This window comes from Notolepis coatsorum, assembly GCF_963971535.1.
Source record: "Notolepis coatsorum genome assembly, chromosome: 18".
Lineage (NCBI taxonomy): Eukaryota > Metazoa > Chordata > Actinopteri > Aulopiformes > Paralepididae > Notolepis > Notolepis coatsorum.
Window position 1 is genome coordinate 93303301 of NC_140182.1, and position 72089 is coordinate 93375389.

A 72089-nucleotide genomic window follows, 5' to 3' on the forward strand; every position below is an offset into this window, starting at 1 on the left:
ATGGCGGCACTGAAGTCTTCCCATCCAATGTAGCATTTACTCTTCCTGTGCTGATAGTACACGCTTATCCACGCTTGAGGATGAAACACACAGTCTTTGTTCTGGTCTGTTGTGTGACAGGAACGCCTCTCCACTCCAGGTCACTCCAGCTGAAGAGATATTCTTATCTGAAGGCCACAGAAGACGGCTGCTGCTGCTCCTCCCATCGCCATGCGTCCAACACAACCTATAGAACCGCCAGGGTCAATGTCAGTCTGCTTGCATTTCCAACTAAATCAAGGCTATAGGAGAAAGCCTCAGCGACCCGGGATGATATCCACACGAGAGAGCCATTTGATTTGCTCACTTGGCAGGGTGAGACAACACACATTGCACTACTGTAAATGAGATGCGAGGCATCTTTTAGCATTTGACAGCAGAATACGCGTTGGCAGCAGTCCTACGGCACAGAGGGGGGAAGGATTCAAAGGCACAACACAGGCACTTATTTATACTCATCATAATCATCGACTATTGATGTTTTACTATTTGTCTGTGATCTGTGATGAGTTCACTTTTGCACTGTATTCTATGTAAAGCTCAAGCGCAACTATTTGTGTAAATAAAGACAACAGCCCGGGAGGATGAGTGACTCTTTTCATTGTTTGTGTGATGCCCATACATTTGGTGTTAAACCACACTCATGTGTTCCGTCCTGTTAGGCTACTTCCTGTTAAGGTGACTGATTTGACGAGTGTGTGGCGACAGTTATAAAGTTACAGATGTCGTGGGTGGATCATTTACATGATGAGAAGACAGCTGACAAATACGTTTGTCTTTTACCTCCTCGACAGAATTATACAATTAGCGAGCTAAGCACAACAACATGATTAATTGTGTTCCATGAGGGTTGAATGAATGAATGAATGAATGAAAACTTTATTTAACAGATTGCAGAATGGGTACAATACACAGTACGACTCAATACACACAATTGTTAAGGGGATGCAGACCAGAGAAAGACATTTGTCTTGTTTACATCAGGCGGGTCCCCCAATTTCAATTCATAGTGAGGTTAGCAATTGAATCATGATTGATTACATTAGATTGACCCTATGGATAAGTTACAGACCATGGGTATTAGTTGAGTTATTAGTTAGTTGATTATTATATGCTTATTGTTATGTGTCTTGTAAGCCCATATGGGCTGGGCATACACCTGTATGTAAGACACGAAAATAAAAAACATCAAATCAAATCAAATCAAATCAGTTGAGTTTGATTGATTGATTGAAAACTTTATTAACAGATTGCAGAATGGGTATACAATACAGTACGACTCAATACACACAATTGTTAAGGGGATGCAGACCAGAGAAAGACTTTCATCTTGTTTACATCAGGGTCCCCCATTTTCAATTCATCATATGACATATATGACATACAGATAGACAGTACTGCTATCTATACATTTATGACATACCAGATTTGCAAATACAGTACTGTTTGTGATACGAAAAGAGTCCAGAAAAGAGAGTATATACATTTGACGTAGAAACTGTACATTGGAGGAGGTTGGGTAGGTGGGGTGGGGTTGGGTGGGGGGGGGGGACTGTACATTGGAGGTGGTTGGGTGGGTGGGGGGGGGGGCTGTAAATTGGAGGTGGTTGGGTAGGAGGGGTGGGTGGGGGACACTGTACAACTGTACAAGCAAAACTGTACATTGGAATATTGACAGAACCATACTTGGTCATTTACTGTAAATTGGAGGGGGTTGGGTTAGGACATTTACAGGGGCCAGTTTCGAAATGCAGTCTCCCGTAGGTGTTCTTTGAGAGTGGTTTTGAAAGTGGGTAGTGATTCACATTACTTTACAGCTTTGGGTAGGGCGTTCCACATTGATGTGAAAACGAGACAATTCAAGGACCAATATGCAAAACTCCATTGTGTGTTGATGTGCGGTTCCAGGGGACCTCTAGTGGGGTTTCGGTAGAAAAACAGCAGAAAAGCGTTCCTCGTCGAGTCGTCGGAGAACATAGTAGTGCGGTCGGTGCCGCGCTCACAGTGAAGACAGGCGCAGGACTACAAGCGCACAGCTCACAAACACGCGAAAAACTAGATTGTGTGAAGTGAGAACCCAGCTCGCTGCCACGGCTTACAGTGCGCCTGGAAAATTGTCGTTTTCTTGATTGAAAAAGATTTGAGAAAGAGAAGACATGTGGATCTGAAGTAATCATGAATTCAGGTACGTTTATTATTGACCGTCACATTGTTATTTGCGTTTTTAACATGACTGATAACTTTGGTTATTGCCAACAAAGTGTCACATTAAATAGTCAAATATTGATAAATAGGCCTGCTAAATGTGCAGACTTGAGTTGAGCGAGAATGCACCACAAATCAGCAATATGGGTCTCATAAACATGAATGCGTTTCTATTCTATCATTATTTTATGTTGTCCGACAATCATCTTTCTGTGGTTGTTGACATTCTAAACCACCAAACGGTTACACTGCACATTCTGACTTGTTCCGTGTCAAGATGAGGCCATAGAGTAGTCAAAACAACAATAATGGTTTAAATATATTGGATTTGCTCAGGGACAAACAAATGTTCATGTACGTCTCTGTCGGCATGTTACAGTTGATCTCTGCACAGAGGCTTCTGAGTCACTTAAGTCAGCCAACCGTATGGTTATTTTGACCCTTTAACTACAGTATTAACTCCCCCTCTGCCCTTCCCCTCCCAGTTCCCATCTGGTCCCCCCTGCTGCCTGGTGACTGGGCTTTTATCAGGATCACTGTGTTGTTAATGTTGAGTGTGACAAACAAAAGCATGTGATATGTCAACCCACACCATTTACAAGACAATCATGGGCAAGACCCCACCTTATCTTTCATCCCTGCTCCTCCTTTGAGATCAAGTGATCTCATCAAACTATATCCCAAGCTCCAAGACCATCTTTGGCCGAAACTCCTTTCGCTTTGCAGCAGCTTCTGACTGGAACGCTTTTCAAGACACCCTTAAACTTACAGCTCTTACTTCACTGACTGCCTTCAAGAATATACTCAACACGCTCTTAGTAGATCCCTCTTGCTCTTGCTGATACACCAGTTTCACACTTGCATACACCCTCTCAAACACACAACATACATACAAGCACTCATTCATAAACATACTCTTACCTAGACACCCATCTGTTTGCATACACATGCGCGCACACACATAATACTTTAACCCCCCCTTACTCCAATACATTTTTTTGTACATAGGCTGTGCATGTGTTTATTTGTTTATGTGTATGATTCCTAACTGTGTTTTACTTTATTATTAATATATGTATGTACATATATTTTTTGTATTCCTGTTGGGGCCTCTTGGACCAGATTGACATTGTAAATAAGAAGCCTGTTCTAATGTTTTATCTGGCTAAAAAAAAATAAAAAAATAACGGGAGACTTTCACTGTAGGGATGTAGGGAGGAATTAAAGATAGGGCTGCCTGCTTCATTCACAAGATGGGCGTATACAACACCTCTCTTTAACACGTTGCTTTGAGTTTTGCCCGTAGTTTCACTAGTTGGATGCTGATGCAGATAACCGCTCCTTACATCCTATTTCTAATGCATGGCTTTTGCACCCCTGTCTCTTTAGGCATGCAGAAGCCACCGTTGGCCCCTAAACCAAAGCTCGCCGTGCCCCAGAGACGGAATGCCCGACACCCCTCCCCTGGCACACCCAAGAGGGTCAAACCAGCTCTGGCACCCAAACCCTGCCTCTCCAAACTATCCACTGCTTCAGAGTCAAAACCACTCTTTACAACGACCCTGCAGCAGATATCCATGTCTGAGAAGTCAGAGATCCCAAGGACACTAGGTCTCCTGAACTCCAAAAACGGGATACAGCAAGATAACAAAAAGCCAGATTGGGATTACACCATTCCTATCTGTCTGTGCAGTGATGGAAAATGTCAGTGTCTGGGGAACACCACAGACAAGGTCATAGACAAAATAGAGAATGACTGTAAAACGTACGAGTCCAGGAAACCTGTCCGTAGATTTCGAGGTGCTCTGGATAACCGAGGGGAGAAGACGGACAGCACCAATTGCCAAGTGATGAACTCCAAACCTCTACCAGGTGTTTGCATACAGGTTGCATCCACCCATAACTTCCTCTCCAACCATAAACCCTTCCACCACACACCTGCTCAGAATAAACTGGCAGAAACATCCAACCTAAACCTCAACCCGGATGTAGATAAGACCAGCTCTGTTGTGACCTCTCTGCCTCATAGGACCTGGCGCGATGAGATGAATGGTAACTTTACCTGTCCTAGTGAACAAGGAGCAGAGGAAGATTCCATAGGCTCCAATCACGTGTTTGGTGAGTGCCATTCCGACCGCGCCTCGGTCCCAGCCGCTCCAAGGAAGCCCCTCCCTGTCCCTGTTCCATGGAAACCCAGAAAGATCGCCATGACCCGGCAGGAAAAGGTGGTGGAGGAGGAGAGGGAAATGAGTGTCAAAGAGGTGAAGGTGTCACCCGAGAGGATGAGCTGGCCATCCGCGTCCATCAACGTACCTGTTCCAGTGGAGAACGCCCCTGTCAGTAAGAGCAAGCAGCCCCCCTCGCTGCCGTCAAGGAAACCCTGCCCTCCGCCGGCCCCTCCACCCAGAAAGAAGCCCTTTCTGTCCACACCTGAGAGAACACCCAAACACCCCGCCGCCCATCATCTCCCCCCACAGAATGTGGTGGGAGAGGAGCTAAGGGGGGAGGATGGCTTCTACGAGATGGAGTTCTCGGTGGCCAAGGAGGCGAGGAAGGCAGAGGAAGGAAGGGACGAGCAGGATGCGTTTTACAGCGAACTCGAGCAGTCTCCTCCCTCCGCCAGTCTGCGCACTCAGCCGGAGCTCGGCTGTCGCTCAGCCCTCGCAGTGGCAACCGGTGGCAGATCAGAGGAAGATGGGGCTGTCAAGGTAGCTCCCAAGAAGCCCCAGAGACAGATTTCCTCCGTGGTGTGGAGGCTGAAGAAGGAAGCATCAGAGGAGATGGAGGAGGAGAGGTCCACAGAAAATGAGGAGAAGCCAGAGTTGCCTTCAACTCCGGGGAAGAAAACAGCAAAGAGCCCCTTTCCAATTCTGCAGAGAGCCAAGTCCTTATCCTCTGCTGACATCACACACTCACAGAAGAGGACCCCCTTCCAGAGGCTCCTGGACTTGAAGCTCTCTGTGAAGATGTTGCCCAAGTTGAAGGGCAAGGGAGGCCAGACTCCGAATTGCGCCACCACCGAAATAGAACAGTGTGTGGACGGGGACCACGACTTCCACGAGCACCTCAATGTTTTGACATGGCATGATCGGAAGTCCTCCTGCCCAGACATCGGACTGGAGCAGAACGTGGATGGAGATGAGTTCTATCCTGGTACGAAACAGGCTGTTGATTACAAGAAAGTCCCTATCTATGAGGAGATACCGGACTATATAAATCTACCGGCTGGGACTGCAGTGATGCCCCACCAAACGGCCTGGAAGAACTTCATGTATGCAGATGAAAACATCTACGAGGAGCAGGAGCCATACGCACCCACGGAGGAACTCTCTGGACATCGACAGAAGCATAGTAGCAGCGAGAGGTAGAGCGTCTCAAGTCTACACACACACACACACACACACACACACACACACACACACACACACACACACACACACACACACACACACACACACACACACACACACACACACACACACACACACACACACACACACACACACACACACACACACACACACACACACACACACACACACACACACACACACACACACACACACACACACACACACACACATACATACACGTCTCAAATCACGTCTCATGGGACTGTGACATCCCTAATTACAGTTTATTCTTGTCACAACCATGAAAGGTGGTTTCCCTCGTGTCTATAAAGGATGATGGGTAAAACAATCATCTCGTGTCTATAAAGGATGATTGGGAAAACAATCAAGCACACTGTCTAAAGGTGTTTTATTATCTACATTACATTGTTGATGAGAGTGAAGTATTAAAGAAAGCATGCCAGGTATGTTTGAGAAGCATGCTCCTGTCTGGGGAGTTGGACTGGAACAACAGCACATGCTTGAGTGGCACATCATTCAGATGGTGATGGAATAACAATTTTTTTTTTTTTAAAGTGAATGCACACACAAGAAGATTTTGCGGTCCCACAAAAATGTAGAAAATAATTTTAAATGTTTTATTTTATTTTATTATTATAATAATATATATATTTACAACACCTCATGAAGAAAATTTTACCGTGGTGGTCAACTTGTTACCGTGGGGGTTAACTTATTTTTTTTATCTACTTTTTCTCTCTATTTTTCTCCCTTCCCCAATTTCGTATTGTCCAATTCTACCCTCCCCTGTCTCGAGCGTTGTTAGGCCATGCCTCCCACTGGGAGAGTGATATGATATCGTTATCGATGTCGTTATCGTGATATCATTTTTTGCCATATCGCCCAGCCCTCCCACAAAAATAGCTTCTCTTTGATGCGTTGTCTGCACACCCTGGTTGAGATTATTTGTGCCTAATTAGTCCACAAAGACTTGTACTGTGTGCCTACTAGAACAATATAAAACCTTTGGCTCTGATACCGATTTCAATATTTGGTAGCTTACATCTTCTGATAACTGATATATCTTCTGATATAAAATTTTTCTTCCTAAGACTGTATGAAAATAGAGATGTTCTTGTTAATGTCCCAAGTTTTTGATCTAGGAGAGTTGGTAAAGATTGAATGTAAAGTATTTAATTTGAATTCATACTTTATAGTCTATTGCTTTAACTGTAAACAAATATGACATTTATATTTAAGAAATAGCTTAATGCTTAATATAGGAACAATGTCAGATATGGCATGTCAAATCATGTCCTATTAGAACAAAAACATAGAACGATGATATATTGGTGGCACAGCACTTCATTAATCGAAAATAATATGATTTGGTTCTTGAGTGACCACTGTACAGTCAGTGTAGTGTTTGGAAAAATGCAGATTTGGGGATTATGATTTGTGTAACTGTGAGCTACTCCATGCCTTGGGCAGCTTAGCGTGTCAGTCAACCCTGTTGGCCTGGGACTGTGCAACAATCACATATTTAAAACACGTTTAGCTACTCACAAATGCACAGCGGTCATAATTAGAAGCACTATGTCCAAATTCTCCCCTCTCACTGTAAAACCTACAGAGCCTTGAGCTTCTCAGGGTAGCCAGCCATGTAACCATGGCCTCATTCGTAACCATTTATTTTTCAAGATTCTTTCAGGGAGTTGCAGTGAATTCACATACAGCCATTTGCTGGGGTTTGGGATTTGTGGTGTTTCTGGTTATATAGCCTAGTTTATTCATATCTGGTCATTTTAGAGTTGCAAGGTTGAATCAACAAAGGCCCATGATGATTAGTGGTGGAGTGACTACCGTAGTTTGGAATCAGGCCATCTCACTGTTATGGTTGGAGGTGGCCGGCATTCAGCCAAACCACTTCACAGACCCAAGGCAAGTGTTTGGACGAGGGCTCATGTGTTGTGTGTGTCACATTGTTGATGATTATCGTTAAATGGATTTTCCTGCTCAGTCAAGCGCTCCCATTTCCTGTGTGTTATTTTTCATGGCTCCCACTTTCTCTGAGCAGGAAATGTTGAAATACAGCTGGACAGACATTTTTACCCTCCCTCGAAATGACTTGCTGACCAGGTGTTTCTATTCCAAACCACTTCTTCTCTTCCCTCTTTCCCACATACTATCTTTATTACCAAATAAAGAACTTATCTCCCAAAGGGTGCGTGGTGGGTAGGGTATGTGTATTTTACGACGTGTGCACATATATTATATGTACATGGCGTATGTGTATGTGTGTGTGTGTATTCGTGTGCTGCAAGTAGGCTGTACAATTTGTGGTATTATCTTGTGAATATTTTTCATATTGTAGTGTCATACACAATTTTGTTTTCGTAATTGGCAATAAAAAGCAAACGCTATTCCAAATTTCACAAAAGATGATCTTTGAAATATAATCCTCCATCTGCAACACTAATTTCTTACCATATTACCATGTTTTTTAAGGGGCACAATGCTGATTTTATTTTGCACATAATCTCGCACACATCCAAAAATAGTAGTTAAAAACAGTTTTGCACACATTCATTTAGTTTGACAGTTATTGAGAGTAAATGAGTTTGAATATGGTCACCAGTGATGTGATCGCAGACATTGAATCCGTGTGTTGTGTTAACAGCTCCATGAAATGATGTAGATGAAAAAATAGCAATACCTTGACTCTTATAGGAACTGCTACCTCTATCATTTAATTGAGCTGTAATTAACATAACACAAGGATTCAATGTCCCAGATGACATCACTGGTGGCCATAGTCAATCTCATTCTCTCTCAGTAACTAAATTAATGCTGCTCGATTATGGCAAAAACCATAATTACGATTATTCTGATTGATATTGAAATCAAAGACTGCCTTTGTGTCATCTTCTACAAAACATGCCGTGGATCCCTCCTGCATTTACAACACAAGACAAAATGAGAGCAACGTGGCATGTGGCACAATAATTTCATTTTCATGATCCGGGGCCCGGGGTAGGCCAAAAATCTAATTATAATTGAAATGTATACTCGATTTATCGCCCAGCCCTATGAAGTGCCCCTTTTAGATGCATGTGACTGCATCTGTCTGCTCATCACTTGTGTGTGTTTGGTCACCACCAGCCAGATGCTTCCTGCCCGTCTGACCACTCTGTCACTCTGATAGGGACTCTTTCGACGAGGAGGCGGCACGGCCCGATGATGGGCCCTCGGACGATGACAGCTGGGATGACGACAGCAGCTCCACCTCCAGTAAAGGAGACTATGGGCAGCAGGAGGTGAGGAGGAGGAGGCACTGGCACTGACAAATGTATGACCCTTCCCTGATGTGTTCTGAGGTGTCTGCACAATTACACTATTATTGTGCTATTCTAGCACAACTTACTCATCTGTTCACTGCCAGGTCTCTTATTTACATTTCAAAAGCATGTCACCGTGAGAAACCCAACAGTGTTGCTCTGTACTCCTACTGCACATATATGTACACTATTATGATGACAGTGTGTGTATACTGTATGTATGCACTATGTGATCTTTGTATGTGAATTAAAGGAACACGCCAACATCATGGGAAATGCGCTTACTGTCTCCAGAGTCAGACAAGAAGATGGATACCAATTTCCTCTCTGTGCGTTCAGTAAAAATCTGGCCGCAAGCTAGCCTAGCTTAGCACAAATGAACCGAAGTGGATATGGACCACTAGCCTAGCTTAGAACTCTGGGAGAGGTGTTTTTTGGCCAACAGCTAGGCTAGTGGTCCGTATCCACTTCCATCAATTTGTGTTAAGCTAGCTTGCAGGTGGATAGCTTTCTACTGAACGCACAGAGAGGAAATTGGTATCTGTCTTCTTGTCTGATTCTGGAGAAGACTGTAAGTGCATTTATGTTGGCCTCACATAAAAAATACAGTACAGCATAACATGAAAAAAGTCATGAATAAAAACGGTGAAACAGAGGAGAGACAATGTTACAATGAAATCAAACTGGTTAAAACATCAATGGTTTCCTCCTTCTCAAGTCTGAGTTGTTGCCTCAGTCCCAAGAGCTTACTTTTTTGGTCCTTGTCCATGCTATTCTGTGTCATGTACATTGTAGCAATTTGAAACCATATCTGATCTTCCAAGTATTCAGTAATGCACTGTAGCTATGTATCTAAAGTAAGTGACTTTTAATATTTTTTAAATGTTTGCTGCAGATAGATTTTAGTATGGTGAAATATTGGTCTCGTCATTGTAACGAAGTCCTGTCTTTACATCTGTGTTAGGTTGATAGTGGGCCTAAGAAGAGCAAGATACACCACATCACCGCAGAGATCATGAGCTCTGAGAAAGTGTAAGACCCCCATCATTTTACCAGGGTTCCCACAGGCTCTTAAAAAGTCCTACATTTAATTGTCTGAATTCTAGGCCTTAAAAAGTCTTAAAAAGGTCTTAAGTAAGATTTTGATGGGTCTTTAAAATGTATTTGATTAGGAGGTTACTTCTATGTTGCGATAACCTATCTGTACCGTGTTTAAATGTGTTTGGGGGAAATGTGAAGTTAGCAGTATGGTAATAATCAGTTCCCCTCAACAATTCGTATGAAATTACTTTTCATAGTAATTTTCCTTCATACCTTTTTGCCAGTATGGCCGTGAAATAGGTATTAAATCCTATTCAAAGTGGACTTAAAAAGGTCTTAAATGTAACTTAACCCTGTTTTATTGACTCTATACATTGACACACTTCTCCACGATGGCCTCCTCTTCACACCCAAACTCTCTTCTTTGTTTCTCCAGGTTTGTCGACGTCCTGAAGCTGCTCCACATTGTAAGTACACTGGCATGTTCCACTCTGTTAGATTTCACCCGGATAAGAAAAACAAGCTCTTACGTTTGTTGTGTAATGTGAGCGCAGAGCTGAGAGTTATGCTTTATATGTTTTATCTAGTGGCGGGCGAGAGACCTAGTGTGTGTGTGTGAGAGAGTGAGAGAGAGAGAGAGAGAGAGAGAGAGCCAAGATTCTCCATATGTGTTTGATTACGCTAGCCACTGCGGGGCACACCCCATGCAGGATAGTGGACCCTACTCCCCATCGGTCTCACCCACACGGCTCACATTCTTCATGGTTTCTCCCTCGGCTTTTCAGTGGTTGTGTGATCCGACAATAACATAATAACAGTGTGTTTGTCTGGACCTAAGCGGAGTCATGTTGTCTCTCCCTGCGGTGTTGTGCGAAACCCAAGCTCTGACATGACCCAAACAAACTGTATGAATTGCACATATTGGGTATTGCATCAAATAATGACCTGAATAATATTGTTTATTTGTTATTTTGCTAGGAGGTGGTTGTAAATAACGTTTAATAGCTTATATATTTGAAAACCTTCCCAATTTTGTGAACAGCATGAGATATTGGGAGGAGGAATGACAACATGGCGTGTAGGACTCGGTATAGGCTGACTTCTCACGTCTCGGACGAGAAGTAATGGAACTCAGTTGGTCACATCTAGTCCAGTAATGAGTTAGTCATAACAAGTTGAAAGGAATGCGTCATAAGTGTAAGTCCCCTCCCAATTCCCTGACCCTTATCACATTTATCACAGCTGCCAGTCATCACTAGTTATCACAGTGGGCAGTACCTGGTCTGCCCTCATCCCCGTCTGTCTAGCTTGACCCAGTGACTCGTCATGTTATCAACAAACATTGTGCCTGTGTTGATTCAGCCGCGCCTGTAGTATCACTTCAAACCGTCAGGTGAGGGAGGAGGTTCATCCTATCAGCTGTAGTGGTCGTATGAGGAGTTCACACATGTGAGCCCCAGGGGCTCTTTACTGGGCCCCCTCTCTGTAAGCAGTTTCTCTGCTGAATGTCTCATAAAAACCACAAAATACCTCTGCATCATCAGAAAGAGAAGCAGAAACAGCTTTTCCCAGCGAGGCACCTCAGGCTCTCCTTCTTCAAGACTAGAGGTTCATGAGACCCTCCAAATGTTACGGTTCTGTAATGTAACGGAAGACCTCTTTTGTGTAAAGGTCAAGGGTCAACAACAGCCTCTCTCTTATATTCAATACCTAGGGAAATAACCAGCTGTATGCTTTTAATTCCTCAGCCTTTTATGACTTCTCACAATTTCATGCCAACTCTCCATTAGTAGGTCTCGTCTGTCGGCTGGGCTTGATTCTAAACCGCCGATGCTCAGTTTTGTGATCTCATCATGCTCGTCTCTACTCTGTGACACTCAAACGACCACTCCCTGTAAAACGGAAATATCAGTTCACTGGATCTGCCCGGACGAGGCGGGGTTGTCTGTTCTTCTCTCCCGTCTGTCTTTCTACGTCTGACCCCTCCGGCTGTCTCTTGTCTTATTTGCAGGACTTCCGGGATGCGGTGTCCAAGGCGTCTCGTCAGAGTGGGAAGCCGGTGATTGAGGAGCGGCTGCTGAACCAGATCCTGTACTATCTTCCCCAGCTCTACGAGCTCAACCAGGACCTGCTGAGAGAGCTGGAGCAGAGGGTGGCCAAATGGTACATGCTTTTATTTCTCTCTTCTCTTCTCTCCTCTTCTCCAAATCCTTCCTTCCCCGCCCCCCCTCCCTTCCTGTAGGACAGGAACCAAGATTTTTTCATTAGCAAACTTCATAGCAAAAATGTGTGGCATGATGATGAACATGAATCACTGCCCTGAGTCATACAGAAACATGCCTGTCACTCCACATGGAAGTTCACGTGCCTGTTGAGAATGTTTGTAATTGTATTCATTGGCAATACTCTTAACCCTTTCGGTGGTACGTTTATTTAAAAAAATATATATAGAAAATGTAATTGAAATTCTAGAACTCCTCCATAGCTGTCCACTAACCATTTGTTACATTATCATTAGCATGTTCAAGTTCTCAGAGTCCTATCTCACACGTGAGATAATGCGACCCTGAAAGGGTTAACTAAAGGATAGAACAACATAGTAAAAAAAACAAGGCACAATTGAGCTTTTTGGTCTGCCTTGTGGTTTCTAGGGACGAGAACGCCAAGCTAGCAGATATCTTTGTGAAGAAAGGACCCTATTTGAAGATGTACTCCACATACATCCAAGAGTTTAGCAAGAATGTGGCTCTACTGGACGAGCAGAGTAAGAAGAACTCGGCATTCGCTGGAGTGGTGCGAGAGTTTGAGGTAAAGAGGCTGCACTAACCTGTTCTCTATTGTTGAAGGGGTGTGTCTTTGGTTCTTTCGGATTCTCTGTTTGCGTGTCTGTCTGTGTGTGTGTGTGTGTGAGTGTGTGTGTGTTTGGTTTTGTTAGTGATTGCTCTTGTAATTTGTTTCTGTTGTTAAGTGTGTATTGTTTTTTCCAGGCCAGTCCACGATGTGCCCACCTGGCTCTGAGGCATTACTTACTGAAGCCTGTTCAGAGGCTCCCCCAGTATCAACTGCTGCTCACAGGTACTTCTGAAAAAGGCAAATTTTCCCTAGGCCATGTAGTCAATTTCTTATTGGACAGGTGGTCATGACACATTATTCACCTTGGTAAAGATATTGACATACAGTATGTTTCGAATCACAACCAATCAAAATGGTATAAAGTCCAGATCATACATTTTTATAGTACAATCATTTTTCTTTAAATATTATTATTATTATTTATATATATATATTTCTTTTTTTTTATAAAAGCTTGAGTAGATTCTTGAAAGCCCTAGTGACAGGCATCACACTGCCACCTAGTGTGCAGAAATCAATTTGGAATTGTTCAGCTCAAACACTGTATAACGAGATTTAAGTGCGACCCCAAATCAAATTTGGTGACATAACAAGCTTCAGCAGCGTGATTGAGCTCAGTGTCACTAATGGATCGAGGCGGATCACTCTGTGTCAAAACGTTGAAGACTTTCACTCTCGTATGATTGTATTATATAAGCACCTGTAGACCCTATACCCAGGATTTTCAACTGATTACATTTCAAGAATTTACTACACAATACAAAGCACTTATCACTTGCTGTACTACCCAATGGTCTCCTCTTTGTGTCACTGGGTTTCTTTTAAGAGTGCCATTGTGTTTGTAATTGCAGCCTACCTGAAGAACCTGCCTCCAGACTCGGCAGATCATAAAGACACACACGGTACAGTAAGAGTAATTTCATGGCCAGGTGAAATACCTGCTATTGTAAACTAACTTGGTTGTGTCAATGGAGACATGTATTTCCTTTTTATTGTAATCCTGTTCCATACCTTCACTAAAAGGTCTTACATTTTGTGTCCATTGTATCCATACAGCTGCTATTAGCATCGTGAAAGAGGTCGCTAATCATGCCAACGACATGATGAAACAAGGGGTGAGAGTCTGAAATCAGCAGTTAACACCAATTCTGCAGTGAAGCTGATGCTGTGATACAGTATAATTCTGCAGGTTGCTGATCTTCAGTTATTGCCCCCCCCCCCCCCCCCCCCCCAGGATAACTTCCAGAAGCTGATCCAGGTGCAGTGCAATCTGAACGGGAACCATGAGATAGTCCAACCTGGGAGGGTAGGTGTCTTTTCCTTTTTATCGCTTAAAAAGAAAAAAGGAATAGGCCCACTCTGCAATCCAGATGTAAATAAAGGGTATCCTCACGGCTGAACACAAAATATAACGATGAGACATTTTGTTATACTCAAAAGTGTCTTAACCCTTTGAACCAAAGTTTTACATGGATTTTTAGGCTGTATGTTTACATTTGCAATGGTTGTAAACATTGGGAGTAACGCAGACCTTATACTTGGCATGGTGGTCAGGGAGCATTCTAATAAAACACCTGAATTGTTGCTTTAATGTTGTAAGACTTCCATTGTTGATACACTTTCCTGTATGGGTCCTCATAAGGAAGCATTCTTATCTAATTTGTGTGTGTGTGTGTGTGTGTGTTTTCTAGGTCTTCTTGAAAGAGGGCATTCTGATGAAGTTATCCAGAAAAGTGATGCAGCCTAGGATGTTCTTCCTGGTTGGTACTTCAGTGTTGCCTCCATTCTGTGACTCTTTCCAAAGAGCTGTTGTGGTGCCATTTGAATTTCTTCCTCTGTGGAATATCGGTGAAGTGAACTGAAATGTACAATTCGTCCTGTAGTTCAACGACACGCTGCTGTACACAACACCAGTTAAGTCTGGCCACAGTGGCCAGTATAAACTCAACAATATGCTGTCTTTGGCGGGGATGAAGGTGAGCACTAAAAAGCTTTTATCCGCTCTCTCCTCCTACACACATCTGTGATGTACGAAAAGGTTATAATTGCTGCTCTGTTCACAATGGATATAATTGCAGGTTAGCAAGCCGAGCCGCGAGGCTTATCAGAACGCGCTGAACATCGAGAGCGTGGAACGATCCTTCATTCTCTCTGCGAGGTAAGGGCCACTGTCAGAAAGTTACGTCTGCACAAATGATGTCTGTAGACTGTATGTTCTCACGCTTCCTAATCTCTTCCTCTAGTTCTGCCACAGAGGGGGATGAATGGCTGAAGGCCATCGCCATGGCAATCAGTGACTATACGAGGAAGATGATCACCTTAGGCAAGGCACCAGAGGAGGTGAGACTGAGACGACTCTGCGCCTCTCCTTCCTCGTTTGTACTGTATGCTTTCCTGTCGCTGTGACCAGCGCTGACATAGCGGCTTTATAGCATTGTGACACTATCATTAAGTAATAACTCCTGCGTTTTTGTCTCCTATCCAGATAGAGCTGAGGGACGATGACAGTGAGGCCCCATTAGGCTCCAAGGCCCCCATATGGATCCCTGACCCACAGGCGACCATGTGTATGATCTGCACCTGTGAGTTCACGCTGACATGGAGACGCCACCACTGCCGTGCGTGTGGAAAGGTGAGGGGACACGGGAGGGTTAGAGCTGGGAAGAAATGGCAGCCGTTTCACACTAATCGACATAATTTCCGGCAAGATGAGTAAATAATCAATGATGTCAGGATCCGAGGAAAGAACCCCAAATGAAATCACACTTATAAACACATGTGAATAAATGTATTAATGGACATGCAATGGATAATTTAAACACTTAATATCAACACCAACAGAAATCGTATGTCAAGTTAACCAATTCTGATGATCTTATCAGGTGGTTTGCCAGGCGTGTTCTTCCAACAAACACTGTCTGGAGTATCTGAAGATACTGAAGAACCAGCTGGTGAGGGTGTGTGATCAGTGCGTCCTCGTACTCCAGCAGCAGAGAAGTACCGGTAGGTTTGGCGCTTTAATATTGGTGCAGTCGGAGGTGGTAGTCAGTCTGTAGAACAATACATCACACCTAGCAGTAACTAAGCCGTGGGTGGTGGTGATCATCTCAGTATTGTTTGTTTACCCAGCTGTTTTGGATTTTCGTTCTCTAGATGAACAGGCCCTGTCACCATCCCCTGGCAAGTCTGGCTTTCCCTTCACCAGAAAGCAGAAGAAAATACCTGCTGCCCTCAAAGAGGTGACTGACACTTTGTTTGACTGGTAACTCATACGTTATACTGATTATGAGCAGATGTCTCATTCAATTCCAATGGCTTGTTTAAGGTGTTGGCGAACACAGGCGAAAACTCCATCTGCGGCTACCTGCAGAGGTTAAAGGGCAACAGGAAGCAGGGGAAGAGGCTGTGGTTTGTCATCAAGGACAAGGTTCTTTACACTTACGCTGCCAGTGAGGTCAGTTCTCCTTGTACATATTTAAGTGACCATGAAGTGAAAAATTACTTGTTTGTAATTTTAAGTCATGTGCCTGGATGTACTATACATTTACATTTAGTAATTTAGCTGATGCTTTTATCCAAAGTGACAAGTTCTGTACAACAGGTCAGTAGGAAGGATACCACTCTCTGTCTTCATCAAAACAGTGTTGAACTTGAATGCTACAGACTTGAGTGCATAGTAGTAAAGACCTACAGTATTGGCATAGTAGGTAGTAATATAGGCAAGGACGATTATTTAGTAGCAAAGTGCATGATAGTAAGAAATAAATAACATTTTTTCATATATTTTTATAGCCAAATTCTATTTGTTCCCATTACTCAAAAGTGGCAGATTTTTTTCACTGCTCTTAGGGCCACTAAGAAAAGCTCCATCCAATACAATATGATCATTGCTTTAAAAAGTTAAGGTTAACATCGCTGTTATGATTTTTAAGAAACGCATCAAAATCAGGATGAAACACTTACTTAATGCCATTTTGTTGGTATTTAAATTTTATTTTGTCAAGAAAAGCCAATGCCATACGTTATATATAGGAAATGACCCAACAAAGAGTTAACATGGTAACATCTGTCTCTCATTCCCTGGTCTGTGTTATAGGATGTGGCAGCGTTGGAGAGCCAGCCCCTGTTGGGGTTCATGTTGACAGAAGACTCCTCTCAGCAGTCGCAGTTCAAGCTCTACCACAAAAACACGCTCCATTACATTTTCAAAGCCGACGACATCCAGACGGCTCAGAGGTAACAGTCTGAAGTGAATGACACCAAGTCATTACTTATATTAAAGTGTCACAATAATAATGTAAATACCGAACCATCACTTACATTAACATAGTACAATACAATATTAGTAATGTAGATAGAATACTGAATATTTTTTATTAATAGAATTTAATACAGATGGATTCTAATTATTGACAAATTGCATCACAATAATAGTAATGTAAATATAATATGTAATACTTCTATTAACAATATAATTTTATATAATTTAATAGATGGATTCTGATATTAACAGATTACATCACAATAGTAAGGCAAATAGAATACTGAACAATCACTTATATCAGATTATTACATGGCGTTTTCACATTCGCCGAAATGATTGCTTGTGATTGGTCAATAGCGCTCGTCAGAGGTCCGTTATTACTCGATAACGGACCTCTGCCGAACAATAATGACCGCTGTGCGCAGCTGTTCGCAATCAAGGCCACTGACACACTGCATCAGTGCAGCCAATCAGACACACCTGCTGGCTGCACTGACAGCGGAGTGTGTGTGATGATGACAGCAGAGCCAGAACAGAACTGCGTCTGCATTTGATCTCGTCTTGTCGATGTAAAATGAATTAGGTATATTGTTAGTAAGTTAGCCATGTAATAAGCGGGATAATGTATAGCTATACTCGATCATTGTCGCAAAATAATTGACCTTCACTGACGTTTAAAACACCTCTGCGCTGCGCCTCTGTATTTTAAACTCTGTCGGTCAATTATTTTGCGACAATGACCTCGTAGCTATACATTATCCCTTACATAATTATTAGTCATGTAAATATACGAACTTTCTTATATTACAATCACTTATGATATTACAAATACTTACATCACTTATATTATATCACAATAATTATTAGTAATATAAATAGAAAACTGAATGCTTATATTAAGAGTACATCACAATAATAGTAATGTAAATAGAATACTGAACAATGATAATAATGTAAATAGAATACTGAACGACAGTACATCATAATAATATAAATGTGAACAATCACCTATATTAAAAATGTATTATTAAAATAAACTCTTGAATCTTATATTAAGAGTGCATCATAATAATAGCTAATAGAATACAGAATAGCAGGCTACTGTATCATTAAGAGTGCTTAAGTCATAGTGATATACACAGAGGAGACTGACCAATCCTTTCTCAACTGGTTATAGACTGAATATCTTCTTGTAAATTTTGCTTTCAGATGGATTGAATCATTCAAAGAAGCAACCGTGCTGTGATACTATCTGCAGACAGACACAATGTTTGAAGTGGATGGTTCGGCTGGCCTTTTCACCCTTATCTGGCAATGTGAACATTATATGTCAGCTGTCATGACAAAACTCGACATGATGTCCAAGCCAATTAGTTAATACCTCAGTGCTCTCTGGACACAGCAAAAACATGACCATGGGGAGACACCAAATGAAGGGCTGTATTTAAATGATTCACAAATATTTTATTGTTATTAGCAGGTTTGTCTAACTTTTTGGTTTTATTATTGCAGATTAGTTGCATTGAGGCTTGTAGATAAGAATGAATGTATGAATGTAAGTTAAGACTATGGAACACGCCTAGTCTCTTATAGCTCTGTTTTAGAGAGTTGTATCTGTCACAGTATTTAGTCAGTGTAACATATCATAATGGCCCTTAGATTGATTTGGGTTATAAAGTACCACTGTCAAATTCTGTTGATCCATGTCTAGAAAATAAAAAATAATTCAAATGTTTGTTAATAATAATTTGATCCCTATATAACCTTTGTATGGGTTGGAAAACAGCACAAAACACGCCTGCACTAAGAATATCTGCTTGTTAACAACACTAGTCAGAAGGGGGAAAAAACCCAAAACATGACAAAACATGGAACTCGAGATTTTCTAATAATCTCCCATGGTGCAGTTAGGACTCCTTTTATCCCCCCTTGGTTGATTGGACTCAACATTTTATTGTATCTTATATGTAAATACTGTGTGTTTAGATGGGCACTAAATGATAGTCTATATGATTGTAATGAATCGTGACATTTTTACGACTTTTATATTTACTGCTTTAATTTCGCTTTGTTCAACTGTCTGCTGTAATAATAAATATTGTTTTATCATACAAATAATTGTCTCGTCTTGGGTTGCCACTGGTCAAATCTGATTGATTGATTGAAAACTTTATTAACAGATTGCAGAATGGGTACAAACAATACAGTACGGCTCAATACACACAATTGTTAAGGGGGTGCAGACCAGAGAAAGAATATCGTCTTGTTTACATCAGGGTCCCTGTATACGATTAAAAACGGCAGTAAGCTTAAAGAAAGGACACGAATAATGATGAGGAAATAAGATGTCAAGAAAAACGTCATCCCCGAGAGGGAACATAGAAGCATGGCGGCGTCCCACGCAGATATGATACATGATGAGGGTACAGTCATCGGATCTACAGCCACGGAATGTCGACGAGCAGGGTAGAGATTATGCGTGAATGCAAGACTAAAAGTATGCCATAATACTAATAATAGAATCATCCGTTTGTTCTAAACAATGATGCAGCCGATCAGAACATCTTCCACTGAGTAGCTCAGTCACTAGCGAACACCCGGCACCGAACACGCATGTGTCGACTCGTGTTGTGAAGAAGAAAAAGGTCACGAACTATGACCCTCCTCCCACCAACTGCAGCAAAACACCTACAAATATAAATGTCTCCAACGTCAATTCGTAGTCTGACATAGCATCTTCTTAACAGGTAAGGCGCGTTAAAAAGTTTTATGAAATCAGCTTCGCGAATGAGACGTTATGTCACGATGAATGCGATCAGGGGTGCAGTGTTGTGAAGGGAGCCTGCGGGGGAGCTAACGCCAGTTAGCAGGGGAGCTAACACCAGTTAGCAGGGGAGCTAACGGCTCTGTAGCAGCAGCGGCAGCTTCTCCCGGAGAGCGACGCCCCGAACAGGCGAGTGTGTGATGCGATCTGCGTCAACTCTTGAGTCGTAGGCTCATTCATGTGTGCATCGCTTACGTTATAAATAATTCGCAATGCTCTAAAGGAAATGTACCCACGGCGCGACTAGCTCCGCTAGTTAGCTAACAGAACACCGGGTTAGCTAGTGGTGTTAGCCGCTGTGCTAACGTGGCTAACTAGCGACAAGAGCGTCTAGTCGCGGCTCCACAGCAGCAACACACTCCGATCGCTTAGTTGGCGGTGCTCATGAAAAAACGGAATGTGTAGCTGGATATAGTCAAGTATATCTGGCTGATGTCGACCAGTTCCAATTGCAGTGTTTGTTATGGTTTCAGCCCCGTTTTGAAATCATCGGTCCCGCCACTTGACTGCTCGCAGCGTCGGGGCCCTGAACCCTGGCGTCGTGCTGCTTTAACCCTTCAATGTTGACCTTTCACCCACAGGAAAAGAAATGCCTTTATCTTCCGTATCGATTTTGAATAGTTAGTCTGTCAACCGGCGTGTCGATGTAGTCGGTGAAACAGCGCCGTTCGTTTATTGTCAGTTTAGCGATCTATTAGGCCGTGGTTTGTATAAACGAGGCCATCATCGGTGCAGATTTAAGCTACATAGCAGCAGCTAACGTAGTTAGCACAGGCCGCACATATTAATATTACGCACCAATTCCAAAATTCGTAAATCCCTGCTCTCCTTGGACCATGTCAACCCCACCCGACTCTTAATGTTGTCTCTTGTTTACAATGTCGCTGTGATGTAACGTCAATTATTAACCCTAGTCGGAAAACACAGAGCTAACTATTGAACTTACTTTATATAGCTCAAAACACTGACTTATTTGGAAGATGAGCCAATGTTAGCTAATTTGGTGTATTTGATGATGATGATGATGAACAAAGACCGAAAATAAACTATCCATCATCAACTACACTAAATTAGCTAACATTGGCTCATCTTCCAAATAAGTCAGTGTTTTGAGCTATTATAAACAACCACATGTTTACTACTATCTCCATTGGGGAAATCCTCTATCCCAATTTAAACATTAAATCTGTATATGGACCTAGATTTGATTTTGACTACTAAGGCATGAAACGTGTATACTTGATCCACAGCTGTATGTGCCTCGTGGGGCTTTAATGTGAAGAGCAGTGGAAGGAGATACTGTATCAGAATGGATGGACACACTCAAAGGATTCAGCTTGTATCTGCAGACGGTGGCATGGCACTGGGACACAGGATCCAGGTGATGTGATATGCCCTGTCATTCCCAACAACAGCCAAACACTCCTATTCGAATAGAAGTACTTTATTGATCCTGACTTCCTGAGGGAAATTTGCCTTTTGTTTGTAGTCGGGTCAAGTGTGTTTTATATATCCCTTAATCACAGTTACACAAATGAAAGTGATAACGGGTCCACATTACAATGGAAACAACACCCCCTGACATTGGACCCTAATGAAGGAAAAACTACCACCAAACCGTTACTGTAATTTGTATATAAACAAACAAGAACATTGGTTTATACATGAACAAACATAGGTACATGTACAACACATCCATGCAATTGTAGGGAGATTGGATCCAAAACAACTGGAATATCTCAGACTAAAACTGATAGCTGCTGGCAGTGAATATGTCTGTCTTTGCAAATATTTTCCAACGAAAATACAATAGTGACACTTGTTCATGTACTAGCCGCAGGCAGCATAGCTGCCATGTCTAAAGTCAATGTCACCCCCCCCCCCCTCCTGTAATTTACTCTCCCTCATGTTGACTTGTCTTATACTATTACAGATAGTTACGGATCAGCAGACAGGCCAGAAGATCCAGATTGTCACAGCGCTGGAGCAGTCCTCCCCTGGGAAGCAGCAGTTCATCCTAGCCAATGCCGACTACTCCCAAGGAGGGAAGATGATCCTGGCCAAGCAGGAGGGCTCACCCAACAAGGTCATTCTGACTTCCCATGATGGCTCTGGGGTCAACCAGCTGCTCTTCACCTCGCCTGACCTGGCTTGTCAGCAAATTCAGGTACAAGACCCGTCACAGGATGGCAGAGACCTCTTTCCACCCATGTCGAATGATAAACATAAATAAAAGGTCTTGATATGGATGTGTTTATCCTGTCTACACAACTTTGGCCTGTCTGTGTTTCACGCCTTTCCCTGTGTTTGCCTCCCATTTTGAATGTCTCCATGTCTCGTGATGTTTTTCAGTTTGTGGCCGAAGGCTTAGACCAGTCTCTTGTCAAGCCGATGGTGGAGTACTGTGTTGTGTGTGGGGACAAGGCCTCAGGTAGGAGTCAAATGCAGTACGCTATAGCAATATCTTAATAACCTTTCAATCAATCAGGGTGGCCACGGGTCCTTAAAACGTCTTAAAATATCTTAAATTCACATTTACTAATAAAAAGGCTTTAAGAAGTATTAAATAGTCTTACATTCTGTTTGGGAAGGTCTAAAATATAATATATTTTTGAATGCTGTAGGAAGGGTCCACAATTAACTCAGAAATGCCTGTAAAATGAATCTTTGGTGAAATCAACAAGAGTTGAATCATAAAGCCTCATTATCACGTTAGTCGTTTTTAGTCTTTGCTATTTGTGTTCTCAATCTTTGTCACCTGGTGACCACCGTAGTGTCTGTCTGGATGTCATGGAAGAGCTACAGTAGCTAGTTAGCTAACCTGTGAACTGTTTCAGTTTCTCCTGGTTTACTTTCTACTTAATTTCAACCCTTTCCTACTGTGGTTCTGTTTAGCTGTTAATTACGCTTCCCTCCTTGCACATTCCCTATTCAGAATATAAATGCAAGGAACTCTCACCAATATTTGGGCAAAAGACGAGGTGTAAATAGGTGGGCCAGTCATCCGTACAATCTACAAGAGGGAGTTGACTTGATTTATTATGACAACAGAGACTGTCATAAGTTAAATGGGACAGGATGGCATTTACCTATTTATTTAAAAGCCATGTATAAACTATGAAACAGAGAACCACCATAATAACACAGCTGATTCTACATTGATATAGCCTCAACATGTCCAGCCCTATCACAGAATCCACATTAGTCTTACAAGTAGCTCAATACAAAATTATGAAAAGTAGGTCTACAGGAGCCGTTGGCAGGTGAGCCAAAATGTTCATTTCAGACTCTGGCTGTAAGACTGTAGTGATTAACACATTGGTTGCCAGCCGGATATGACGATTTATCGATTGGATGCCAGCACGTTAATCAATGGGAGGACGAGCACATTTGCGAGCGATTAAACTATATCTTAAATTATGGCTATATGTTTAATACACCTGTCGCTTATCAATGACTTGCTTGCAGTCAACATGTACGAAACGGATTGTTTTTTCATCAGTACATTTCCGTTTTATACTGTTTTGAATACGAGTATAGTTTTGGAGATTTCTAGAAAGAAAAGAAGATTCCGCGATAATAGCCATTTACTGGAATACACAAAACACGTTGTCATTTTCCGGCTGATTTATGAATTGTTTTCAAATAAACGCTAGATTATCGAGAGTATTTGTGTTCTTATGCACGATACAAAAGCTGGCTGAAAATCATTTATTCGTGCCGCGCTCAGCGCCTAACGCCACACGCACACGTTGTGAACGCTGTGAAAAACAACTCTTGATTAACCCAAAACTGGTAACATAGATTCCTTACCTCAGATCAGATGTTCTGAAAAAAGATTAATCCAATTCCTGATCGCCATTCCAAATATTGATCGCGTTTATTGATCCAACGTTATAGTCCGAAACGCATAATCGAAAGCTGCTCCGAGCCTCGCCAGTGAATCTGGTAACAGACACTGCTTGCCAGAGATGGGGAAACCCTGGACCGGAGTTTTTCTCTGATGCACTTTTTCACTCAATCCAATCCAATGATGTGCATTACCATCCGGGAGACGATAGGGGGCGGTATTTGCCCTTTTCGAGCTCAGAGCCATTCCCAATGATAACATCAGGCTGGACGGATGAAAAATGAATGGATATCGCTAATAAAAGAAATAACGATTAAATAACGTGAACGTTATTGGCAACCAACGCATGGCGGCCAATAACGAGAAATCTCGTTGTTGGCAACAAATGTGTTAATATCATTAACGACAAAATATTATTTTTCTCACATTAATAAAACGTATTTGGACACATTTAACTCACCCAGTAATGATAATTTTGCCTTACTGATAATTTTTAACTGGCGATGTATGTATTTAGTCAGAAGAGTATGCCTATATTTTCCACATTTGATCGTAAAATTGGCCTTAAATTGAATTAAACCATCTTAAAAAGTCTCAAATTGAACTTGCTGATACATGTAGACAACCTTTTATACACATGAGCACACAGTACATTTTGTACCTTACCCTGTTCTCTCCTTCCTCTCTCAGGGCGCCATTATGGCGCAGTCAGCTGTGAGGGCTGTAAGGGCTTCTTCAAGCGGAGCATCAGGAAGAACCTGGTGTACACCTGCAGGGGCTCTGGAGAGTGTGTCATCAACAAGCACCACCGCAACCGCTGCCAGTACTGTCGACTGCAGCGCTGCATATCCCTGGGCATGAAACAGGACTGTGAGTGTGTCTCAGTCAAGTGTGTCAAGAAAAAAAAAGGTCCAAACTTCTCAATTTCAACAGTTATTTATTTAGAACATTTTGTTATTTATTGTTGTAACACACCACACAAAATAAATCACACGATCGTGTATTATGTTTTTAAATGTTTAAATATCAACATTATCTGGCCATCCTCAGTAAATATTATCAAGCTCCTCTGACCGAGTCTGGTATTTCCAAAGACTCCAGAGATGGGACATTAATATACTGTATATATTTGTGGAAACATGTAAAGGTACCAAAATCTGGTACCAATTGATCTAGTGTGAACCGGTACTCTGTAGTACGGAGGTAATTCGGTCAGTACCCTAGTACCTAGTTATACGCTTTATTTACTTCTGCTGTATGAAGCAGGACAGGATTTGAAGTCTCTTTTGACCCCTCTTCACCCCCCCCCCCCTCAGCTGTGCAGTGTGAGAGGAAGCCTGTGGAAGTGTCCACCAGGGAGAGGTCTGTCAACTGTGCCGCCTCCACAGAGAAGATCTACATCCGCAAGAACCTGTGTAGCCCCCTGGCTGCCACGCCCACTTTTGTAAATGACAAGGAAACTGCCAGGTACACATACCGCAGCGGGTGAGACGAGAAGGTCAACTTTCCGGGCACCACTATTTACTATGGGTCCCTATTTCATTCCATGATCAAAAGAGAGCCTGACATATGAATATGATGATTGAGATGTGGTCTCTGTGTTTGCAGGTCAACAAGTTTGTTGGAGTCGAGCATGCTGTTGAACATCCAGCAGCCCTTTCCCAAGCTAGAAAACACCATCCTGGTCCCTGTGTCCCCTGACACGGTAACCCTTGTATAACATAACCTCAAATATAATTTTACTGACCATGGTTGTGTCATTCTGACCTTGTGAGGATGAGCCCCCTCAAATCCGTGAGCGTGTTGGGAGTCCTCATTGACCATATTCACACAGTGGCCATTTTACTCTTATGTCATGCTCAGGTTGGGATTCCTTGCCATTTTGCCATCATGTGAATATGGTGAATAGCATGATGACGAGGAGTTTCTCCTCCATCTTAGCTTGGTAGTTTAGTATCGTCGGAGGGATGATGGTTCATATGTCTGTATATTTGCATTGTGTCTTGTTCATGTCTTTAGCCCTCTGCCCTCTGATTTGCCACAATTGGGGGCACAGAGTGAGCCGGCCTGCCAGCCAAAGTGTTTCCACGTCTGAGCCTGTGTACTTAGAGTCTGATTGACTAAGGGGGAGGTGGTAGTATGGCACGGTGCGATAGGCATTGCCGAATACAACAAAGCTGGGTTGTTGGCAGGCACCGGCCTCCATCTGGACCCAGGCAGGGGCCCCAGCGTCGGCGTTGGTTTGAAACCAGTATGCCAAAGCTCTCACGTTACCTGTCCAATAGTATAATGGGAAGTGTGAGTTTTTCTTCTTGTATTCTATTCACTCATTTCATGCACATGTAATTCCTGTACCTTCCTGAAAAAGTTAAACCCTCTTAACAAGTATCTGAAAGATGATTCATAGTATTCGGTCGAAGACATCTTGGTTGCAAACGACAGTCTTGATTGTAATCAACTAGGTTACATTACATGATGACCGTGGCCAAAGAGCTGTGGCATTGCATCATATCGTATGGAAAAACATGAGAATACTATGATCTTCTGTGACTGTGAATATTGTGAACGGTCCTGTGATCAGCTCTATGGGGAAAAGCCTATTGAATTTTTGTAGATGCAGCTTTATGCATAACTACAGCTCCTTGTACAGGATTCTAGCCCATTGTAGTGTAATTTCCCCCTATTCTGCACTCTATTTGAGTGAGATGCTTGATAATGACTACCCCCCCCCCCCCCCATCTCACAGGATGACCCATGTCAGGGTGACCTGAGCACTCTGGCCAACGTGGTGACGTCCCTTGCCCACCTCAACAAGGCCAGGGAGATGAGTGACAGCGCCAATGATTTGATGGGAGTGGAAACCCTTAGCAACGGAGACAGCTCTATGACGGACATCGAAGGAGACGAGCAAACAGCAAGCGATATCACCCGGTGAGGAGACGTGACAAGCTGAACAAAGAGGCTTTGAAACTGAAAAGCGGCTCTTTTGATATTTTAAAAACTGATATTAGTGGTCTATGAGTCTCAGACAGGGGCTTGGGGGGGGGGGGGGGGGGGGTTGTGTTTTCTGTATATCATGAGGCTAATACAATTTCTTCCAGGGCCATGTGGTTCCTGGCTCCGCTCTTAAGGACTTAATTAGATTGGCAAATAGTCAGTCTGTAACCTACCATGCAAGAGTGCCGTCATGGGGTTTTAACCTCTTATGCCCTGCCCTAGCCATATTTTCAGAAAATTTGTCTAAAAGTACATACCCAAGTAAATGGAAGATTGCTCCACTTCTACAAGGCCCATTTGCATGTTCTTGGTATCTAGGGACATCTATGGACTTCATGGAATATATTCCCAGTGTCAGAAATATTGTGTCTGTTGCTTGAGTAAATTGTAATGAACCAAAGGAGAATATAAATTATTATAATAATTGTTTCCATCTTTGACGGTGAATAACACCATGTTAACATTGACCAGACGTGAAAGATTGCCACGGAGCTCATTCAGCACCTTCTTGAGATAAAAAAAAATCGAAACTAATTAACACTTTGACTGCCTAAAAACGATTTACAACGTCTTTGCTGGCGATGCTAAAGTTGCCGGGGGACGCTGTACGTCGTCTTTGTATCAATATTTCAAAAATCTGCGATCTGATCCATAATGTCCCTCCGCTGGCCTGAGAACCACCAGCAGGACCCACTGAGCTCTCTGGCGGTTCAGGAGCGCCATCTGGTGGCCGATCGCGCAACCGCTTAACAGGAAGCACAGTGGAGGTTGTGCTAGATATCCGTATTGCTTCCGGCCACTGGGGATAGGTTCCGGCATTCTAGCTCGTCACTCTACATAGCGATCGATTGCCAATAACTCGATAAACAACATGATTTGGACGTATATACCATTATACAAGCTGGAGATGGACCGGGTAATAATATATCCCATAATGATAAAATTTCTACCCGACGATGATCGCCCAACGGCGCGCGGAGACTGGGGTGAGTTTCAGCGTGTAACGTTACCATCTTCGATACTAACTGCTTTTATCAACATTTGACCCACATTAGATGATTGGTATACCGCTGCCCACGGAATTATAAACGCCCCCTCGCCCATCCGGTCAACATCAGATGACGTGTAGTAACTTCTAGAAGTACGTCTAGTTGGAATTTTTTATATCGCGCTGATTGCCATCAAACTGTATTTCATCATCAATATAATGCATTTGGGGCTATAGATCACGTTCTGGAGAAAGTTGCAGAAAGAGATGAAAACATACTTATACATTAGACCATACTTTACTATGAATATGTGAATGAAAAAGTTTAACGTTGCTACACAATGAACAATACATATAGGACTTTGAATGGGCCCTAATAATGGCAATGTAGCAATAGAATTTAAAAAGTTATAGCCCTGCAAAGAAGGGGACTTTCTCCATAGACAAATAGCGCTGGCAATCTATGGTATATCATTAATTTAACCCAAGGCAACCAAAGTGTTAATAATGATTTACAGGGTTTTTTGTAGATACAGTACTGAATTTTGTACTGAAATGTGAATATAGAATATCAGGCCTACAAATTACTTTATTATGGCCAAGTCATACATCTATGGATCGGGCCAAATCTCCTCTTTCCAATGGCAGAGTTAAATCTGGATTTAGTACCACCAGGCGCCCGTTACAGGGCAGCAAAGACCGTAATGTCCATAGCTCCGCCATTTTGCGACACGTTTTTTTTCTAGACGTTCACAGAAAGATAAAGAAACAATATCCGTTGTATATTATGGCAATAACGTTCAGGTTTGTTCCACCCCGTGAGATATAATCACGAAAATAACGGCAATATTTTCAGCCGGCTGCAGCTTTGACAGCGGCTGGTGTGAGTTGGGTAGTGTAGTTTTATGAAATTTTGACATCCATCGAAAGCCCTGGGTCTCCTCTTTCTTAGGACTACAACGATTTCATGACTGTGTCATTTCCTCATCTAAATCATCCGGTTTCCGATGCAATGTGCAGAGATTTTTATAAGCTCATATTTAGCTAATAACACTTAAAATCATTGGTAAACAAACGTAGTGCTGAAAATATACACTTTGACTGTTGTTTTGATAGGGTTAGGGTCTTTACTCTTGGCTACATTTGAAAAAGAAACGCAACATTAATTACTGTTTATCTATTTATGATGTGAAATAAATCTATTGCGGTTAAGCCATATACCTTGTTTTCGGTTACTATGTGACGTGTACCTTAGGAAATGGAACCCAGGATAATCAAAGCTTTTTAACTGATTACTTTACTATTTAAGAACCATATTACTCTTATTATATTTTGGACAGCCCATGTATTTGCAGTTGTAAAGTCAATCTATACCACTTGGAGTGTGAATATGATATATGACAAGTAAGTACCGGTACTCAACCGCTACCATCTTTCACTATGAATGAACATTCTAACTAAAGTTAGGGGAAAAAACATTGTTCCTCTGAAAACTGAGGTACATGGTTCTTCATCAGAGGTGATTAACCTCTTAACAGGCACCCAGAAAAGTGGCAATTTTTAAACTTGAACTTGAGGACTGCATACTTTTGTTGAAAAGCGTATCTTTATACTTATAGCATATATGCTCTTTTGAAAGATAACATTCTGACGTTTCTTACACAAAGACTTTTAGTGCTAATGAAATAAAGTAACATAGGGCTGAACTTGAGTTGTACTAATTTTGTACTTCTGTAGTAGTTGCAATATAGTAGTTGCAATATCCAAAAGAAATATATAAAAGAAAATATGCACATGGTATAAGCTGGAAAACACTGTGGCTCCATAGCCTGAAGTCTTATGTAGTACAGGTCCAAATGTAATAAGAATCCGTTCAGAAATGTGTGATTTAGAGCGATTTTGGTCAACTGTGGAAAAAAAAAAAAAAGGTTCTCCAGTAATCCATTTCCTCATTGACGGCAATGCATTCCGTGTGTTTTTCACTTCCTGTTTTCGCTTGTACATTTTCACCTAGATCTCTGATTTGCACAACCCCACGTGGGGTATCATTGGAAAGCTACACTCATTGGCTACAACACAACCCTGTCCAATAATTTGTTAAAAGGTTAAGCCTGACATATTATGTTGATTTTCTGATTCATGTGATTGTGTGTCTCCAGAGCGTTTGACACGCTGGCGAAGGCCCTGAACCCTGGGGACGGCACAGCGGCAGACTCCCTGGAGGCCACCATGCAGCTGATGTCAGGGGACCAGTCGGGTCCTGTGGTGGAACTGGAAGGACCCCTGCTCTCCGACAGCCATGTGCCCTTCAAGGTAAGGCTGATGTCGAAAGGAAGTCCCATTTAAAGGAACATGCCAGGAACACATCTTCTCCAGAGTCAGACAAGAAGATGGATACCAATTTCCTCTCTGTGTGCACAGTAGAAAGCCATCTGGCTGTAAGCTAGCCCAGCTTAGCACACATGAATGGAAGCGGATATGGACCAGCTAGCCTGGCTGTTGGCCAAAAACACCTGCTGGAGTTTGAAGCTAGGCTAGTATCTGTAAGTAAGTAAGTAAGTAATATATAGCATGTTAATTTATTAGTGGTGTAAAGGTACGCGTATCCGTACCGAACCGTTTCAGTGTGTACCGTACCGTACCGAACGGCTGTGTACCGAACAAATACAACGGTATGTACCACTAACAACCCACCACGGGGTCTGTTTTTTCCACAATCTAATATAATAAAAAAAAAAATCTTTTTTTTAACAAGTCGATTATTAATTTCAATATAGAATATTCGTTGACAGCCCTACAAGTACAATTAGTTGCTGCACACTACATCACCCCTGAGTGGAACATGGAAAGCCAAACTTTCCCCCACTGTACCGAAAACCCGTACCGAACCGTGGCTTCAAAACCGAGGTACGTACCGAACCGTGGTTTTTGTGTACCGTTACACCCCTATTATTTATATAGCACCTTTCACAGACCAGGGTCACAAAGTGCTTCATATAATAAAAACACCAGTGAAGTGCAAAGATAGCAGCATGATAAAAGAAAAGTTATTAAAAAAACGTAAAAGAACAGGAAAAACAAAACCGATAAAAAGACAAAAGATTTACACAGACATAGTTAGCCAAACGCCTGTTTGAATAAATGGTAAATGGCTGCATTTATATAGCGCTTTATCCAAAGTGCTTTACAATTTTGTTCCTCACATTTTACCCATTCACTCACACACCGACGAGGTGACAACCTGCTCATCGGGAGCAATTAGGGGTTAAGTGTCTTGCTCAAGGAGGAGCGGGAATCGAACCGGGAACCTCCAGATTACCAGATGACTGCTCTACCTCCCGAGTCACTGTCGCCACCCTGGGGCACACCACAGGACAATGGAGCAGTTTCGGGTGTGAAAATGCCGGCAGACACAGAAAAACTCCTATCTTGAAGATAAGAGGAGAACCAGTCTGCTTCCATTAATTTGTGCTAAGCTGGGCTAGCTTGCAGCCGGATGGCTTTCTACTGAACACACAGAAAGGAAATTGGTATCTTTCTTATTGTCTGACTGGAGAAGACGATAAGCGTATTTCCCATAATGTTGGCGTGTTCCTTTTTAAATGTCTAGGCAGAAATGTTTGGCCACAAATTTGGCTCTGTAACCCATGAGCTGCTCATGATTTAAATGCCTAGTGTTGCCATTAATGGTTCTGGCTGAGTTCCCACCCTCTCCACTATCTGTCCCTGCAGCTTATGATGCCTTTGCCTGTGCCAGAGTACCTCAATGTGAACTACATCTGTGAGTCAGCGTCCCGGCTACTCTTCCTCTCTATGCACTGGGCGCGCTCCATACCCGCCTTTCAAGCCTTAGGGTGAGTCTCATTACTCTTTCCTATCTATGCACTGAGTGCACTACATACTTGCCTTAGGTTCTCAGTATACTTGCTTTTTACCATGCATACAAGCGGGTGGTTGTGTTGTGAACGGCATTGTTCATACATGCCAGCGTATTTTGTGTGTACCTGGAAGTTGAAAAGTCTTATCCACTAGGGGGCAGATCAGGACAGAATCCTCCCTGGCCGACACGTAGAATTATATAGAACAGGGGTTCTCAAACTTTTTCATACCGTGACCCCATTTTATTTAGGATTTTTCTTGGGGACCCCACACTTAATGTATCGTGTAATTTCAACGTGGAATTAAGGAATATCAAAATAAAAGCACACGTTGAACTTGATCATGTATATTTATTAGAACATTTAATTACAGCACTATGTTATCAATACACATTTATAAAACGAGGCATATTTAGCCAAAATATCTTGCCAGAACATTAAAAAGATATATTATTTTCTTTTTTTACTTTCCAATGTAACCTACCCATGACCCCAATTTGGGTCGCGACCCGTAGTTTGAGAACCACTGAATAGAAGAAGAATATCTTCCTTGTGAACTATCCACTACGCAGATTTGCAACTTAAACATAAAACATGGCGACATTCGAGGAGCTTATGGTGAGCTCATGGCGGACCTGTTTTTTTTGCAGTACAGTTTTAGCATCCACATTGCCCCCACTGTTCATTGCATTTTTTGGACACATAGCGTTAATTTCTGAGGATGTGTACAAAGTACGCTCCAAAGGAATGCAGGATACGCAGTGCCGCCCCCTTGTGCACGCAGACAGGTATTTAAAAGCAAGTATACCTAGTGCTAGACCATTTGGGTGGGTCTCAATACTCATCCCCTCTATGCACTGGGCACGCTCCATACTTGCCTTTAGGATGATTCTCATTACTATTCCTCTCTATGAACCGGCACTTAGGGCGCATTATGATGATCAGATCAGACAATGCAGCACCTCACCGCATTAGTAGTGCGTTAGTGTGGGTGTCATTACATGGGCCATTTGTGTGACGTCATGATTACAAGATCCAAGGTCATTTATAAATGTTTTGTTACTATACTTATCATATATCAACATATAGCAGCCATTGTTTGGCACATAACTGTTGTTCCTTCCAACATGGAGGACAAATGTGAATTCTATATTCTGTGAAAGGCCTCTGTTCTGTACACTTTGTTTTAAAATTAAGCCCCCCCCCCCCCCATGTATTTTCCAGAGGTCAAGATAATGACATTAACTTGATGAAAGCTTGTTGGAATGAGCTGTTTGCCCTGGGCCTGGCACAGTGCTCCAATGTCATGAACGTTGGCACCATCCTCGCTGCCATCATCAACCACCTACAAACCAGCTTACAAGAAGGTAGGGGGACCAATTCAGTGAGCAGCCAACACCATTCACATGTTCATTCATATGCTCCTCTACTGAAAGCCTTCTTCCAGGGTTCTTATGTAAGCCTAGAGAGTCTGGGGGGGGGGGGGTATGAAAGAGTTCATTTGCAAAAACGGTTATCTGCTTTTGTATTCATTATCCTTTTTATGATATATTATTATCCGTATATTGTATATTATATAATAATTTTTTTATTTAAATTAACATCCTAAGGCTATGTGTCCACAGCGGACGTTTTATGAGTTGTCAGCTCCTTTCTGTCATTCATTTCTATGCTGGAGACGCGAAAGGCGCGCTCCTCTTCCCAGAGCCGCGCCTCGCGTTTTATGAGCTCAAGACGGCAGCGTTTTTGGCGGAGCGCTCCCAGCTCATAAAGTTGAAACTAGTTAAACTTTTGGAAAGGAGCGCGCTCATCAATGTTACTCATCGAGGAAGGGGTGGAGCCGCAGCTGGCGCGAGCCTCAGTTGCATTCAGAAAAACGCTCGGAGCTTTTTTCCTTCTTTTTTCAAAGCGGTCCGCCTCGAAAAAAAGGCTATTAGTGGACACATAGCCTAAATCATGTTTTTTGTGTGCACTAAGTATCAATCAAACAGCTGTGTGTTTATTCATTTTAAGAAAATCAGTTTTTGCAAATTAACTCAAACATGATTTTTTTTAAATGGCACTAAAAGCTATAAAATAATATTGGTGTATAATCCTGATACACGCATACCTACACCTTTTTTTTGGTTTTAGATCCACTTTAGTTTTTACATATTGTGATATTTGTTGTGAGGAAAAGTATAATCTTTTGCAAGAGATTGATATGGCCTTATTATAGATATACTGTACAGCCAAGCAATGATCAGCATACATGAAATTGAATAACAATCTGAAATGTTCAAATCCAGTCAAGAATGGTTAAGGTTTGGCTAAAGCCTAGACTTTTGCAATGGAATCTATGCAGGGACACTGTGCTGTAGTCGTCTGTTTTCTTTGTTCTTTGTTTTCTCAAACCCTGTCCTGTTTTTCTCCTCCCGACAGAGAAGCTTTCTGCAGAGAGAGTGAAGCTGGTGATGGAGCACATCTGGAGGATGCAGGAGTTTTGTAACAGCATGTCCAAGCTCTCTCCGGACGCTTATGAGTATGCCTACCTCAAAGCCATCGTTCTCTTTAGTCCTGGTGAGTGGCCAACTGAAAGGGGAAGCTGCATTTTTATTGGGAAATCAAAAAACAGAATGTGACTCAGCACGAGGCAGCTCGTGACCAGAAGCATTACTATGACTATTGGGTCAAAAGTCAAGTGAAACGGTGTATGACACGTACATCCAGACATGGCTGCCAGGTAGAGAGAAAATATAAGCCTGTGCACTAAACTGTGACAATGGTATTGATCTTTGTCAGGTCTATACCAATTATTTGGCCATGAAACAAAAGAGTTAGACTCGTATTTGTTTGATCAATAAGCAATTACCAAGAAGTCTCAAGACACACTTCTTTGCACAAATGAAACAACCTTTGATAAATGGGACATTTAAACTTTATTTGCATGACTCGCAAAGATCCATCTGGATAAAAAGGGTGTCACGTTAAAGTTCTCAATTGACCTGATCTCAGGCCCTGCCCTCTATTCTTGATCTTCCAATCACACATTTCTGAGTTGAATAAATATTCCTCTGTTTCTCTTGTGTCAGATCACCCTGGCATAGACAACACCATGCAGATAGAGAGGTTCCAGGAGAAGGCCTACATGGAGCTGCAGGACTACGTCACCAGGACCTACCCCGAAGACTCCTATCGGTCAGTAGACTCAACACCTCCAATATCATAGAGAGCTGGCTCTTGGCTGCTTAACACATTCTGTGCCACGCTGTTTCCGGGAAACAGCTAATGCGATGCCACCCATTGAACTAATAGAGTCTGTCACCTTGTTTGTAGAGCTATATTCTATATTATAGCATTAGCTATGGATACAATACTATAGTCATTTGACACTGGGTTTCTTCCGGTAAAGATGCAAAAAATTAAAAAAATGTCCATCCATATGTTCCCGTTTTATACCGTGGTGAATGAGTGTTATTTAGGAATGATCCGGGCCAATTCCTTAGAGGCTGGTTATAGGACGCAATGTGTGTTATATTAAATCCATTGGCATTTTGTCCCTACACACGCTACAATTAAAAAATCAAATGCATATGATTGGTATTATGTTCCATCATGAATGCATGAAAGGGTGGGGAGGGGGTAGTTTTTCGACGCTTTGATCGTCACCAACGGAATACGTTATGGCCTAGCGTTACACACATACGCTCGGATCACAATGAAAACATTCTTGGATCAACGCAAGATTGATACCATATAGCCCTTACCTTGACTAGGATGTACCCCGAAAAGAATATTCCAATTATCTGATCGACATTCCAAGTATTGATGTCCATCGTTTCGCCAACATAATCCAACACAGAACACGGATCGGGAGTAATTGTTTCTTCTCAATCCGAGCATTAGAACCGCTACACTTGTTCGACAAAGAAAAGTCTGTCCGACTCCGAACCTATATAATCGACGCACAGCCAAAGACTGAGGGCTAGATCCACAAAGAATGGATTGCACGGAGCAAGCTGCACCCTTACTTACAATTCATTATGAATTGAAAATGGGGGACCCTGATGTAAACGAGACGAAAGTCTTTCTCTGGTCTGCATCCCCTTAACAATTGTGTGTATTGAGCCGTACTGTATTGTACCCATTCTGCAATCTGTTAATAAAAATTTCATTCAATCAATCACCATGCAGATTGTCTTGTTTACATCAGGGTCCCCCATTTTCAATTCATAATGAATTGTAAGTAAGGGTGCAACTTGCTCCGTGCAATCCATTCTTTGTGGATCTAGCCCACAGCGTTTCAAAGGATGTGCAATACCGGCCGCATCCTACCAGGCTGCGGTATTGGACTTTTGCGATCTCAGACTCATTCCCTATGATAACACCAGGCTCCCTGAACAACGATCCAGAAACGTGTTTCCATGTGATTGGCACTCAGCGGTCGGGCGTCAGAGACGTGTAAATCAGTGAATGGCACTGAATGTGTTAAAGGAAGACAACAACCAGGGTGTCCTTAAGATTTCCTTAATTAATGTCTTAAATTCACATTTACTAATAAAAGGCCTTAAAAAGCATTAAATAGTCTTAAATTCAGTTTGGAAAGGTCTTAAATATGTATATATTGGATTCTGTAAGCAGGATCCCAAATTAACACCAAGCGTCAAATGCTTGTAAAATGTATCATCAAAATTTATATCAAACTCTTATCAGAGTTTGAATGCCTCCTTTCGGCCATGGTATTTTTTGTGAATTATGTGAATATGTACTGTTGGACTGTGGTGATTCCATGTACGGATAAATAGAATGATGATGATGATGATGATGATATGTTAGTCTTTGATCTTCTTTGCTATTCGTGTTCTCAAATGTTGGCCCTAGTGGACACGTGACGGGATACTGCCCATCTGTATCTAGCCTCTGTATCTTTATGGATGGTATGGAGCTAGCTAGTTAGCTAATCTGTACTACTAATACTTTTATAAGGCCTCTCCCTGTGCTCTCATTTAGCCATTTCTCCCCCTTAATCTGCAGTATTTCAGTCTCATTCATGATGGAGTGTCGAACTGAACAGCTGTGGGGTCTAAATGACTTTCATCATAGAATTTGGCATTCTATCTATATAGCCTAGTCCAGCCCAACATGCCACATTACTCTTACAAGTAAGTTAGTCACCCAATACACATTTGGCAGGTGAGCCAAAATGTTTAATTCAGACACTGGGTCTAGACTATTGTAGTGATTAATATAATTAAGGACATATATATTTTCTCACACTAAATAAACATATTTAGACTAATGTTCTTTAACTCAAGCAGTTACTGTCATGTTGCCTTACTGATTTATTTATTATTATTATTATTCAGAAGAGTGTCTATATTTTAACTTAAATTTAACTTGTTGATACATGTAGACACCCTGGCAACAACACAAAACCACAACGCAATGAACGTAAAAGATTTGCGAAATACCCCCCCACTCCAAAATTTGAAATGTTTTCTACTCTGCAGGGTCGCGTTGCAAGCTTGCATAAACGGCATGCACCAGTGTGAAATTCCACGAGATCGAGCTCTAAGTACCCTTGTCGCCTCACAGGCAGAGAGCTCATGAAAGTTGGCTTGTGGTCCTCTTTTCATTGAAAATGAATGGCGCACTTGCGATTGTCGGACGTCTACCGTCTGTCGAGTCCATTAGGCAAACGTATACTTTATGAGTCAGCGGTTTTACGGACTGGAAATGGCAACGCTGTGAGTGTGGATATTCCCTTTTTCTGAAGTCTGGATTCCCAGGATTCACTCTGTCTAAAGGCCATCGTCACCCTCTGGGGATACTTTTGAAAACTGAAAAGTGTGGGGGGGGGGGGGGAGGAGGAGGAGGAGGAGGAGGAGGAGGAGGAGGAGGAGAGAAGAGAGAGAGAGGGAGGAGAGAGACTTCTGAGAAGGACTGATAATGACACAAGCTCAGCGCTAAATATTGTGGACGACTGTATGCCAAGATTAACAATATACAAGAAATACAGGTGTTGGGGAAATTATTACATTAATTGTGTTCTGCATTGCTTTTACCCTTTTTATTATTCTCTGCATTCCTTTCTTTCTGTCTATTTAATGCAAATATTATGTATATTTTACTGCCGTGAAGCACTTTGTGCTGGAATTCTTCTATGAAAAGTGCTATACAAATAAAGTTAGTTATTGCTATTATTTTGGCTCCTCAGCCTTCCTCCTAACTGCTGAAACACACCGGAAGCGGAAAGAGTGGCTTCACTTGCTGTTCACACCGCCGTGCACGGCTCGCGGGAAGGGTAGGGATAAAAAAAATCTTAACAATGCACTGGATGCAGACTAGGGCTGGGCAATTAATCTAAATAAAATCTCGATTCATAGACTTATGCAATCTAATTTCTAAATTATGACTTTCTTTATTAAAAAATATATATATATATATATATATAATATATATATTTTTTTACTTTTTAAGTAACTTTTTTAAATTATGACGATTCTGAGTTATTTTGTATGTTACAAGAGACTTAAGTTTAAGTCAAGCACTTTCATATATGTTATGTTTAAGTCAAGCACTTTGATATGTTATGTTGTCTGTTTAAGAAAGAGTGCAATAAATTATTTTATTGAAAAAATAAGAATCGTGAGAGAATCGTTATCTCAATTCTTGGAGAGAAACATCGTGATTCACATTTAGGCAAGAATCGCCCAGCCCTAATGCAGACTACATACAAAATACAAATACACTAGGAGATCCACTTGTAGCGCCCTCAGAACACACTCAGAAACCCTGCCCTTGGTGTGTTTGCTCTAGCTGCCAACATACTGTCTCGTGCGTGTCTATTTTCTGGGGGGGGGGGGGGGCAGGCAGACTGTTTTACATTTGCAAAAATAACGCCTCAAGGTTGATGACATAATTTTGACACAGCGAATCCTGTGATGCAAGAGTTGGGAAACCGGAAATATCAGTTTCCAAACGGTAAGACTGGCACAATTCACATTTAACCAACGCTCTAGTCTACTCAATTAGATGTGGTGTTTTTCCCCCTGTAAACATGAGATACTATTGTATAGCTGCCAGCTAGCTGGTGTACATTTGTAAAGATGCAATAGGGTGTTTATCACATTATAGGGGCGACAGTGGCTCAGGAGGTAGAGTGGTCGTCTGGTTGAGGAGCCGGGAAAAACAAGTGTCTCACGTTTTTCTGAATGAATGTACATAAAAAAAATATATATAATAATCTGAATCTGGTAATCCGAAGGTTCCCGGTTCGATTCCGGCTCCTCGCGGCTGTGTGTGTGTGTGTGTCAAAGTGTCCTTGAGCAAGGCACTTAACCCCTAACTTCTCCCGATGAGCAGGTCAGCACCTTGCACCGCCTTCGGTGTGTGAATGGGTGAACGCGAGGCACAAGTTGTCAAGCGTTTTGGATAAAAGCGCTATATAAATGCAGTCCCATTTACCATTTATACTTGATTATTAAAATGTATTTGTGTTTCTCCCTCTGCTCCTGGTCTGGCCTCAGGTTATCCAAGCTCTTGCTGCGTCTGCCCGCCCTCCGGCTGATGAGCGCTGCTGTCACAGAGGAGCTCTTCTTCGCTGGGCTGATCGGCAACGTGCAGATCGACAGCATCATCCCCTACATCCTCAAGATGGAGTCCACCGACTACAACAGTCAGGTGGTCTCCGGTGTCTGACATCGGCACACATCCAATACTGTACATTCGCTCCCGGTTGCCACGGCGCCATTGGACTCTGCAGGCTAAAAACAGCCCAACCACCAATCGGAGCGCTCGGCAGACAGATCAACCCAATGCTGTGAATTGGGCTTGTTTATGGCATGGCCTCGTTAATTCCAAGGTTTTCCTCTCTTTTACTCCTCCCTCCTGGAATCCAGTGACTTCTTCTCAATAACCAGTCAATTCTCATTGACCCTGTGAGCATGGCTCACAAACGGGACAAGTCAAATCCCCCACCATTGACAAGCAAGCCTACCATTATCAGGAATGAACTCTTGAAACCTGCATAGTAGATTGTGCTTTTTATTGTACATAGTATTTTATGCCTCATATCCAAGCCTTTCATTGTGTGCAGATCTTGTTTGTATTCTGAATGAGCGGGATGTTTTTATTTTCCACTGCTTTCCCATCTGGTTGTGCTTTTTTCTTTTCTTTTTCTAATGTTTTTGAAAAAAACTTGTCATAATGTGAATTGATTTGTCAAGGCATATTGTGTTATTGTAAAGGTTATAACCTTTCATTCTCAATTGTTTGCCAATCCGAAGGATGAGGCCAGCATCATGAGTCAAATGTTTGACAATGTGGAGCTCAATTATGTATATAAGTTTGTATATAGAAAGAACTGAAAAAGCTATCATGGGCAATAGTTGCTTATACATGGATTCCATCTTTTGGACAAATAAATGTAGTTGCTGAACAATTGTCAAGTACTTTGAAAATAAAAAGAGTCTTTCAATTGTGTGTCTAGTTGCACAATTGAAATATTTTCATTAACTGACAAGATCCAGTTTTGTGCGAGTAAATCATTAATATTTTCGGCCTAGCAATTAGAAGATGCTTCATCCACATAATTAATATAATTAACTATCTTGCACTGTTTGGGAGACTAACCTCGCTTCTCAGGCTCAGATATCTGCCATTGTATTAGTAACGTGTTTCCCATTATGCAGTGCAGATTATTATCATTTACATTTTGGATAATGTAAGGGCGGGGCTTGAGATGGGTCAATTCAATTGGATTGTCTATTATGCCTTTTCTTCTGTTGTGTTTTAGGGGCATATTTGGGAGGCCTACAATATTCATTATAATGAGCTCTCTGTGGATTTCAGAGGGGGTAATTATTTTCACTAGCCTGGTGCCTACTTTTGGACCGGATTATCTACCTGCTCATTCAGACCGAGTGACTTTCATTTTTTGGTTTTTCTCGCCCCACCTGTTTCTGGATCAGATTAATATACTAGCGGAAGTGAAAGGATGAACAGATCTCAAAACAATTGGAAAACGACCTCAAGCTAATGCCATTAGCATCACAGGTCAGAGTCCTCAAACCCGTCAGACGGAGATTAAACGTCCCTCTCGTCTAGACAACAAATTCCACAAGAAATCCAGAGATTCTCCCACCGTTGTTTTGGGTTCAGTCCCTCCCAAGTATATACAATACTGACCCCCACCCTTCGGGTTATTAGGGATGAGTAGCGTCAACTTGTGTACATGAGATCTCAACCTTGAAGCCTTATAGGATGTACCTGTAATCCCAATCGGTTTAATAACCCAGGCGTTTATTACCCACTTGTTAGAAACACTGTACACATTCTGTCCTTACCCCAGGGGCGTCTTGTTGTGATTGGTGTCCGGTGACGAGGATGTGGAAAAGGTAGCCTGCTCTCATGTAAAGGGGACTAGGATTACAGTTTTCTGTTTTATTAGCCAATACATTTTTCATCAGGGCTCTACAAATAGACCGGGGCCAGTTACGGCAAGCTCTCTTGTGTTTGTCACCTGGTGAATGTGTCCAGCTAAATATTCCTTGTTAACCCTTTCACTACCACACTACAGAAGGTTAACCTTTTACTATCACACTACAGACGGTTAACCTTTTACTATCACACTACAGACGGTTCATGAGCTGGAGAATGGTGTTGGTTGCTGGCTGCTATTTTAAAACCTATTGTTAAGGTATCTGGTGTCATTATCTGGTCCCATCACAGTATGGTGTAATCAATTGCCTTCCCATCCATTGAGCCATGCCATGGTCTTCTGGGGAATGGGACTACTTTGATGATGTCTTCAAGCATGGGGGAATCTCATTTACATGTGTTTGATCCCTAAACAATATGCCATTGGGAAAACAACTACTGATTATTTTTTATCTGTAAAAGTTCAAAGTTGAGCAATGTAGCCTATGGTGAGAGATATGGTGTTGTGCTCACTCTTGGGAGCAGCTATACACCAAGATGAGTAAATATAAATGAAAGGGCCAGTTGTACCGTCCCCATAGTCTCTGGGTTTGGCCGATAGCCTTGTTTGAGAGAGAATGTGTAGGTATTATTATTATTATTATAAAGCAAATAATCCAGACCTGTTATATGAGAGCGCGCTAGAGAGAGAGTGTGTGAGTTTGCTATGGGTGAATGAATGAATGAAAACTTTAGATTGCAGAATGGGTACAATACAGTATGGCTCAATACACACAATTGGTAAGGGGATGCAGACCAGAGAAAGACTTTTGTCTTGTTTACATCAGGGTCCCCCATTTTCAATTCATAGTGAGGGATGGGGGGGCGGGGACTACACAATTGCATCTTATTTTAAATCTTTATTTAAAGCGGTAAACTACTAAAAAGTATATATTTTTTACTACCACAGATCGGATAGGTATACAGGGTTAATCCCACCTCCCCCCGTCCTCACCCTGCTGCTCAGCAGAGCAGAGTATAGGCGGAGTTTGGTTCCACCTCGGGTTGGTGTGTGTGTGGGGTGGTTGGTTGGTATTCCATGCTGCTGGGGAGAGAGAGAGAGAGAGAGGGTCAGCAGTGTGTGTGTGAGGGGTCGACATGGATGCTGCTGCTACACTACTAGTGTGTTGAAATGAGAACTACCCTCACTCCAAGTTTGAACCGGACAGCGAGCTCCAACACGGGATCGGGATTATGCCCAGCGCCGACGTCTCAGTGCGAAGTTTATCTGAAGTAGAGAAATATTTCAACAACAGCCGCATGGTAAGACTTAATGTTGCCAGTCAATAATGTTCCATATACAGTAACCTGCGACATGGCGATATTGTTGAAGACTAGTAATGTTCATGTGAAGCAAACAGCTGCTGCATTTTTTACATTTCAGTATTGATCAACATTTGAGCCATTTGATGCAGCCAGGGTTCTATTTTGGAATACATTTAGCCATACCTTTGTACGGCCGAGTTGATTTGTCCACGATATACTAGGCTACTTTTTTAGTAGATCAGTTTGGTTTAGGGATGTTTGTACAACTTTATGTAGAATAGAACATCCGTTTGGAAACAATATAGACACCCGTAGTTTATAGTCATATGTGTTTGAAAAACACAGATGTAAAGTTTCTGTAGCTAAGCGCTTTATCAAGATGAGCTGCACGGAATCACGATCGACGATCTCATAGAGATAGGTGCCCCGACCGACGAGCACGACCTATTCACACAATACATGCTGTTGTGCACTTGAGACAAAACCAGTTTGGGGACATGTGAGACAACTGTGTATAAAGCAGCAACACAAGGTGTCTAAAACACCCATTGGACCAGTGTCGGGCTGTGGTGACTGGTGAGACACCTGTGTCCCCCACGATGGCACAGAGTGACACTGTTGACTGGAATGCAACCAGAAAGTTAGTCATGTGTCACACACACACACACGCACGCACACACACACACGCACGCACACACACGCACACACACACACACAGCAGGCTGCTTTTCACATGTACTCATCGTGGATTCGTGGGTGTAACTACGCCAAATCATTTGTTTACATTTTGACCTATAATAAATGTGCTATAGCTTAAATAGAGTTATGATGAATTGAAAATGGGGGACCCTGATGTAAACAAGACGAAAGTCTTTCTCTGGTCTGCATCCCCTTAACAATTGTATGTATTGAGCTGTACTGTACTGTACCCATTCTGCAATCTGTTAATAAAGTTTTCAATCAATCCTAAATAGACCTCTCCGACGGGCCACGTCCCTCCCCAGTTTGAACCTCAAAAGGCACAGCCGCACCTCTGCCACCACCAGTGTTCCAATGCAGTGCCACTAACTACAGACCTGAGATCAGCACTATTGTCACTGTAATTGTGACATTCAAATATCAGTGGAGATTCCTCCCTGTAGCTCATTGGAGCACTGTGTGGCATATGGATAAATAACAGAATGTGTAAGAGTCTGACACCGACACCGTGTTCACACTTTAAACAATGATGTTTAAGACCGTCTTGCTGGGTTATTACCCATGGAATGTGTAATTAAGCTTCCCTCTCTTTTGGACGCAAATGACTGTGCATTTTCTCTCAAACAGCCATTGTACAGTAGATACAGGGGGTCGGGAGGCCAGCGATGATGCAACCGTCTGATTTGCAGTGGCTTATTTTTCCAGCATGTACCTTAAAGGGGCAGTTCACCCACAATTATTTTTACCCAGTCCAGAGTGCTATATATATATATCTCCATGTAGTTTCTGTGTGATTTGCCTAGTTTCTGGAGATATCTGTCGTAGAGTTATCTGCCGTAGAGATGTTTGCCATTAAAATGGTGATCAAAGCACCAAAAAAAAAAAACATTTAAGAAACTAAAAAGCAGTGGTTACTCAAAATAATCCACAGACCTTGTTGTGAGCAGTTTCATGTAGGACCCCCATTCATTATTAGAGTTATCTGTCCTTACACAAACCTGGCTCATTAAAGAGCATTCACGTCAAACCAACACAACAAGTTTGCATGAGGTAGACTCGGGTTTCATAATGGTAATGGGCGTGTCTTAATACATTGTGCATTTTGTCAATCATTAACTCCCAACTGTATTCTTGTGTTTGTTTTTTCTCTCAGGAGTTTAACACGGGCCGCTGTAAGCCATGTGCTTACGCCATTTGCCGTATTGAAAACCACTCGCGTCGAATCATTCAGTCCATTGAAGAATAGCTGCATATTTATCATAATTGAATTCCATTCAATGCTCCTGCAGTCCACCAGGCAGGCAGACTCTGTGAGCGTTAATGTGCTATTGATTTGTTCTCGCAGCAGCTTCCCTGTGAGATAATAGGGAGCTGGTCAAACTCCTCTCGCCTTTCAGGAATCTTTCATCTTTTGCTGCTGGTTTTCTTGCTCTTTAATTCTAATGAGGCGCCTGTGTGGATTGGCCAAAAAGCGGGTTTTGCAATCAAAGTGCATCTGAGAAAGACAGCTGTGTGATGCAGATGAGCAGGGCAGGCAGAAGAACAGGAGGAGGGGGTCACGGCTGTCAGAGTTCATTCAAAGAACTGCTTTCTCTTTTGCTCTCTCTCTCTCTCTCTCTCTCTCTCTCTCTCTCTCTCTCTCTCTCGCTCTCTCTCTCTCCCTCCCTCTGTGTGAGGCCTGAGTGGGAGAGTGTGTTGTCTTCTTGTGGATCAGCTGGAGGGAATACCAATAAGCACCAGACGCCTCTTCCTCTCTGTGGTTCTGCTCTCTCTCTGCTGAAGGGACAGTTTTGTTCCATTCCATCCCACTGAGTGTGTGCCAGAGAGATAGTGTGTGTGTGTGTGTGTGTGTGTGTGTGTGTGTGGAGAGAGAGAGTGCGAGTGTGTGTGTGTATGATTGTGTATGTGTGTGGACAGAGATGATGAGTGTGTCAGAGAGCCATCACTGTGTGTGTGTGTGGTGAGAGAGAGAGAGAGAGAGAGAGAGAGAGAGAGAGTGTGTGTGCGTGTATGTGTGTGGACAGAGATGATGAGTGTGTCAGAGAGCCATCACTGTGTGTGTGTGTGTGTGTGTGTGTGTGTGTGTGGTGAGCGAGAGAGAGAGAGAAAGAGAGAGAGAGAGAGAGAGAGAGAGAGAGAGAGAGAGAGTGTGTGTGCGTGTATGTGTGTGGACAGAGATGCTGAGTGTGTCAGAGAGCCATCACTGTGTGTGTGTGTGTGTGTGTGTGTGGTGAGCGAGAGAGAGAGTGTGTGTGTAGAGAGAGATGGGGAAGTGTCAGGGCACAAGGTTGTCCCTGTTCCTGTCTCACTTGTGTTCTCATGAAACTTGATTTTGACTCAAGATGACACTTGTGTGTCTATGTGTCTCTTTGCATATGGCCTGATTTGACGTGATGTCTTGACCGCTTCACCAGATAAGATCATCTATTGTACGGATTTGCAAACATTACTTCCTTGTTGACAAGGAGGACTGTACCTTCCTGTTTGCCTTACAAAACGTGTGTGTTGTTTTACTCGCATCCCCCGCCCAGGGTGGGTTCTTCATCCAGGAACGGGACACAGCCGCCATGTACCTATATGATCCCTAAGTACCACTTTGTGCTTTAGTGCACAGACACCTACTTAACAACTGGCCCTAGTGTGCGTTTGGTGGTTTCACTTCAGTTAAAGGCCCAATTATTGATTCAAATGTAAACAAGTAGGGTTGCCCCACCACCATATATAAGGAATGGCTCTTGATACAAGGCACTAGACAGTGTTATATTAGCTTTTATTTGTATCCGCTCTATTTTGTGGCTGTGAAATGTTTGCGTGGCACACTGCTTGTGAACACTGATTATGATACATCTTGTTAACCCTTTCACTGCCACACGACAGCCGGTTAACCCTTTCACTGTGACAATACAGAAGGTTAGCCCTTTACTATCACACAACCGACGGCGATGCTCCATCATTAGCATCATTAGCTCCGCATTTGCGGAGCTAATGATGCTAATGATGGAGCATCGCCGTCGGTTGTGTGATAGTAAAGGGCTGACCTTCTGTCGTGTGGCAGTGAAAGGGTTAAGCAAGTTCCAAAATAGCGTATGTTCCATACAGATCAACTCAAGAATGTATGTGAATGTACCCCACACTAGGGCTGACCTTCGAATTCTTTTTTGGCATTCGAAGCTTCGGGCCGAGATTCGATTTTAATTTGAAACTTCGAGATCAAAAATAAATAAATAAAAAATTATAAAATATATATATATATATTTTTTTTTATGTTGTGGGATTTGTACAGCACTTTGTTCAACTTTGTTGTTTTTAAATGTGCTCTATAAATAAAGTGGATTGGATTAATTAATTAAATTAATAATGAGTCGGGATCTGCGCTGCCTGGGCGGCTGCTCTCCGTTACACAACCAACAACATTACATTACATAATTATGTTGCAACCTTAGTCTATAAAGCAAACAATTATATAAATATGTATATGTAGTTAATAGAGACAAAGGCAGAATTCGACTTAATTTTTTATTAAGACATGTTTTTATATGGGTCGGGACACAATATAGTGTAGGAGCCAAAGCTATATATTTAGGTTATTGTATTATATGAATGTTTATGTTTATTTGTATAACCTTACATTGAAACGGCATTAGGAATATTGATTGGATTTAGATAAAGTCATTGAACCATCTTATTTGTCATAATAGAACATTCTAGAACATTTGTGATGTCACAGTATGATGTCATGACCGAACGTTCTGGAACATTTGTGTCACCGTATAATGTCATAACCAAACATTCTAGAACACTAGACTTAACAACATAGACTGAAGCCGGCATTTCTCAACCAAGGCGCCAAGCCTACCGTTTTGCTGTGGAAAGAGCCGGCAGGTTGATTTACGGCTTTCCAGTGTGGAGGAATTTTCATGTGTCGAGTCGGCAGTGATTTTGGAGACTGGGAAAATACAGTTTTCTTACCTTGTACTAGTGACGTGAATATTTAGGAAAATAGCTTTAAGACCACTTCTGTAAAGAAAGACTTTGCTGTGGAAGAGAAATAAACCATTTGGATATCTTTGTTTTACACTGGAGCGGCTGTGGACATTATTTTTCTTTATCAACGAACGTACTACTCACGAGTAAGCAACTTTAACCAGTAGAGTGGAATGTCGGCCCTCATATATAGAGAATTGTCAGTGCTGTAAAGTTTAAACCTTTTTAAATCTTAGACAAACGAAACACTTTGCTTTCATGAAATATTGTAAGCCGTCATTTGAGGCTTTATAAAAGCAGCAAAATGAACACAAATCTGTCAGTGCCGAGTCCGACCATCTTAAATAACAAACGGCATTGCTTGTTGTAGTTAACAAAGAGAGGCAGAGTTGATTTAGCAGATACAATAATTATATATATTTTTAAATAGAATATATATATATTTTTTATATATTCAAATTTTATTTTCCCATTCGAATCCCATGCCCATCGATCGAAGTATTTAAGACAGCCCTACCCCACACTGATATGGCGAGAGGAAAATCATGGACTGAGGCTTTAAATAGATACTTCGAATTTTTGCTAGTTATTTTTCTCCACTAGACACTTACTGCATTGAGGGGGGAAAGTATTTATTTTTTTATTTTTTTATTTCTCTAAAATGGAATGTTATTGAATGTGTCGTTAGCATTCATCATTGATATCATGGGACCAGGGAACAAACTTAACTTTTTGACTTACCAGCCATTTGGCTGGTAGATTAAAAAAACTACCAGCCAGGCAGATTCTTTACCAGCCAAAAATTAGAAATAGCTTTTTAGTATATCGCCATGTGTTATTATTACTATATAATACTCTCATATGCTATTTTAAATTAATATCATAAACAACATAAGGAATATTAGCATAATTTTGAGTGGACTGAAGGAATGAGTCAGCGTTAATAGTTTTAAATGCAAATAATTTATTGAAACATAGAAGTGGGGTCGGGACACACACACACACACACACTGTGTCTGTCTTCAAACTTCCACTCCTCTCGAAACTTTTTTATATTTGAATATCAACATTATCTGTCCATCCTCAGTAATCCTCAGTTTACTATAATCTACTCCTGTCCTGAGTCCTGACTAGTGACTTCATCGTCTTTCCAAACGCATGCACACACGCACACACACAGGGAAGGGGAGAGTGCCCCCCCATTTCCCTTTCCCCAGTCCACACTGTCTGCTGTTCTCTATGGCTCTGCGCCTCTGCCTCAGGATTAGTTTTAGCTAAGGATTAGGATTAGCTTGTTAGTTTACGCTAACGTTGTAGTGATTGTAATGGTACATAAACGTTAATTTCGGGGCGATGTGGGCATAAAGGAATGGCGACGGTGCAAAGCATGTAGATGCATTTGACCCGTTGTGAGAAGAAAAAAAACACCACAGACTTATTTCGGGTCGTGTAGGCGCACTGCTGTGTAGCGCTGCTCTGCTTTCAGAAGCACGGACTGGGCGGATATGACTCGCGGAGTTGTTACAGGGTTGTTCAAAATAAGAGTATCATATGAACCGAACGTTGCTAGCTGCCGGAGCTATAGATATTATGACTGGAGCTGCGCTTGGGGCGGAAATGAGACCCGCACAGGATTTTCAAAATAAGAGTATCGATATGAACTACACGCCAGGTGGCGGGCAGACCTCTCATTTTTACTCGCCAAACCTTAAATCTACACGCCATTGGCGCTTGGCGGGTGCTTATTTTGTTCCCTGCATGGGACACAGCTAGATACAACAAGTTATCTACTAGATAGATACCCTCTAGTAGAGCCCCATGGTCTCAGTGACGAACGCTAACATGTCATTTTACAGAAACAGACGTTTCTACTGGAGAAGAAAATGTAAAAACTTAAATTCTAAATGTATATAATTATTCCTAAAATCCTAATACTTCTGCTTTGTTTTGAGTCCTGCTTTGTCTGCACTTCAATCTGACCTCTGTTTGCTCCGGTACTGCTGCAGTGAGCAAGCATGTGAGTGCAGACAATTATTTTTGCATGAATTATCAGCTAGACCATTGATCCAATAAATACCATGCTGCATTTTCCACCCGTCCTGATTTTACCCCCCAAGACAATGGAACTGGACTTCTGGGGCTTATTTCTCAACCATAGATTATAGCCTCTGTCTCAGTTCGGCTCTCCCTCATGGGGTAAACATGGAGGCCAATGCAGTAGGACCGACATGTTATGCTGCCTGATGAGGTCAGGCCTCATTAAATAGGTCGTGGTGTGTGGGACAGACGCTGTGTCTTTAACTAGGGCAGCGTGGGGGCCGAGGGGCACACAGAGGGGTGAGGGGAGCACCCCAGGAGACACAAGACCCCCCCCCCCCTCCCAGATCCCCATTTGATGGTGATCATGATCCTACTGGCGATACTGGGGCTGCACTGACAGGAAGCATCGTGGATCGTGGATATTAGTCATCTCACTTTGTCCTGTTAGTTCCCCCTCTCTCTTTCTCCTAAATGCACTAACATCCGTGGATGAGTCATACGGCAGCAGGCGTGTGTTGTCTGTGCGTGTCCTGGCTTGTTGTTGACATTGGCGGCACACCTAATGAGCCTCACCTTAGCCGAGTTTGTTCATTTCTGACCCCATGGCGTGGCACGTGCAATTAATGGGAATCGCGGTAAGTGGAGCGTGAGCGGTGTCTGGAGAACGGGGGCGTCTCAAGCTGATTTGAATAGACCAGATGTCGAGGATAGAGTGTCCGGACGGAACTGCCAAGACACACAACCTCCCGTTTTTGGTAAGACAGGCCTCTCTGCCCCTGCCTGTCTGCTCTTATTAGCGGCGCCCACCGCCTCCCACCGCTCCTGTCTCTGCTTCTGCTTCCACGTCCTCCAGGGACTGTTGTCCCCCAGGGACCTCCCATCGGCCGCATCCTCCTGCCTGGGCGTCCACGGAGAACCTCCTCCGCGCAGGTCTACTGTGGAGTGAAAAGTAGGGCAGCTCCCCTGTAGATTCCGAGACATTTTCAATCGAGCTGCTAATTCATTTAGCAGAGCCAGTCACCCCGGGAAGCCTTCAGATCGCATTAACAGTGAGCTGGTGTGGGGCAGAAAACCTGAGTGACAGCAGCGATCCATCCATCACAACGATCAGATGTTCATAGAACTGTGAGTTGTCGCCATTGAGTGGTCTGACTGACTTAGAGAAAATCTGCATGATTCCTAATTATGACCTATATTTTTATTAGTGTTCTCAAATCTTTAAACTTTTTTTGCTGAGAAACATTGTATTCTTTGAATACAATGTCGTTCCAACCTCCGGTTTTCAATTGAGGCGAGGGTCTTCATGTTAGACGTTGTCCATGGCTCTTCATGTTCGAGATGAAGCTTGGTCGGAAGGCAGATCTACTGATGATCCAGCAGATTGGTCGCATTTCAGGCAATTGTGGAATAGGTGCATTAGTATGATCAGAAAAGTGCAATCTGATCATTACTTGTACTCTCTTTCGAGCTCCCATGGAGATGTAACCAGCTTTTGGAAAATCACAAAATCGACCTGCTCAGATTGGTGGTGAAAATTATTTAATTTAAAATAAAACAGACTGTGAGAAGCTTTTAACTATCACTTCACAACCTCTGGCCATTTATTTGGTATACGGATATACTGATACGGTTTCAGTAAACAATATTTTTAGTTCTGTAGCAGAGAACTCACCCAATTCTGTGGGTGTACTTCGGTATAGTTCCTACATGAAACTGCTCACAACAAGGTCTGTGTATTAACTTGAGTAACCGGGTCATGTTTTCTGGGAAGAGACATTGCTTTTGAGTTTTTCAAATGTGTTTTTTGGTGCTTTGAGTGCCACTGGCCACGTGCCACTCAGCTCCATTGTAATGAAGTGACGGCAGATACTGTATCTCCAAAACTAAGTGAATCACACCAAACAATCAGTTTTCTGGGGGGATGAACTGCCCCTTTAACATCTGGATAATGTTAGTCTGTCATCTGAGCCTAATAAATTCTCTAGCTGATTCTTGCTTCTCACAGATTCACATAAATCGGATCCTCATGGCTCATGCTGTCAAACCCACTCCAGTTATTTTTATTCACCACCACCCTTTACTCCATGTACTTCATATCTGGGTTATGCTTGGAACAAACTGGAACCACAAGGCATGAACGTGAATGTAGAAGTCGAGTTGCCATTCTTTCCAAAAACATCCCCCACTCATGTCAGGGGAATGGGGCTACCTCTCGCTGCAGGCAGTAACCGTGAAAAATCAATACTGCAACAACCAAACCCCTCCACTGTGTGATCTATTTCTGTCTAGATACTGTATCTACGCTGCCGTTCATCATCATCACACCTCACAGCAATTTATCGTGCCCTCTGTGGCACCGCTGCCTCCAGTAGAAGTAATGTTGATCGGTGAACATTTCAAAGCCAAGACCGGTGTGGTGTCTAAGTTCCCCTGAGGAGCTAGCCCGGTTCCAGTGGTGGCTGTGAGAGTTACCATGAGGAGCTAGCCCGGCTCCAGTGGTGGCTGTGAGAGTTACCATGAGGAGCTAGCCCGGTTCCAGTGGTGGCTGTGAGAGTTACCATGAGGAGCTAGCCCGGCTCCAGTGGTGGCTGTGAGAGTTACCATGAGGAGCTAGCCCGGCTCCAGTGGTGGCTGTGAGAGTTACCATGAGGAGCTAGCCCGGCTCCAGTGGTGGCTGTGAGAGTTACCATGAGGAGCTAGCCCGGCTCCAGTGGTGGCTGTGAGAGTTACCATGAGGAGCTAGCCCGGCTCCAGTGGTGGCTGTGAGAGTTACCATGAGGAGCTAGCCCGGCTCCAGTGGTGGCTGTGAGAGTTACCATGAGGAGCTAGCCCGGCTCCAGTGGTGGCTGTGAGAGTTACCATGAGGAGCTAGCCCGGCTCCAGTGGTGGCTGTGAGAGTTACCATGAGGAGCTAGCCCGGCTCCAGTGGTGGCTGTGAGAGTTACCATGAGGAGCTAGCCCGGCTCCAGTGGTGGCTGTGAGAGTTACCATGAGGAGCTAGCCCGGTTCCAGTGGTGGCTGTGAGAGTTACCATGAGGAGCTACGCCGGCTGCCTAAATATTAAAGGCAACCAACTTGTGTCTAGCCACGCCCAACTTGCGTCTAGCCACGCCCCGCGGCGACGCGGCAGCAGCATGTAGCAGTAATCCCCCCTTTTTTACTATCCAGAACTAGCTCAACTGGCAGCGCTGCTTGCTGTGGATCCTACGGTCCGTTGCTGGCAAGTTCAATTCCCTTCAATATTTTTATTTATTTTTTTTTTAACATGCCACTATCAGTGTTTCGCCGTTAAGTTTAGGCATGTTAACTTTAAGCATTCTTTCGGAGTTGGTTATGGTTAAGGTTAAGGTTAGGCATTCTTTCGGAGTTGGTTATGGTTAAGGTTAAGGTTAGGCATTGTTTCGGAGTTGGTTATGGTTAGAAGGGTTAAGTTTAGGCGCTGTTAAGGAGCTGGTTAAGGTTAGAGTTTGTCTTAGAGAATGGCAATAGACAGCCTATTTCCGCGCTGCAGCGCGAGGCAATAGACAGCCTATTTCCGCGCTGCAGCTCTCTCGCGCTGCCACGGTCACATGGGCGTAGTGGCCAATCAGAGAAACGCTAAACACAAGTTGGTTGCCGAAAATATTCACGCAGCCCGGCTCCAGTGGTGGCTGTGAGAGTTACCATGAGGAGCTAGCCCGGCTCCAGTGGTGGCTGTGAGAGTTACCATGAGGAGCTAGCCCGGCTCCAGTGGTGGCTGTGAGAGTTACCATGAGGAGCTAGCCCGGCTCCAGTGGTGGCTGTGAGAGTTCCCCTGAGGAGCTAGCCCGGCTCCAGTGGTGGCTGTGAGAGTTACCATGAGGAGCTAGCCCGGCTCCAGTGGTGGCTGTGAGAGTTACCATGAGGAGCTAGCCCGGCTCCAGTGGTGGCTGTGAGAGTTCCCCTGAGGAGCTAGCCCGGCTCCAGTGGTGGCTGTGAGAGTTACCATGAGGAGCTAGCCCGGCTCCAGTGGTGGCTGTGAGAGTTACCATGAGGAGCTAGCCCGGCTCCAGTGGTGGCTGTGAGAGTTGCCCTGAGGAGCTAGCCCGGCTCCAGTGGTGGCTGTGAGAGTTACCATGAGGAGCTAGCCCGGCTCCAGTGGTGGCTGTGAGAGTTACCATGAGGAGCTAGCCCGGCTCCAGTGGTGGCTGTGAGAGTTACCATGAGGAGCTAGCCCGGCTCCAGTGGTGGCTGTGAGAGTTACCATGAGGAGCTAGCCCGGCTCCAGTGGTGGCTGTGAGAGTTACCATGAGGAGCTAGCCCGGCTCCAGTGGTGGCTGTGAGAGTTACCATGAGGAGCTAGCCCGGCTCCAGTGGTGGCTGTGAGAGTTACCATGAGGAGCTAGCCCGGCTCCAGTGGTGGCTGTGAGAGTTACCATGAGGAGCTAGCCCGGCTCCAGTGGTGGCTGTGAGAGTTACCATGAGGAGCTAGCCCGGTTCCAGTGGTGGCTGTGAGAGTTACCATGAGGAGCTACGCCGGCTGCCTAAATATTAAAGGCAACCAACTTGTGTCTAGCCACGCCCAACTTGCGTCTAGCCACGCCCCCGCGGCGACGCGGCAGCAGCATGTAGCAGTAATCCCCCCTTTTTTACTATCCAGAACTAGCTCAACTGGCAGCGCTGCTTGCTGTGGATCCTACGGTCCGTTGCTGGCAAGTTCGATTCCCTTCAATATTATTTTTTTTTTATTTTTTTTTAACATGCCACATCAGTGTTTCGCCGTTAAGTTTAGGCATGTTAACTTTAAGCATTCTTTCGGAGTTGGTTATGGTTAAGGTTAAGGTTAGGCATTCTTTCGGAGTTGGTTATGGTTAAGGTTAAGGTTAGGCATTGTTTCGGAGTTGGTTATGGTTAGAAGGGTTAAGTTTAGGCGCTGTTAAGGAGCTGGTTAAGGTTAGAGTTTGTCTTAGAGAATGGCAATAGACAGCCTATTTCCGCGCTGCAGCGCGAGGCAATAGACAGCCTATTTCCGCGCTGCAGCTCTCTCGCGCTGCCACGGTCACATGGGCGTAGTGGCCAATCAGAGAAACGCTAAACACAAGTTGGTTGCCGAAAATATTCACGCAGCCCGGCTCCAGTGGTGGCTGTGAGAGTTACCATGAGGAGCTAGCCCGGCTCCAGTGGTGGCTGTGAGAGTTACCATGAGGAGCTAGCCCGGCTCCAGTGGTGGCTGTGAGAGTTGCCCTGAGGAGCTAGCCCGGCTCCAGTGGTGGCTGTGAGAGTTACCATGAGGAGCTAGCCCGGCTCCAGTGGTGGCTGTGAGAGTTGCCCTGAGGAGCTAGCCCGGCTCCAGTGGTGGCTGTGAGAGTTACCATGAGGAGCTAGCCCGGCTCCAGTGGTGGCTGTGAGAGTTCCCCTGAGGAGCTAGCCCGGCTCCAGTGGTGGCTGTGAGAGTTACCATGAGGAGCTAGCCCGGCTCCAGCCTTGCAGGACGAGCATGTCGTTGTCATCCAAGCTGTGACTGTGTGGCAAGACAAGCGGCTCATTGTGTTTGTGATTCTGGGTAATCTGAGCAGCCCACACACACCGGCCCTCTCCATGCTTCCCTGTACTCCTCTTCATGTACTGCGTCAAACAGGTTTGACAGAAAGATTAAATGTTTTTTCTTTGTAATCCTATTGTTTTGGTCAGGTTTCAAGCGACCGACTGAATTCCAGAGGCCACTTGAATCTGACTGGACGAGGAGGCTCTCGGCCTATATATCAGGCCAGGAGAATCCATATGCAATAGCTCGGTCATCGCAGCGCAGGCGGCAGGACAATGTGTGTGTGTGTGTGTGTGTGTCCCTCTGCAGAGAAAGAGTCTTGTGTTCAGGCAGGGGAGAAGCCAATGAGAGGGGGGGGGGGGGCTGGGGCGAGAGATACTGGGAAGAGCCTGGGGAAGGAGAGAGAGAGACATACTTGCTGAAGGAGGTGTACTACTATTCAGTGACGATGTACATAAATATGCGTACCCAGTAGTAGAGTAATCTAAGTAGATGTTAATCTAAGTACACGTCATATACAAATAGGAAGTTTCTAGGACAGAGGGGTTGACTGTGTGGTGTACACTGTGGTGTAGTATAGCTTTCATATCGGTGATAGCATCACAATCTCGCTGTATCTGATGAAACATGTGGAACTACTTGACTGTGTGTGTGTGGATATAATGTCAGTAACCAGCAGCTGGGAAACAGAGAGAAAGATAGACACTGACAGAATATTGAACTAGTTGATTCAATTCCAGTCTATTCCAGAACTATCCTTATAAATGGCTTTTTCCAGTGGTTTGCATTGTTTTCTAGCAATGTGGGGTTGTACCAACACTGACTAGATGTGAAATCTCTAGCTAGTCCCGTTTCTTCAGTTCAGCTCAGACAAGAACCTCCCCCACTGAACCAAGCCATTCAGAATTGACTCGCTCCCTGACGTAAGTAGGTGCTGCTGATCTGCACACCTCAGCCCCCTCTGTGGTTGTTGTAGCCACCGCCCACAATCAACAATTCGCTCAACAACGGAGCGAGTGGGAATAATGCGGAAGCGGTTTCCCTGTCACGACACTGACACTTCCTCAAAAGAGAGAAAAAGAGAGAGAGAGAGGGAGAGAGAGGGAGAGAGAGGCTCTCATACGGTGCGACTTGTCTCGGAGCGATCTCTTCTCTGTCTCTCCCCCTGCATTTACACAGGAGCCGAGTCGCTCACACACGGGCACACGCACGCTCTCGGAGTGATCTCTCCTCTCTCTCTCTCTCTCTCTCTCTCTCTCTCTCTCTCTCTCTCTCTCTCTCTCTCTCTCTCTCTCTCTCTCTCCCTCTCTCTATCTCTCTCTCTCCCTCTCTCTATCTGTCTCTCCCTCTCTCTCTCTCTCTCTCTCTCTCTCTCTCCCTCTCTCTATCTGTCTCTCCCTCTCTCTCCCTCTCTATCTCTCTCTCTCTCGCTCGCTTGTTCTCTCTCTCGCTCTCTCGTAGTATCAGTACTCGCTGTATCCCGTCAACCTGTTGCAAAATATCATAGCGCACGCTCCCACGCGTATTCCAATCCGTGCAATAATATTCACGGGGGTATATATTGTCATTTGAAACAAGTTACCAATGCATTGTCCCGTGGGATTATGCCCCCCGCCGCTAAATTAATTAGTCCCTCTCTATCTCTATCTCTCTCTCTCCCCCAAAAGGTATCTGCCAGTGCAGTGCAGTGCAGTGCAGTGGGTGACTGTCACTCAAAGCGCATTGCAAGTATGGGCGGAGCCCAGCCAAAAACAGCTTGGAATCTTGAAGGGCAGAAACTGCTGCTCTACAGCAGGGGTTCCCAAAGTTTTCAGGCCGCGACCCCCGAAATAACGGTGTCAGAGAGCCGCGACCCCCACTATTATAGGTGTTTTTTTTTAATAAATGGAAATGTATGGTTGAAACATGCAAACGTTCAAACGCACACACACTAATAAGCATTGGAGGCTTTTAACCAGGGCCGGACTGGGGAAATCATTCAGGCCAGGAAATATAGTGCAAAATATAGCCCCAGTCAGGCCACTTGAATTATTTTGTTACAAAGACTTCATTTCCTGGGTTGGGTCTGCTTTGAGTACCCTTTGGGTCAGCTTTGAGCCCGCGGGAGTCTGCTCCGTGTACGGTCCGCTCGACTATGGGAGCACCTTAAGGGACTAAATTGTCCTCTTCAAAAACGCCATAAAAATATTACTATATGTTGAAATAATTTACCACTTTTTCTTGCATAAATCTTTTATTCAACTTCAGCCCTGATCATAACACCACATATTCATTTGATAATTCTAACCCTTTAAATGCCAGTGTGTGTGATGGCATATATTTGCAATATATCAAATGCAAAGTAGATTTTTCTGGGGGGGATTATTACAGGCTAGTATGTGTCAATGATTAGCAACAACACTGATTAGATGGATTTGTAGTTTTTTTTAAGGGTCCCGCCTCCACCAATCACATGCGGCTCCCTTTGTGTGTGTGTGTGAGCAAGGGAGAGAGAGAGAGATAGTTCTCCAACTTGTGTGAGTTGCAGTGATCCTCCTGGTTGTTCCCCACCTAGGTTATCGAACTATTGCGCCACTGCAACTAGAAACACTGGCCTGGCCTGCTTCTAAGTTCAGTGGCCTGACTGCATTAAAATGTTTATTTTAATTTTTTTTTAAATCTTTTAATTTAAATTTTTTTGGGAAATCATCTGGTGACCAACCCCCCCCCCCCCCCCCCCGCGCAGCGGCTCGCGACCCCCACTTTGGGAACCACTGTGTAGGAGCCAAAGCTATATATTTAGGTTATTGTATTATATGAATGTTTATATGTTTATTTTTATAACCTTACATTGAAGTCATTGAACCTTCTTATTTGTCATAATAGAACATTCTAGAACATTTGTGATGTCACAGTATGATGTCATGACCGAACATTCTGGAACATTTGTGATGTCACTGTATGATGTCATAACCGAACATTCTAGAACATTTGTGTCTCTATATATAGTCCACAATTCTCCTAGGTGTGGCGGGGAACATGAATATGGGAAGTGTGGAGAGGGAGTGAAGCCGAAGTGCTGTAGTTGTGGTGGGGAGCATAGTGTAGTGTTTCGGGGGTGCGAGGTGATGATGAAGGAGGTCGCGGATCGGAGAGAGAGAAGGGAGGGTAAGTTGACGTATGCTGGGGCGGTTAGCAGGGCAGGACAGGGTAGCCAAGAAAGGGTGCAGGGGGTTGAAGGAGGGCATTTGGCAGTGAGGGTAGAGCAGGTGGAAAGAGAGAGGGGAAGGGAGGAGAAATTAGGTATTGTGGCCTTCGTGGCAGGGGTAGTTACTGGTATGGCAGAGGCTAAGGGTAGAACAGAGATGGTGAAGATGATTGTTAGGATAGCGGTTCAACATCTGGGATTGGAAGGTCTGGACTGGAAGGAGGTGTGTAATGAATTGGCTGAGGGGGCTGCGAGGGACAAGGCTGCGAGGGACAAAGCAGCCCAGGATAAGATAGCAGGGGGCAAGGAGGGTCCCGCGGAGGGGGGCTCAGGCAGGAAGTAGCAGCAGTAGCTGCACTCCAATGGACAATGTAGTTGATGACGGGGTCCAGTAGAAGAAGAAAAAGAAGGTGAAGAAGGAGAAGAAGGAGAAGAAGAAGAGCCCATAAAAAGAATTGCGGAGGGCAGTAATACGCCACGATGCGTCTACTCTGCCGGAAATTCAAATAAGAAGAAGAAGAAGAACAGGCAGTGTGTAGCTTGAAACAGGACTGAACAGATAGACTAAACAACATAGACCTATTTAGGAAAATAGCTTTAGGACCACTTCTGTAAAGAAAGACTTCGCTGTGGAAGAGAAATAAACCATTTGGATATCTTTGTTTTACACTGGAGCGGCTGTGGACATTATTTTTCTTTATCAACGAACTTACTACTCACGTGTAAGCAACTTTAACCAGTAGAGTGGAACGTCGGCCCTCATACACTGCTCTACAGTACTTGATTAGAAATACAAAACAATGAATTTCTTTTGAAAAAAACTTTACAGATGTGTTCCATAGACTCACAGGAATTGTGTAAAATTGCCCAAATAGTGAAAGAAATAGTAAGATAGTTCCCCTTTAAGTCCAGAGTGCAGCATCGACAGTATCGTGGGATAACATTCCTGAACGTTAATATTGTAAGATGTAAGATTGTTATTTTAAGTAATCTTTTCATTGTTATTTTCAAAAACAGGCTAAACCATTTATGTTCACCATTGCCTTCAATTAAAATGCAGCTGCTGTGAGTGCAGCCCACTAATAATTAACGTTTAATTAAGTAGTAGTAGCAGTAGTATTAGTGGTGGTGGTGGTGGTGGTGATAGCATCAATGTATTTATCATCAAGGTAACTTCTTAGACATGAGTATGACATCCCTCTAATACCACATATCTCCAATTTCTTCATTAATAAGCAGTGGTCAATAGTATTGAATGTTCTTTTTCAACACCCCCACAGTATATTCTTTATTGTCCATGACAGTAAATATCCTTTCTACCAGTTCCATCACTGCCATATAGGTGGATCTATTAGCTAGCTAACGTTGTCATAATATCTAGATATGTGGTGTCAGCTGGATGACGTTGACTTCGTTTGCAAACGTTAACGTTCGCTATCTATATGGCGTTGGCAGGAGAGGCTGGCGTTGTCCAGTTGACACATTAGAGATCATGATGCTATGACAGCGTTAGTAGCTAAAGCTACTGCATGTAAACAACTCGATTCGACGGAGGAAGTCGAGAAGGTACCACACGCTAAACCGTCCCCGGACCCCACAACCTAGTATAGACGGTTCCAACTTCAGAATGTGAATTACGTTAATCCCACAATTACTCAACTGCACTCAATATTTAAATACCAATGCTAGTCTAAATAAATGTAGACAGACAATGTACGTATAAAAAATAATAATAATGCAATAAAAGTCTGAAAATGAGGGGCGCCCCAGTGGCGACACGGCCGACCCGGGTTCGACTCCCGAACCCATCGTTATTTGCCGAATGTCTCCCATTCCTCCTCTGTCTCTCTCTACTGGACTGCCCAGTAGCAATAAAGCGATAAAAACGCAAAAAAAAGAAATCTTAAAAAAAAGAAAAGGTTTGAAAATGAAGGGATTATGTCCATGAGTGTCATTTTTAGAAATTAAGGCCTGCCTCTTATATAAGCCTCTCTCTAATAAAGGCCTGGTGCTCTTTGCAGCTGAGGTAAATAGAAGACCCGTCCTATATTTGAGGATTTACGGTCTCCACTTTTATAAAGTGGATTGACTTTTGCTGTTTTCATTTGGCTGGGAAATATAACTGTTTGGAAGGATTGGTTCCAACATTTTTTATTTGGAATTTGAACAATGTCAAGTATTTATTTTTCATCAACACCCTCATAGTAATTTGGATGGTCTTGCTTTTCCAGTGTATGACATGTGTAGCTACAGTATTTGCCTTGCCTTGCCTTGCCTTGAGCGAAAATGCCTGAAGCATTTCAGCTTTATCAGATACTAGTGAAGAAAAGATGATGACAGGGTATGATATGTAACAAAGGTCACGAGCCAGCTTCCAAACCTTCTAACTGGAGTGCAATGAGGAACAGCTTTGAAATGTACAAATGTATTTGAGCGTGTGTGCCTCTGTCATCTTTTTTTTAATAAGCCTGCTTCTTTCATCTGAGAGTCCTGTCAAGGAGTGTCAGGGTGCGTGAGACTACAGTAACAGTTCAAGTTCAAGTTTCTTTATTAGTTGTCTTGTCATACAGAAGTACAGAATACTTTATACAAAATGCTTCTTTCTGTTACGCTCCAGAGACTGTGCTAGACAAAAATAGATAAGTATAAAATAAGTATAGCAAGTAACAAATAGAAGTCAAGTACGTAGACAAAAGTGTTCAGTATATACATATTATACAATGTTCAATGCAGAGTAGAAGTAACTGAGTTTCCATACAATATACCATACAGTGCAAAGCAGAAATGGGATGAGGTACAATTTACAGTAAGGTGTAATGAGGTATGGGTTGTAGTGCAAATTCTTTACCAATAAATATAAAGTGTGTTTAGGTGTTCTAAAGTGGGTAAAGTGGGTGCTGCAGTGAGTTGTAACAGTCATTGCTCATGTAATTTATCACGCAACACGTAACCAGTCTGCAGTGATGTGGAAATGCTAAGCAGGATTGAAAAGTAGGCTAAGTCTGGTTAGGTCACCAAGATTTCTGTGCTTAACAACCAGGCCGTATTACATTTGTAAGGATTACTAGGGCATTTTATTGCACAATGTTTTTGTTGTAGTGTGCTTTTTTTTCTGTTAGACTGCAGTTCTTTCAGCTCCCGCACACTTTGTCTTAACAATGCTGCATCTAAACCTCATTTCAATTATTTCTCAAGAGGTTCCACTTGAGACTCGGTCAGACTTGCTTACTTTGCGTTATTCAAATTGATCCTCTTTCACTTCCACATAGCCTACATATATTTAGAGATCTACCCATGGGCTTAAAGGGGCCACAAAAACCATGCTGATCTATTTTCCACACAATCTCATGTACATTCCAGAGATATAAACAGTCTTACACAAATTCATTTGTTTTGGAAGATATTGAGAGTTAAGGAGTTTGTAAAGTTAATAAAATATAGTTTTCAAGTTAAGTTGATTTATATATACTTATAGCACAGTGAGGGCTTTTATGAATGAAAATAAAAACAAATCATTACAACCAAATGTCTAGTGAAGTATGTGTTGGAAAATCAGCTACAATGATGAACGGGACAAAATAGAGTTCACAATTAATGAAATGCCTCTTTAAATGATATTGCAGGATTAATAGTCGACAGTTCACTGTGACGTTGAGCCTGATATAGTACCGTACTTTACAGTAAAACCGGTGCATACGCTCTGGGCTGGGGATTCTTCTAGTGTTATGGTCATAATCACTGACCTAGATGTGCATGCTCTACTTCTCTTAAACTTATACACATTAAAGAGGAACTATCTTATAAATGGCCTTTTTCAGTGTTTAGCATTGTTTCCTAGCTATGTGGACTTATATTAATAGGATCTATGTCTCTAATTCTCATATTGGCGCATTCTTCCAATTCTCCTCTCACAATATTCACCCTCACTGAACTGAGTCATCTGAAAATGTGCATATCTGTGATGTCAGAGATTTCTCAGCTGCATAATAATGTGGCAGTTGGTGTGGCAGTTGGCACCAGGCCACACAGTGGTTGGAGCCCAGCCTCAAAACAGCTTAAGATCTTGAGGTAGAAAAATGCTGTTTTTGAGTACTTGATTAGAAATACAAAACAATGATTTCTTTAAAAAAAAAAAAACGTACAGAGGTGTTCCATAGAACATAGTAAAATAGTTCCCCTTTAAAGGGGTACTACGCCCATGTTTTGAGGAGGATAACCAAACTGTTTGTCATGACCAAAAAAAAGTTATCTTAGAAGCGTTTCCTCTTGTGTACTCAGCCTGTTATTGAATGTGTATTTTACATATTAATTTCACTATTATTCCATGCTATATTAATTTCCTTGTTGAGCTGCCTGGCCAGATTCCAGAGATGGCGCTCTCCCCACAAGGCTTTGAAGCACATTCTGGGTGAATGTGCAGGCATGAGTACCCCCTGAATAATATTAATAAAAAAAATGGCTATTGTTCCGCTATCATGGCATCGTCTGTGCACTACTGTAAACAAATGATAATCTGGCTCCTAGAATGTAACAGATGAGCTAAATAAGAGCATTACATGCATTACCCAGATGGTCACTCTCTGGTGATTGCTGAGTAGTACAGAGCCAAGAACATGGTGCGCATACAAATGCAGAGGAGCACAATTCCAAATGCACACACATAGACCAACAATCTGAGTAGCAGTGGTGGAAAGTAACTAAGTATTTTTACTCAAGTACTGTACTTAAGTACAATTTCGAGCTACTTGTACTTTATGTGAGTATTCTCATTTTAGGGAACTTTATACTTTTACTCCACTACATTTCAAGGGAAATATTGTACTTTTTACTCCACTACATTTATCATATCAGATTGAAGAAAAGGATTTTGCATAGAAAACACAATTTATATAAAATAAAAAATGTATGAAGATTAAATACGTTCGGGGCGGCTAGGTGGTGCAGTGGGCAAGGCGCTCGCCACCAACGCAGGAGATGCTGGGTTTGAGCCCAGCTCTCGGCGTTGCTACCAGCTTGGCTGGTCGTTCATACTAATAGTATGGCAGTATTAGGGGGTGGGAAGCTGGTGGGTGGGGATCGGACGTTGTGGACAGCGACTCCTACAGGTCGGTTGGTGTGCCTGCGCAGTAGAATTAGGAAGTGACGGGGGCGGCGTGTCCCTCCTACGCAGACCCTCGCCGCTGAGAGATCGCGCTGTTCAGGTGAAAAGATGCGACAGCTGCCTCCTCGTGTACCGGAGGGGACACGTGATGCAAGGCTTCGTCCACATTGCAGCCGGCTTGTGGGAGGCATGGCCTAACAGCGTTCGAGACAGGGGAGGGTAGAATTGGACAATACGAAATTGGGGAAGGGAGAAAAAATAGAAAAATGGGGAAAAAAAGTAGATAAAAAAAAAAGATTATATATACGTTCACACTTGAAGCCTGTCAACTTCAAGAGGACGTAATCAGAGCAGCATAACTGGACCACATACCACTTTAACATAACCTTTAATCAGAGCAGCATAACTGGACCACATACCACTTTAACATAACCTTTAATCAGAGCAGCATAACTGGACCACATACCACTTTAACATAACCTTTAATCAGAGCAGCATAACTGGACCACATACCACTTTAACATAACCTTTAATCAGAGCAGCATAACTGGACCACATACCACTTTAACATAACCTTTAATCAGAGCAGCATAACTGGACCACACATACCACTTTAACATAACCTTTAAAGAGGTCAATGGATACACAAACGTCAAGTAGAATGCATACTTTTACTTTAGATACTTAAGTACATTCAATAGCAAATACTTCTCTACTTTTACTTACGTAGAATTTGAATGGAGGACTTTTACTTTTATCAGAGTACTCATTTATGAGTATTTCTACTTTCACTTAAGTAAAGGAACTGTGTACTTCTTCCACCACTGCTGAGTATTAAGTGTTTAGCTTTCTAATACCACTTGGAATGAAGGGAATGTGGATAGAAGGCCATCTTCCAGCTGTCTTTCAGCTAGCTTGTGTCGCTCATTACTCACTTATATAGTTAAACATGATCCCGATTCCTCACAAGGTCTCTGTATATATAGTAGTTTGGAAATCTTGTATCTTGAGTGTCTCTTTATATAGTAGTTTGAATCAAGTATCATAACAGTCATGGTTGGGTGTTTTCCCTCAGGTGGACCAGAGCAGTGAGGGAACCGACCTGAGCATTCTGATACAGATGCGCCGGGGTTCCTCGGAGAACAACCTGGACCTGAGCAACAGAGGTCCCGGTCTGGGCCCTGAGGTCCAGCGCAGCCGTTCGGGCCTGAACAGCCTCCAACAGAAGCTCCTGAAGGTGACGGAGCAGCTGAAGATCGAGCAGACAGCACGCGACGAGAACGTAGCCGAGTACCTAAAGCTGGTAAACAGTGCTGACAAGCAGCAGGTGGGGCGCATCAAGCAGGTGTTTGAGAAGAAGAACCAGAAGTCAGCCCAGAACATCGCCCAGATGCAGAAGAAGCTGGAGCACTACCACCGCAAGATGAAAGACAGCGAAAGCTTCTACAGCCCTGCCCGCTCCACCTCCATGCCCTCCAAGCACAGTACGTTACCCAGGGAATCCCCCAAGCTGTTGCGGGATGTGACGGGCAGTGGCAGACACCCCACCTTGGACAAAATCAAGACCATTGGACCGGGCGTGTCGCTCTCCCCTCCCTTCTTCTTCAGCAAGCCCAGAGAGTTCGCCAACCTCATCAGGAACAAGTTCGGCAGCGCGGACAACATCGCCCACCTCAAGAACACCCTGGACGCTCCCCCTCCATTTCCCTCCGATGTCACGGGGAGAGGGCTGAGCAGTAGCACCACCATGGTGGCCAAGCCCAAGTACCCCAGCGATGACGAGTGCTCCTCGGGAAGTGCCTCCATATCGGCGGACAGCAATGGGATCCCACCAAGCAGAGGGTTGTCTGGTGAGCAGGGCCAGGGTGGGGGGCAGGAGGCTCTGAGAGAAAGCCAGAACAGACTGGCCTTGACCCTGGAAGAGCTGAGGGAGGCCCAGAGTCAGATGGAGGAAGACATGGAGGAGCTGAGGGCCCAGTTCAAGAGCGACTATGGCATAATTACCCAGACACTGCAGGACTACAGGTCGGTAGATACCGGTTACACACAGTATAATTAGGAATTGAGTTTGTCACATATTCCTCGTACATTTAGGCTTTTAACCACAGGCATCCGGGCTAAGGGTCAGCCAGTGGTCGTGCCCCTGGGGTAGGTAGGGGTTCAGTGTCTGTCTGAAGGACACGACAGGGATGGACACATTGGCTGCAGCAGGGGATGGAACCTTTGACCTTCTGGTTATGGGAAGGTCTCTCTAACCCGCAGACCACCCTGTCACCCATTTATCTAGCATCATCTCTACATGATCTCTAATACAGAGTCATAATGCTCCCCACTAGCATGTAGCTTAGAGCTATTACTGCCAGGGTTAAGAATCTGTTTCTCGCTAGGGCTACCCATTCTAAAATTACCACGCACTATATAACAGATGGTGTGTACCAGCCACAACACAAAAAGTAGAAAAAGTTATTGAATGTCCAAGAACGTTACTCCCTCATATCCATTTAAATCTATTAAGATTAGATAAGATCAGGATAAGAGAATACATTTATTGATCCCCTTGGGGAAATACGGGCATCATAGCAGCATGGGGGAGGGGGTACAGGTATGGGCATACACACACTAAGGTGCAGTATACACAAGGTGCCCTAACTGGCATGATATATGTCATACGTTATACATTGTAGTCTGGGCAGATAAAAGAATATTAGATAAGAAAAAACTGAAAACTATATAAATGGTTGTAAATGATATAAATAGATATAAAAAATATTAAAAAGTTAAATAAATTGCAATGTTTTGAGCCAGTGTTCAGCGTTTGGAGGAGCAGCTGAATGACCTAACAGAGCTCCATCAGAACGAGATGGCCAACCTGAAGCAGGAGCTGGCCAGCATCGAGGAGCGGGTGGCCTACCAGGCCTGCGAGAGGGCCAGGGACATACAGGTACGGCTCTCCCCCGACCCACACACCCTCTCTGACCTCAGATCAGCCCCAGCCTGCCTTCTATCCACCTCCCAATTCCAACCTTCACAGTTTTGGGCATAGGGCTTTCTCCGGGGTCAGCTCCCAGGCTCTGGAACTCCCTCCCTCAAGACATTAGAGAGACCATTTACATCCCGCACCAAAACCCATCTCTTCTCCACTGCCATCTCTTAGCCCCCCCCCCCCCCCCCATCCCTGTGTGTTTGTTATGCTTGTCTGTTGTTTGTCTCACTACCAAAAAGTTATTACCACCACCCCTTAGTGTGAAGCCACCACCCCTTAGTGTGAAGCCATCGGACCCCTTAGTGTCTCACTACCACCACCCCTTAGTGTGAAGCCACCACCCCTTAGTGTGAAGCCATCGGACCCCTTAGTGTCTCACTACCACCACCCCTTAGTGTGAAGCCACCACCCCTTAGTGTGAAGCCACTTTGAGTTCTAGAAAAACGCTATATAAATCACATTTATTATTATTATTACTACTACTACTACTACACTACTACTACTACTACTACTACTACTACTACTACTACTACTACTACTACTACTACTACTACTACTACTACTACTACTACTACTACTATTACTACTACTACTACTACTACTACTACTACTACTACTACTACTACTACTACTACTACTACTACTACTACACAGGAGAAGGGAAGGATGTTAATAAACTACTATAGTATCCAATCTCTATTTGATTAAAAAGTAATCCTGGCTCCACTGAAAAGTCTGTTTTGTTTTTGAGAGCTATGATTGGCCATCTTTATTAGCATCCCTTGCTAAATCCTGTGTATTTACAGTCCATTATATGTATTGTCCATTAATACATGCTGTCCCTTCCAAATAAACAAATACATTTAATGAAATCGTCTCCATCCATCCCTGCTCTCCCCTCTCTTCTACTCCAACCATCCCTGCTCTCCCCTCTCTTCTACTCCAACCATCCCTGCTCTCCCCTCTCTTCTACTCCAACCATCCCTGCTCTCCCCTCTCTTCTACTCCAACCATCCCTGCTCTCCCCTCTCTTCTACTCCATCCATCCCTGCTCTCCCCTCTCTTCTACTCCAACCATCCCTGCTCTCCCCTCTCTTCTACTCCAACCATCCCTGCTCTCCCCTCTCTTCTACTCCAACCATCCCTGCTCTCCCCTCTCTTCTACTCCAACCATCCCTGCTCTCCCCTCTCTTCTACTCCAACCATCCCTGCTCTCCCCTCTCTTCTACTCCAACCATCCCTGCTCTCCCCTCTCTTCTACTCCATCCATCCCTGCTCTCCCCTCTCTTCTACTCCAACCATCCCTGCTCTCCCCTCTCTTCTACTCCAACCATCCCTGCTCTCCCCTCTCTTCTACTCCAACCATCCCTGCTCTCCCCTCTCTTCTACTCCAACCATCCCTGCTCTCCCCTCTCTTCTACTCCATCCATCCCTGCTCTCCCCTCTCTTCTACTCCAACCATCCCTGCTCTCCCCTCTCTTCTACTCCAACCATCCCTGCTCTCCCCTCTCTTCTACTCCATCCATCCCTGCTCTCCCCTCTCTTCTACTCCAACCATCCCTGCTCTCCCCTCTCTTCTACTCCAACCATCCCTGCTCTCCCCTCTCTTGTACTCCATCCATCCCTGCTCTCCCCTCTCTTCTACTCCAACCATCCCTGCTCTCCCCTCTCTTGTACTCCATCCATCCCTGCTCTCCCCTCTCTTCTACTCCAACCATCCCTGCTCTCCCCTCTCTTCTACTCCATCCATCCCTGCTCTCCCCTCTCTTCTACTCCATCCATCCCTGCTCTCCCCTCTCTTCTACTCCAACCATCCCTGCTCTGCCCTCTCTTCTACTCCAACCATCCCTGCTCTCCCCTCTCTTCTACTCCAACCATCCCTGCTCTCCCCTCTCTTCTACTCCAACCATCCCTGCTCTCCCCTCTCTTCTACTCCATCCATCCCTGCTCTCCCCTCTCTTCTACTCCATCCATCCCTGCTCTCCCCTCTCTTCTACTCCATCCATCCCTGCTCTCCCCTTTCTCCATGTAGTGCATTTACATTAGATTAGATTCAAAGTACAAAGATTCAAAGATTCAAGTACAGTACAATGGAAATAAGTTTGGCATCCAACCAGAGTGCAAATGTCAACAGTCAAGTGCAATAGTAATATATCATGTACAGGTGATTAAATGCACAGTGTTTTGGATAATTGGTTAATGTGGTTATGGTGTAATGTTATATCGTTACATCCCAATCACAAGTATCCCACAATTATTATGAATAGAACATGAACAGAATAGTACAAATATTACTGCACTAAAACTTGCACAGCACAAAATCCAGCAGTAAAGGAGATCAAGTGTTACCATGCCTCAGTATCTCAGCTAATGGCGGCATATTATCCCAGGTGATCATATTCAGATTTCATATTTCATTTCGGAACACAAGCTTATCCAGGCTATCGTAAAAGAAAACAGGATATGGCGCTTACACTACATACGCCAACTCAAAGATGGAATGTCCAAATCTCCCGAAATAATACTGGAATACCAGCGTCTGTGTGAAGCGCACTAATCCTAGGGCCTAACAAAAATAATGGTTGGTTTCAGGTTGCCGACCGACCCTGCCGATTTAGGTGCAACCCTTATATTTAATGAGTTTAAAAAAAAAATTATATATTAAAAAAAAAAAAATCATTTTTTTTTTTTTTTTTTTTTTTTTAGAATAAAGTTTCATAGAAATCTTAGTCAAACATTTAGTATTATGGATATTAAACATGCTGGCAGAGTACATGCATCCATGTTGTTGTGAACATTTTAACCCTTTCACTGCCACACGACAGCCGGTTAACCCTTTCACTGTGACAATACAGAAGGTTAGCCCTTTACTATCACACAACCGACGGCGATGCTCCATCATTAGCATCATTAGCTCCGCATCCGCGGAGCTAATGATGCTAATGATGGAGCATCGCCGTCGGTTGTGTGATAGTAAAGGGCTAACCTTCTGTCGTGTGGCAGTGAAAGGGTTAATTAAATAAAGAAATTCCCTATCCATAGTCGCCGTGGGAAAGAATAAAAAAAAAAAAAAAAAAAAAAAATTCCCTACCTACCCATGGCCAAACTGACAACCAACCTGAAACCAACTATTATTTTTGTTAGGCCTGATCCTAACCTCCCTCCGTCTCTCTGGCTCTCTGACAGGAGGCCCTGGAGTCGTGTCAGACGCGGGTGTCCAAGCTGGAGCTCCAGCAGCAGCAGCAGCAGACAGTGCAGCTGGAGAGCCGCGACGCGAGGGTCCTGCTGGGCAAGAGCATCAACATCATGCTGGCCATCGTCACCGTCATCCTGGTGTGCGTCTCCACCGCCGCCAAGTTTGCCGCGCCGCTGATGAGGAGCCGGCACCACGTGATGGCCACCTTCCTGGGAGTGTGCTTCCTGGCCATCTTCTGGAGGAACTGGGACCGCCTGCAGGGCGCCATGGAGCGGGTGCTGGTGCCCGCCTGACGGGGGAGGAGAGCGACCGTGTTGAAAACACACACACACACACATTAACGAGGACGCCGGCGGTTGTCATTAGTACCATCATCATAGGACAGTCTTTTAGAGGATTGGTTGTACAATCACCAGAAGACACCGTCACCTCACTCTCTTCAGAGGTGATGGTTTTTTTTTAACGTCGGACTGAAATGGGAATTTGATGACCATTCCTCTTGTGTAGAACATGGGCTTGTGTTACTAACAGAATCATTTTAACATGTTTTTTAAATAATATTTATATTGAGGTATTTCTTCATTTTGTTACGCCCCGTAGCCACTCAGTCTTAATAGGAAATGCTCCGTCACGAGCACAGTCACGTGACGAAGTCATGAGAGGAATTTGATTCGCGATTTGTTGTTGTTGGCACTTGATTGGCTGAGTTTAAACAATGCAGCGTAATGTTACACGAATCCCACAGGCGAGCAGGAATTCCATCACCTGCAGTGCAATGTTTCATGGAGGACGTAAAAATGTGTCGGAACCCCCATTGTTACAAAATCAGGTTCTGCCTTTTTGAAGACCTGCTTTGATTTCAGACCGACTTTAACCTGCAGCAAATTCACACAAGCACACACACACACACACACACACACACACACACACACACACACACACACACACACACACACACACACACACACACACACACACACACACACACACACACACACACACACACACACACACACACACACACACACACACACACACACACACACACACACACACACACACACACACGCACAAATAAATGCACCCACGTCACAACCTGAGCCTCCGTGCCATCCCGGGCACAGCCACTGAAGGATAATAGTGTGCTGACGTCACACTCATCTATAATGAAACTACTAGAGAGAGCACAGGAAGGCGATGGATATTCTGTCTGTTTTCACATCTCTCGTCTCAAGATGTATCGTCATTCCTCATTGCTTTGTCTGTCCAACGTGGTCAGTCGTCTTTTAAAGTCTGTCTGTTTACTGTTGTTTTTTTTGTTGTGATTTGTAAAGTGCAATATATTTGATTAGTAAGACCACTATTTTTCTTATTCTTTTTCTTTTTTTACATGTTTCTTTTTAGGAGAGAATGTTTTGTGTCAACCTTTTTAGAATAGTGTGATTTTTCCAGGGCTGGGTGAGGGAATGTAATTTCTGTATAGATCTGTAGCCACTAAGACCACTGACAAGCTGCTCTGCTGTATTACTGCTTTGTCGACATTACTGCATCAAAACAAGTGACTGCCTTGCCTTCGAAGCAGGCCACACACACACACACACACACACACACAGAGGAAATGAATGAAGTAATTATTTGGTGCTTTTGATGGAAGTCTGTTGATAATAATGTGATTGAGAGGCAAAGGGTGACACTGTGATATGAGGCGTTTTTCTTCCTGTGGTAACAAAGTTATTCACTCTCTTGGAGCAGATAATGAGCACTGAATAGCCTTCAAGACCCTCGGAGGATGACGGAGGAGCGCACAAAAGATGATGAACTGAAGCGATGAACTCGGTGTCTCTCTATCTTCTCGGACCGACCTATCTGTGACTTTGTGGGATTCTTAATGAACGTCGCCTATGAGAATCTCATGTGGAAAGTATGGGCTCTCTATTTAATGTTTTTCCTCTGCCATAATAACCCCCTTTAGTTTGTGTTTCATAACGTTTACCACCATTATTCCTCTCTGTTGTAGCATTGACTGTATGAGATTCTGTTTTGTTCCTGGTTTGATGCGTCTGAAGAAGACTATGGATCTGGTTTACATTCTCATGCATTATGTGCCTTTGTCTGACAATTCTGTTTAAATTAAACAAAAAATCTTTTTAACTGACGTTTTTTGGGGCGTTTTGGAGTTGGAAATCGTCCTTGCTTTCCTTGTGCTTGTATTTGCCAACACTAGGCAGGTCTCAGTTGTGTGAATGATTGTGACAAATATATGGGTTTCTAGGTGTAAATGTTGTGTAATTCTCGGAATAGATTGCCCTAAATAGCTGGGCGAGGTATGAAGTAAAAGCATTACACAGTAATTCTATTCACTCAAGTCTTACATGTACACATTCCTCATTGATGACGACAACAACCATTGTTGCTTGTTCTCACAGTCCCAACTTTGTTCATCACCACTAGAGGGCGGAAGCGTTGCACTAAAGTCAGTCTCTAATGAAAACATGATGGTAGGCACATGCAAAGTTTGACCCCGAGCTGATTTCACATTGCGAATGTTATGAAAGAACATCCAACACACTCAAATAGTAGCAATTCCACTATACTCTTACTACCTGAATGGTTTAGTTCTAGTTATTAGATTGAACTGGGGTTGCCGTCAAGCCTGCAGTAGGTCACTGCTGGTTCCACACTGAGCAGCGAGGGGCCGGTCTGCAGATCGATTCCAGTCTGTGACTGTGACTGAAGCGGCCTCCAGCAGGGCCAAGCTGCTTTTCTAGGACACTGCTGATGCTCAGGGAGGAGACGCTGGACCGCCGGGACACACACACACACACAGGCATATGCTTTGCTCCCTGTTCTTGAGAAAACACAGAGATGCTCCATCCTCTCCTGCTTTAAATAATATTATGAAACTCAAGTATTTATTTTCCAATTTAAAGTTTTAATTTGTATTTTTCACAAACAAGACAATACAAACATGACAAGACCAACAAAAAACAAAGACAAAAAATTATTATAATAATAATAATAATAATAATAATAATAATAAT

General features: G+C 43.4%; 3 protein-coding genes across 8 annotated transcripts; all 3 read left to right on the forward strand.

The window, feature by feature from the left end:
- The first annotated feature begins 2064 nt into the window (after positions 1 to 2064).
- Positions 2065 to 19205, forward strand: LOC311245139 (FYVE, RhoGEF and PH domain-containing protein 6-like). Of its 2 annotated transcripts, none has more exons than XM_084334933.1 (21): positions 2065 to 2224; positions 3634 to 5608; positions 8803 to 8914; positions 9900 to 9967; positions 10413 to 10443; positions 11988 to 12139; positions 12628 to 12784; positions 12964 to 13051; positions 13681 to 13731; positions 13886 to 13944; positions 14064 to 14135; positions 14521 to 14589; positions 14713 to 14805; positions 14908 to 14987; positions 15073 to 15169; positions 15315 to 15461; positions 15712 to 15832; positions 15983 to 16068; positions 16155 to 16283; positions 16926 to 17065; positions 18303 to 19205. In XM_084334933.1, the coding sequence occupies exons 1-21, from the start codon at positions 2215 to 2217 to the stop codon at positions 18337 to 18339; spliced, it is 3774 nt and encodes a 1257-aa protein (XP_084191059.1). In that variant the 5' UTR covers positions 2065 to 2214; the 3' UTR covers positions 18340 to 19205. The 2 variants fall into 2 exon arrangements, with proteins under 2 accessions (XP_084191059.1, XP_084191060.1); XM_084334934.1 differs by having other exon boundaries at positions 16155 to 16278.
- A 294-nt stretch (positions 19206 to 19499) lies between these two features.
- On the forward strand, positions 19500 to 40135 carry nr2c1 (nuclear receptor subfamily 2, group C, member 1). 5 transcript variants are annotated; one of them, XM_084334741.1, is made up of 14 exons: positions 19500 to 19840; positions 21168 to 21298; positions 21851 to 22084; positions 22270 to 22348; positions 24458 to 24676; positions 25084 to 25234; positions 25376 to 25472; positions 26514 to 26698; positions 29912 to 30065; positions 31485 to 31606; positions 32855 to 32997; positions 34052 to 34189; positions 34702 to 34807; positions 39139 to 40135. In XM_084334741.1, the coding sequence occupies exons 2-14, from the start codon at positions 21227 to 21229 to the stop codon at positions 39308 to 39310; spliced, it is 1872 nt and encodes a 623-aa protein (XP_084190867.1). In that variant the 5' UTR covers positions 19500 to 19840; positions 21168 to 21226; the 3' UTR covers positions 39311 to 40135. The 5 variants fall into 5 exon arrangements, with proteins under 5 accessions (XP_084190867.1, XP_084190865.1, XP_084190869.1 ...); XM_084334739.1 differs by having other exon boundaries at positions 19501 to 19840; positions 25084 to 25252; XM_084334743.1 differs by having other exon boundaries at positions 19502 to 19840; positions 24458 to 24637.
- Positions 40136 to 42122: 1987 nt separating this feature from the next.
- LOC311245520 (transmembrane and coiled-coil domain protein 3-like) lies at positions 42123 to 70661 on the forward strand. Its single transcript, XM_084335389.1, has 4 exons — positions 42123 to 42352; positions 63945 to 64894; positions 65675 to 65810; positions 69039 to 70661. Exons 1-4 carry the CDS (start codon positions 42284 to 42286, stop codon positions 69339 to 69341), a joined length of 1458 nt encoding a protein of 485 aa, XP_084191515.1. The 5' UTR covers positions 42123 to 42283; the 3' UTR covers positions 69342 to 70661.
- The last annotated feature ends 1428 nt before the right edge of the window (positions 70662 to 72089 follow it).

Bases quoted from the DNA above. Each gene is read 5' to 3' on its own strand.
- LOC311245139 (XM_084334933.1), top strand. The intron at 14,988-15,072 runs GTAAGGGCCACT...CTCTTCCTCTAG, and splicing joins TCCTTCATTCTCTCTGCGAG to TTCTGCCACAGAGGGGGATG. The intron at 15,833-15,982 runs GTAGGTTTGGCG...TTCGTTCTCTAG, and splicing joins CCAGCAGCAGAGAAGTACCG to ATGAACAGGCCCTGTCACCA.
- nr2c1 (XM_084334739.1), top strand. From the start codon at position 21,227: ATGGATGGACACACTCAAAGGATTCAGCTTGTATCTGCAGACGGTGGC. The intron at 21,299-21,850 runs GTGATGTGATAT...ATACTATTACAG, and splicing joins CACTGGGACACAGGATCCAG to ATAGTTACGGATCAGCAGAC. The intron at 25,253-25,375 runs GTGAGACGAGAA...CTGTGTTTGCAG, and splicing joins AGGTACACATACCGCAGCGG to GTCAACAAGTTTGTTGGAGT.
- LOC311245520 (XM_084335389.1), top strand. From the start codon at position 42,284: ATGCCCAGCGCCGACGTCTCAGTGCGAAGTTTATCTGAAGTAGAGAAA. The intron at 42,353-63,944 runs GTAAGACTTAAT...GTTTTCCCTCAG, and splicing joins ATTTCAACAACAGCCGCATG to GTGGACCAGAGCAGTGAGGG. The intron at 65,811-69,038 runs GTACGGCTCTCC...GCTCTCTGACAG, and splicing joins AGAGGGCCAGGGACATACAG to GAGGCCCTGGAGTCGTGTCA.